The 72,089-nt window shown below is 33.2% G+C and overlaps 2 protein-coding genes and 2 non-coding genes across 4 annotated transcripts; 1 reads left to right on the top strand and 3 right to left on the bottom strand.

Annotated features, from left to right (window-relative positions):
- The first annotated feature begins 33,907 nt into the window (after positions 1-33,907).
- Positions 33,908-37,370, top strand: LOC131614417 (PKS-NRPS hybrid synthetase cheA-like). The gene is made up of 5 exons (XM_058886000.1): positions 33,908-33,920; positions 34,653-35,296; positions 35,384-35,898; positions 35,977-37,141; positions 37,212-37,370. The coding sequence occupies exons 1-5, from the start codon at positions 33,908-33,910 to the stop codon at positions 37,368-37,370; spliced, it is 2,496 nt and encodes an 831-aa protein (XP_058741983.1).
- Positions 37,371-37,537: 167 nt separating this feature from the next.
- Positions 37,538-43,233, bottom strand: LOC131614416 (protein MAIN-LIKE 1-like). Its single transcript, XM_058885999.1, has 4 exons — positions 43,134-43,233; positions 39,124-39,311; positions 38,369-39,046; positions 37,538-38,257 (listed from the first exon to the last, which is right to left on the bottom strand). Exons 1-4 carry the CDS (start codon positions 43,231-43,233, stop codon positions 37,538-37,540), a joined length of 1,686 nt encoding a protein of 561 aa, XP_058741982.1.
- TRNAC-GCA (transfer RNA cysteine (anticodon GCA)) lies at positions 41,970-42,041 on the bottom strand. The gene has a single exon. It is a non-coding gene; the product is annotated as a tRNA-Cys (tRNA).
- Positions 43,234-60,497: 17,264 nt separating the features above from the next.
- On the bottom strand, positions 60,498-60,569 carry TRNAC-GCA (transfer RNA cysteine (anticodon GCA)). Its single transcript has one exon. It is a non-coding gene; the product is annotated as a tRNA-Cys (tRNA).
- Positions 60,570-72,089: the final 11,520 nt, after the last annotated feature.

The following is a 72,089-nucleotide window of genomic DNA, read 5'->3' as shown; positions in this document are numbered from 1 at the left end:
CAAACTCTTTTCCAGGCCATATGACTCTTTTTGCTTTTTTTCCTTACCAGACCACACAAAAGCTCTGCATATTACCTCAATTTTATGTAAGGCAGCTTTAGGTAAAGGGAAGCACATCATCCAACATTGAGCAATGGCCAAAAATATGCTTTTTAAAGCTATGCTAAGCAATTTGATAGACCAATGCCTTATTCTGCCTACTATTATGTCAATCAAGGGAAGATAGTGAACAATATTTTTTGCAGGATAAGGGAACTCCAAGATACCTGACAGGAAGTTGTCCATCTTCTAATCCAGTCTGTTGCTTTAAAATCCTAATGGTGGATTCCTCCATACCACTGCAAAAAAGTTTGTATTTTTGAGGGTTCACATTAAGAGTAGTTGATTATGAGAAATTCTAAAAAACTTGCAATGTGAGTTACACTGAGTGAATGTCTCCTATACTGAATAATAGTACATCATCAACAAAAGATAAGTGTGTGATACCAAGTTTCTCACATTTGCTATGATGGTTGAAGTTAGGATCAGTCTGCATCTTCACCATAACCCTGGTTATGTACTCCATTATGATGACAAAAACCAAAGGGGAGATGGGGTCCCCTTGCCTTAAACCTCTCTTTGCTTTCATCACCTCAGTGTATTTTCCATTGACATTAAACTTGTATGTGACAATAGTGGTTCCCAGCATAATCCAATCTATGAACTTCTGAGGTAATCCTAGTTCATGGAGAATACAGTTTATAGACTTCCAGTCAACCATATCATAGGCCTTATGCAAGTCTATCTGTAGCATACATTTGGGGGTCCCCCTTCCTTAAGTAGCCCTTCAACAATTCAGATGCAAGTAGTATATGATTGTGAATATTCTGCCCAGGTACAAAGGCAGTTTGACTGTCATGTATAATCTCTTTCAGGACTCTCCCCAATCTACTTGTCAAGATTTTAGAAATGATTTTATAGAAGGTTGTACATCTAGCTATAGGCCTAAATTCTCTAATAGTTTTAGCTTTATCATGCTTAGGTATGAGAGTAACAATAGTACTGTTAAATGCTCTTGAAAGCATACCTTTTTGGAAAAACTCTTGTATTGCAGCTATGACATCATGCTTAATGATGTGCCAACAGGCTTTGAAGAACTTGGCACCTTACCCATCTAATTCGGATGCTTTATCACCAATCCCATGTAAGGCAACCTCTATGTCTTTTTCAGTCACCTGACCAATAAAGGCATCCCCCTGCACCACTGTGATTTGTTTCCCTCTTAAGGCAACAATACCAACATGTTTCAATTGACTAGCCTTACTACCCATGAGGTTTCTATAAAATCTCATCACTTCTAGTTTAATGTCATTTTGATTAGTAAGGATTGTTCCATCTTATTTTTGCAGCATATCCATACTTCTGTGTTGGCTCTTGGACTTGATGGTGGGATAATAATATGCATTGTTGCTATCACCCTTCTTCATCCACTCAACCTTGGATCTCTGCTGGAGAATCTTTTCCTCAAGAGTATTCTAATTTATCACTACTTCAGTACAATCCTTCACTTTAGCCATACATGTATTGTCCATTCTGTTATGACTGAGTTCAAGTTGGACCTTCTCCAAATCATTTCTAACTTTCTCTAGTTGAATTCTCAAATGGGATATGGGCTTGCTGAATTGAGTCAGAATAAGCTTTAATCTCTAGAGCTTAGTCTAAATAATGTACGTAGCAGTACCTCTGAGAGAGGCCTTCCAACTTATCTCAACTACAACATCAAATCCCTCCATTTCAATAACACAATTATAGAACTTGAATCCTCTTGAGTTGGTCCTCTTGCAAATTCTATCCTCAAAGCAAAGTAAGGCATGGTTTGACACACTAGGAGGCAAACATTTCATATTTTTCTCCATAATATCCTTAAACCAATCTATGTTTCCTAGCATTCTATCAATTCTGGAATAGATAGTCCTTGCATTATGTTTGTTATTCCATGTGAAATGCTCTCCAATACTATCCATCTCACTTAAGCCAGTTTTTTGCATCATCTCATCCAGGTCCCTATACTCTGCCTCTATAACCATCCTCCCTCCAATTATGTCTTGGGCATTCATCACATTATTAAAGTCTCCTAAAATGCACCAAGGACCTTGAATTGAAGGCCAAATGGTTCAAATGGTTCTGAGCATAAACAGATGTAAGCCAAAATTTGAATTTACCATGATTGTCATACACCCCACAATGAAGAGCCTGATAAGTACTTAGCACATATTGGAGGTCAAGTTTAGACCCATTCCAAGATATCCACAACCTATCATTAGCATGTTTATTGTAGTTATATATATATATATACTTGTCATGGAGGTTAAGCTTCTCTCTTATACTCTTAGCTTTAGCCTCTTTAACTCTAGTTTCAATGAGAATCATTATGTCAGGATTTAGCTTACGGAGACGGGAGCTAATCTCACGCAATTTCCCTGATTTATTTAACCCCCTTACGTTCCATGAGGCTAACATGGTCCTCTATCCAAAGTCACTAGTGGATCACTCAAAACCCCTAGTGCTTCAAACCCATTTAAAAAGTCAACCAAGGAGGTTGACCCTGTATAGATAATTCGATTACATTTATTTCTTGCAGCCTTCACACTTGTCCAGTTTGCATCCTCATCAGCCTTATCCTCCTCATGTGGCTTTATTGTGTCCTCCTTTGGTGTAGTTGCAACTGCCTTAACTGGTTTCATCTCTGGAGCCTTAGGCTTAGGCTGCCACTTCTTCTCAATGACTCTGACATGATCTTTGCATTTATGTCCCAGTTTTTTTGCATTTGTCACAATATAACGGTCGCCACTCATATTTTACCGGTTGAATAAGCTTTCTCCCCTCATAGTCCTTTATAGCAATCTCTTTCACCAAGTCTTTAGTGATGTCCACCTCTACAAGAATTCTAGCATAAGAGACTCTGAATTTACTGGTTGTACATTCATTCGTGACTAGTGGTACTCCAATTGCACTTCCAATTTTACTCAAGCTTTTCGCTCCCCACATGTGTAACGGGAGTTGAGGAAGTTTGACCCAAATTGGTAGCGTTCTCAGTATATCCTTTTTTTAAATTAAAATCAGGTCTTCATTCCTACAGCATCAGAGGCACATTCCTCAGAGTATAGGGTCCTCTCATCAACACAACGTCCATATCCTCGTGTGAGTGAAATCAGAGTATGAAGTATCCATCCTCGTGGTAGTACATATCGGGCAATTTGATAAAATTCCACATCTTCACCATGTAATTCTTCACCATAGTCATACTGAGATCCTCCCCCAAAGCATAGAGGATGAGTGAAATTTCCCAGAATTTGATCTCTGATGCTATATCATCTTCCTGAATTTCAATTTCCACCTCACCATCAATCAAGTTAGGCGCCACATAATGAATCGATAAGCCTTTTGTTGGATTCCTATTCTCAGATAGTACATCCACCCACAGTTTTCGCTCTTGCTGCTTGGTCCCTTTCGCTTCTCACTCCTTTTCCGATTCTAGGGTTTCATCATGCTTAAATTCGTCAATAATTTCCTCAAGTTTCTGTAGATATGCTTCTGGTATCTCATGAATCTCTTCAATGATTGTTGGAATTGGATTCTCCTTCATCGTAGGTGACGGAGACGACGAAGGTTGGGATGTCGGTGACAGTGGCGCTCATGTGGCCTCCCTCGTCCTTGTTTCCCTCGTGCTCCCATGGCATACATTCACATTTTTTGAAGTATAATAAAATTAATACTAAAATTAATATTATTTATTGAAATATAATTATTAATTGTAGTTAATTAAGCGAAAAATCAATAACTGAATAAAAATATTGTGATGATGTGTTCACATTAGCATTTCTCTTCAAAATAGTCACATTTCGAATTATGTTTATTTAATATACAAAATATCGTCAAAATCTAATGCCCTATTTTTTCACTCTTCATAATAAAAAATTTAATATTATGTTTCAAGAGTTGAATTGCTCTGTTTTTTCCAGAAATTTTTCAGTAAAATGACCATGCTATATTTTGAAGAAAAAAATGTTAAATAAAATTGTTAGTATATTGAATTTATAAATTAATAACTTTCTTAAAAGTTAATATATAAATATTTTTCTTTCATAAAAAATATTATTTTTTATCAATAGACAGCATAGTAATAGTTTAAATAGAGTGCCCAAGTTAAAAATATTGGCTATTGTTCTTTAAAATATAACAAAATACTTTATTTCAAATATTTATGATCATTTTAAATTAATTTTTATTTTAATAATATAATTAATATTTTTATTGAAATTTATTATTATTTGTAGTTAATTAAGTGAAAAATTAATAAATGAATAAAAATATAGTATTAAAATATATTTATTTAATAACTCTTTAATTGACATGTTAGATTGTGTCTCCTCATTTGTAATTTCTGCTCTTGACTCTATTTCCGAGACTTGTATTCTAGGTTGTCGAATCCTGCATTTATTTAATTCCAAATAGGTGAGATTTTATTTGGAAAGAGATGATATTGTGGAATCAAATTCAAAATACACAATACACTAACTGCATTTGCAGAATTTATAAATGTAGGAGGTTTAAATTTTATTTTTGAATCCGTTTTTCTAATTTTAAAAAAATAAATTAATTAAAAGTGTATTTAAATCCATTAACTATTATTATTTTTTAATATAAAAATATAAAAAAAATAAATGATAAAAAGATTAAGAAATATAAAATATCATTTAATAATAATTAAAATATTTAATTATATATATATATATATATATATATATATATATATATATATATATATATATATTTGATGAAAGGTAATATGAATTAAAAGAATTTAAATAAGAATGATACACATAAAGATGGGACTAAGCCAATAAGTGAAGTTATTAGATGGGCAGCCTAAATTAGCAAAAAAAATTCGCACAACTATTATCTTGCTTATAAATGTGAGTAATGATAACATTCATAACCGAAACAAATTTGATGCAGTTGAACCATCTATTTTTGGGGAGAGGATCCATGACTTTGTGGAGGGAACTGCACCCTAACTTCCTCTCTCACCCCTCTTTTCCTTCTAGTTTTTCACTGTTTTTCAATTCTCTCCACAAAAATTGCCTAAAGTTAGAAAAAGTTAGAGAATTTGAATCCTGGCAAGAAACCTGAGCTTCCTACAGTGTTGTATCAAATTCAACTCACAAATTATTCTAGATCCAGCCAATTGATTTTCATCTTTGCCAATTAATTTTCATCTAAGAGGCTCTGCAAAAGTTAAGGTGAACTCCCTCGTGTTTCTCTGGAAGAAGGAATTAGATTTTTGCACAAAGGAATCGTCGACATTACATTTCATCCAACCTAAGGGAGGAGGGTTCCAAAAAATTTCTCTCATTAAAGGGTTCCTCGTTAATCTTGATTTGGAACGCCTTGAGGACTTCAAAATCAAACAAATTATACCTAAAACTGTGCCGAGAATTTTCACAGCATAATTTAAAACATGGATGCAGTCTACTTTAATCTAAAAGAATCTTAGGGAGGAGGCTTTTAAATACACATTCCAAAATTTACGGAAAGAAAAAAGAACCTGCAAATTAAAGCAATCCGACAACCATTTTTAGAGTAGAGAGGCAAAGGAGCAAGTGAAAAACAGGTGATCTGAGTTCTCGACATGCTTATTATAAAGAGATTCCAAAAGTTACGGAAAGAAAAAAGAACCTGCAAATTAAAGCAATTCGACAACCATTTTCAGAGCAGAGAGGCAAAGGAGCAAGTGAAAAACAGGTGATCTGAATTCTCGACATGCTTATTATAAAGAGAGTTGAGTTTCTCATCTATTGGGATTTTGTCATGATGCATGCAGCCTGACTCTTCCAAGAAGAGGCCCAATCGTCAATCGTCGGTGGTATGTGACTCTTCCAGGTAAAAAAGGCCCAAGACGGAGGAGCAAGAGGTTTGCATTTGAAGATGTAGGCATCCTTGAGGGTCAAAATGATCATGAATATATATAATAAAAAACTAATAATTCTGATAGGTCATGTGTTATGAGGAGGGTTTGGATCCTCTCCTTCAACATTTTCTCTCCAACCCTCTCCTTCTCATTTATGTCTCTATCTCTTTCTAATATTTTTTCTCTCTTATTCTATTTATCATTTCTTTTAATTCTCCCTATACAATTGCATGTGTTTTGGTTGAAGGAGAGGAATGGATAGAAGGAGAGGATCCATTGTGGTAATGAGGATGATAAATAATTTAAAGCATTAATTAGTCTTTTTTTAATTTTTTATTTAATTTACAAAATTAATTATTCTATTTTAAATTTAAATAAATTTGATTTTTTTTTTAACGTTTTTATACTTAAAATTGATGATGTATTATTTTAGATGATATGTTACCTAAAAAAACAATAAATAATGATATATGAATGTTTTGTAGAATGTTATTGATAAGAAATAATAAGTTAAAAAATAAATATTTTATCGATTTTTAATTTTTAATGTAAAAAAGTAAGAAGAATGGTAAACCGGCTAGAATTGAAAATATATATGAAATAATTTCATAAATCAATAAGAGGATCAAAAGCATGAAATATCCCCATTTTGAATTATGTTTGTTTAGTACACAAAATATAAAATATATTGTCAAAATTTAATGCCCTGTTTTTTTCTTTAGGGTCATGCTAACATGTGCCCTTAGGGCACATGTTAAGGATACTATATATAGAAAAAGTTAAATGTAATTAAATGCAATAAAGTCATATTTAAAGTTTCGATACATTAAATGCACGTGTTTCAAGAAAAAAATTCTATAAAATATCTCATTAACATGTGCCCTTGGGGCACATTTTAGCTTTTCCCTTTTCTTTATATATAAAGATTTAATATTCTATCTTAAGAATTGAATTGAAATTCAAAACTTCCTAATTAAAAAAAGAGAGATCTTTATCATAAAGTACTATTGAAAATTTGAAATCAATATAAATGCATCCAAATATTTCTGTTATTTTTATATTTTCTTTTTCTTTGCATTGGTAATACTAATAACTTTAAATGTTGTAAAAGAGTTTTCTTACACGGATATACACGCGGAGTAGTGTTTAGGGGGTTGACATGGGAAAATGTCAAAGGAGTGTGATAATGTATTCAAGATTTGATGAAAGAGGTATCAAAGTTCACACGCTTTATTTTCTTTATTAGGGACATTGGTTTTTGTAACTTATGCCGACAACATTTAAATTTAATAATGTCTCAACAGTGACATATCATTCGTTTGTTTTCATCTCTGTCTAAACTCTAAATGTTTTAATTTTTTAAAAGAAAAAATTTTCTGAAATGATTCTTCCCTCTCACAATTAAAAGTAGAAAGTGACCCCACCGACCCCAAGGTTATAGATTTCTGTAAATTATTTTTTAATTTTTATTTATAACAGAAAAATCTTTTATTTATTTAATGCGAAATGCTAACGAGTGCCCAAAGGACATTCTTTAAGAGCTTAAAAAAGTAAATTTTTCTTGGAAATATGACTAACTAATGCATTGAAAATTGAAATGGTAAACTTTTTTAAAAATATTTTTTTTATTTGGAATGCTTAAAGAGTGCCCCTAGGGCACTCGTTAGCATGACCCTTATTTAAAATTTAATTTTTTTAAGAGTAGTGTGGAAAAAATAAACCATACCTATATTAATTTTGTTTTGCATAGCCGATCCCAAATTCAGATAAAAGAAGTTAGTTTTTTTCAATAACCATATTTTAATTTTTTTTCTAAAATAATCAACTTTTCAAAATAATTACATAAATGTCCAAAAATTGCTTAAATTAACACGTTGTCGCCAGGGGGTGGCGACAACAATACCTCCTTAACGAATTCGCCAATGGGCCTGGCGGGGACGTGTAAAAATTGGGCCAAGTCGCCACCCCCCGGCGACAACACCCATTCCTTTGTTTTTTTTTTAAAAAAAATTTTTAGTTAAATTATTTTACCTATTATATTTTACTATTTTGACCATTATATTTATTTACTTAAATTTTTTATGTAGAAAAATAATATAAATAAAAGAAACTACGATTTTATATTAATAAAAAAACTACAATTACATTAATCCTAACAATTAAATTTTGGATGACCTGGTGCGGGTGACCCTGGTACGATCCGCGTGGAGGAAGTCTAATAACTCGTCTAGACGACTCACGAGTTATTAGTGCTCTCCTATTCCTACGTCGCCCCCTCTACCTGGTTCCTCTTGTGTTTGGATCGATGGCCCTTCAATGTACTCCGAGTCTACAAAAAATGTTAGCCGACCTTGACCTCTAGAATTCCCACTATAGGAAAGGAGGGTGCCCGCGGCACCTTCAAAGCTTTGTCTTGGTGAGACAAAATGGCTCCTGGTGGATGCGGCCTCAAAGTTTGGTCTATGGTAGTTGGTGGTTGAATCAGGTTGGTTAAAATACAATGGTTGTGGTGGTGTGTTGAGGTCAAATGGTTGGTTGGGGTACTGTGATGTTTGTTGGTTGAATGAGTTGTATGACTGGTATTCTTCATGTATGCCTGTGTCGGGGGTAAGTGGTGGTGATCTGGAGGAGTCCGCCACATTGGTGTCTTGGAAGCGTTGGTGGTGGGGTTGAGTTTGTGGTTGGGGTTGAGTTTGTGGTTGGGGTTGAGTTTGTGGTTGAGTTTGAAATTATTGTTGTTGTTGGTATTGTTGGAATTGTTGTTGTTGTTGTTATTGGTAAATTGGTTGTTGTTGGGATATTGTTTGTTGTTGGTAATTTGGTTGTTGTTGTTGTTAGTAATATTGTTGTTGGTGTGGTTGTTGGAAATGATGTGGTTGCTGTTGTTGGAAAATTTGTTGTGGTTGTTGTTGTGGTTGTTTTTGGAAATATGGTTGTTGTGCTTGTGGGTCTTCCAAATAGAAAGGGTTAGACACAAACATTTCAGGATTTGTAACCGACCTGTACCAGTTGACATATTAAGCTGTTGGTTTCATTTCGGTCGGCGCCACCGGAAAATGCAGGACATGGTTGGAACGACGGGCCCATTTTTTACGGAAGTCTTTAGCAAATGAATTCCAATTTGCTATGTACCACTGCTGGCTGACCTTTTGGAGATGCCAAGGTTCCAAACACATAGGTGGATCCGAGATATTTTGATGCATGCCGGAGTGGAGTTTGACACGGTCACTGTGGTGCATCTCCATAGTGGTGAACCTTATGATATGCGATTTTTTCGTCCAAACAACAGCCTCTTCTCGCTCGGGTTCGTGGCCCAATCCCAAGTATGGTCTCCAAATAAACTGCAAAGTAAAAAAAAAATATTTCAAATTAGGGAAGATGCTTTATTTTAAAAATATAGTTAGATAATGGAAAGTTTAGTGAAAATACATCTTGTGGTCGAAGTCGATCCAAGAGTTGACGATAAAAAATTATTTTGTTTCTTGGTGTTAGGCTGTAATCCAATTCAGTTGCATTAAACCTAAACACATCAAAAGATAGAAATCAAATTAGTTACAATTAATAATAGAATAAATATATTAAATGAATTAACGTTATTAACTTACCTTGACGCGTACGGAAAGATGTATATGTGTGGATTTTCAGGGGCTAGTTTTGGCATTCTCCACTATCCCCATGCTTGTAATAAGAATGCACATTCATTAAATGTACAACTTTCTTTTTTTGAATTTTTGCACAAGGAGCTGTAGAGGTAAGCCAATACCTTAGAACCCCAACTATACGTCTTGATTTGATCAATGTCCTCAAGCAAAGACAAGTACATAAAATTTATACTATTCTCCGTGCCATCGGGAAATAGTAAGTTACCAAATAATAACATAATATAAAATCTAGTTTTAATTATTTTATCCTCTTCGGTCGAAAACTGGTTCAAAGTCAATGCTTCATAATGTTCTTTAAGGGCCGATAGCTTGATACCTTCGCCCCTCGCTCTGTCTCGGCCCTCACCCTCGACCAAATCTACGCCCAACATTTCCTCGCATAGAGCATTGGGTTGTTAGACGTTTCCATACACGGCTTTGATGAGTGCAACATATTTTTGGACGGCAACTTTGTTCGCCACAAGAGGTAAGCGGTGGAATTCAGTGTTACAGACACAACAGGTGTACAACGATGTTTGCATGAAATATGTGCAACAAGAATCAACAAGGGAAACACTCATCGAGTTACAGAGTTCCACCGCCATGGCCACACCTCTAGTGTCAAAGAAACAATTAACCACAACCAGGGGCTGCCACGACAACAATATTGGGTCTCAATCCCAGATCGTTGGTGCGACTGTGGCCAATTTCAAGCCTATCGCATGCCTTGCTCCCATGTCATTGCTGCATATTCACATAGTCACTTTGATGCATTATCATTGGTATCACCCATTTACAATGTATCAACGTTGCTCAACGTATACGACAGTTACTTTACGGTGGTAGCGATGGAGGCATATTAGCATGTGTACGACGGGGAAACAGTTTGGCACAACGATTTAATGCGCTGGAATAAAAGCAGTAGACCAAACACCAAGCGTATTAGAACCGAAATGGACGCCACTAAAAAAATGCAAAGGAAGTGTAGTATATATCGTGAGGTTGGACATAATAAGAACAAGAGTCCCAATCGTGGATCTAGTTCCACAACATATTTGTTAGTTTCAATGTTATTTGTAATTTATTTTACCAATGAAATGGACTTTTTTTTCATTAGTCAGATGAGTTACAGCATACATGGAAGACAACATAAACAATAACTTGAAATAAAATTTCAACTAAAAGCAACAATTTAAAAAACAACACAATGACTAAAACAACAATACAACAAACAATTAAAATCTAAGAAATTATAACGGTTAAAACAATGTCACCTGTTCCATCCATCATCTGAATGGTATCAAGGTCGTTTTTCACTTCAACCCACCAACTGGATCCTTTTGATTTCTTCCTCAAGACTGTACTCCCCCTCTAACTGTGACATCAGAGTCCTCTTTAGGTTGTTGAAGGTACGGATGTTCCAAAACGTAACCGACATAGGGGGTTTGACCGGAGAGAAAATAACACGCCCATTCCTTCTACGATATTCTGGTTTCGGCACGGGACGGCTGGATGATGTTTGTTGCCATAAACAGGGCCTTATGCGAGACATGAACAATAATGTGTAGGGAAAATGAGAAAATTTGTGGAGAAATGAATGAATTTTCATGGAGGAATGGGCTGCTATTTATAGGCAAAAAAATTCTCAAATGAGTGTTGTCGCCATCCAAGGAGGCGACTTGGGCCCACACATGAAGATAATTCGCCAGCTAGAGTGGCGACATGGTCCAAAAACAAATGGGCCCATATATGAAGAAAATAGTAAAATATAATAGGTAAAATAATTTAACTAAAAAAAATTAAAAAAAAAAAAAGGAATGGGTGTTGTCGCCAAGGGGGTGGCGACTTGGCCCAATTTTTACATGTTGTCGCCAGACCCACTAGTGAATTCATTAAGGAGGTATTATTGTCGCCACCCCCTGGTGACAACGTGTTAATTTAAGCATTTTTTTGGATATTTATGTAATTATTTTGAAAAGTTGGTTATTTTGGATTTTTTTTTTTAAATATGGTTATTGAAAAAAAAATCTTGGTTTTTGTAACTTATGCCGACAACATTTATATTTCATAATGTCTCAAAAGTGACATATCACTCGTTTGTTCCCATCTTTGTTTAAATGTTTTAATTTTTTAAAAGAAAAAACTTTCTGAAATGATTCTTCCCTCTCACAATTAAAACTAGAAAGTGACCCCACCTATCAAGACCCCACCGATCAAGGGTTATGAATTTCTTTAAATCATTTCTTAATTTTTATTTATAAAAAAATATTTTATTTATTTAAAATTTATATTTTTTTAAGAGTAGTGTGGAAAAAATAAATCATACCTATATTAGTTTTGTTTTGCATAGCCGATCCCAAATTCTGATAAAAGAAGTGAGTTGTGTGAGTTAGCCGACAATCAACGTAAAACTCTGTTGAACTTTTGTGGCATCTATGGCATGAATCAACTGTGAAATAATGTGAATGTCAGGTCATTATTTGTAAGCAACGCGTTGTATGGCTCGAGTACAATGTCAAAAGAGTAAGGATCGTTGCATCGCCACCTAGATGCAATGAAAAATAACCAATGATTTCCACATTTTTGTGAACTAGTGTGAGTAAATAAGGTAGTTCATGAAAGGAGGATTAATTTTGGATCATGGAATATAAGACGCGCTTATCGGAAAAGCTATGGAAATAGTGGATATTATGGTTAAGAGGAAGATCAATTTTATATGTATACAATAAACTAAATGGACATGTGAAAAAGAGAAAGAAATACACAACTCAAGATATAAGTTTTGGTACACCGAAAAAGTTAGATCAAGAAATGAGGTGAACATTATTGTGGACAAGGAGTGAAAGAAGGATATTGTGGATGTGAAAATAATAAGAGATAGAATCATAGTCTTAAAATTTATAGTGGAACAAGACACCTTATTAGCGCTTACGAACATCAGATTGGGTTAGCAGAATACCTTAAGGTAAAATTTTGGGATCTAAATGGGAATCATCATGGCACTAATTAATTAAATATATAGTACATAAAATAGATGCATGCATGATAAGACAATAAATTAACTACATTGAATGATTTTCTAAAAACATGTACGTTTGGCAATTTTAGAAAGAAAGAATTATTTTGTAGGTAAATTGACAAAGTGAAAGTCAGTTTGTAAAATGATTGGAAAAGTAGATATACATTTTGGAAGAAACGTAGCTTACCTTGTTTTTTCATTACCTCTCTCACATGCATTATGCTTTGAAAAATTTATAAAAAAAATTTAAAAAACCAACTCTACAACAGTTATAGCATAATCCTTTAAAAAACTGCACGTTTTATTAACATTTTAATTTAAAATAAATTAATTAATTTTTAAAGGGTAAAATGTATGAAAAAAGAGTCAACCCAAAATTTCCTATCCTTTTTATATATAGTTATAGATAGTTATAGATTATAGAAGATTATATATTTTAAGTTTTCAAAATTTAAAAGATAGAAATTATAAAATTTTGTGGATAGTGGGTGTTGAAAGCACTACCACTAGGCCAACTTGTTATTTATGATTTATATTGCTGGTGAAATGTATATGTTACATATTTGCTTTATTTCATATTTTCATTATAATTTTTGTTTAAACTAATTCATTTTACATGGATATATTACGTTTTAAAATATTATGTATGTATTATGTTAAAATAAGTTATTAATATATATATATATATATATATATATATATATATATATATATATATATATATATATATATATATATATATATATTATGTTTTTAAAAATTAAAAATTTCCAATTTATTATAAAAAAAATTAATTTTAATATTTTATTTAAAATTTATTATTTAATACGTTAAAAGATTATTATAACATACATTAAAAATTTATTATTTGATACATTTTAACAATAAATTATGATGTTAATTTTAAATTCAGTATATATTATATTGTTATTAATTAATATTTGATATATTGTAATAATAATTTTTCAAATAAAATTAATATCTATTAAAATGTATACATTATCTTTAATAGATAAATAAGTTACTAATAGATAAATATTATTTTAAAATAAGTTATTAATAAATGTATATATTATGTTTTAAAATATTAAAAAATTTCCAATTTATTTAAAAAAAATTAATTTTAGTATTTTAAACAAGTTACTAATAAAATAATTTTATTCTAATAAATGTAATAATATTTTTTTTTATAAAATTTATTATTAATACGTTAAAAGTTTATTATTAGATAAATTAAAAATTTATTATTTGATATATTTTAATAATAAATTATACTATTTATTCTAATTTCAATATATATTATATTGTTAATAATTAATATTTGAGACATTGCAATAATTCGTATTTATTAATATTCTTATGAATTACATTTTTACCTTAAGTTAATAGATTTAGAAAGCTTACTTCAGGATATACCCCAAGGAGAGAATGTTTTTCTAGGATGGGATCTAAATGGGCATGTAGAGATCATAACAAGGGATTTTAAGAGCGTGTGTGAGGGATATGGTCTATGAAAGGTGAACATGGAGGAGAAATCCATCTTGGAATTTTTCGTTGATTCTGGATCTTACTAAGAAATATACCTAGTTTAGGAAAATAGATTATCATTTTATCAAATATTGTAGCAACCTGCCCTAAAAATTAAGATTTTAGAGTCGCCACCTATTCTACCAGGGCGAATAGGAAACCCTACGAAGTTTTAGAGAATTTCGGGTATGATATTATATTCAGGTCAAGGGAAGGTGTTAGGCACCCTTAACCCTTTCCTAAGGTTTTGTGTTTAAGGAAAAGGTTTTTATGGCTAAAATAATTAGGTTTAATAGCTAAGGAAATGAATAAGGCAAAACTAAGATTTGAATGAATTGAGGTTTTGGGGAGGGGGACTCACCTTGTTGCCAAGTGCCTACGTACCTCCTTATGGAGGATCAGAGTCTACGTAGTTCGGGGCAGGGTTGTACGCCTTAGATTTAATATGAATGTGTTGAAGGTATTTTGAGTTACCTTATCGTAGTTTTGAAATTTGTGGTTTGCAAGGTATTCTGAATTACCTTATCGCAGTGATGAAAATCCTTAGTTTTGGTTTAATGTGTTTTAAGATTTGGCGTACAACCCTGATTTAATAAGCACTATTAATCGCAATGATCAATAGATTTGATCACCATAATTAACAGATTAGTAAAGAATTGCTGGCAATTCTAATCGATTGATTCGATTATCACTTTTAGCAAATTGAGGTATTTTAATTATTGATTTATTAATTTATCGTTACCCCTCATAATCGATAGATTCGATTGATAAGGAGAAATGCTAATCATCGTAACCAATAAGATGGTTAAAACCATTTAGCAAAATAAACTTTGTTCGGATTTAATTAATTAAATGATTGATTATTAACCATCGCGTCCGATTAATTCAGTCGAAACGAATAATAAATAAAATCCTAATATTTTGGCCAAATGGCCAGTGGGATTGGGCAAACCCTAATACCTTGGTCACACACTCCTAGGGTTTTTGTGATCTTTAACAATTAAAACAGATTAATTAAATTAATTAAATCGAATAATTGAAATAATCGGGGAAATAGTTCTAAATAATTATAGCCCTAATCCTAATTTAATTATATTATTAATCCTAATTGAATAAATTAATTAAATTAAATATAATCAATTAACATTTAATCTAAATATTTAAACAATAAAATAGAAAATTATATAAAAAGAACCTGGCACCAATCCTGCGTGGTTGCTCTTTGAGGTCTATGGTGCAGCCTCCAATCCTTGAATGTTGGATCTGAGTTGAGGGAAATCCGATGGCTGAGATGGATCGGTGTATCATGCTCGCGCGTGGACCTGCAACGCTGGATCCTTAAACCAACCAAACATGCTAAATGGTAAAAAATTAGAATGTTCACTATAGGGATCGAGCCCAGGTCATTGGATTTAAACACAAAACGCCCTTGCCAAGCGCGCTGGCTGCAGCTGATGTCATTAGTACGCATTACAATCAAAATAAGCATAAAATAATGATGAAATTTTAAAACGGAAACAGACCCGCGCCCATTACTGTTCGTTCTCCTTCTTCTTTTTGTTTTTCTGCAAATACCTTTAGCTACATGATTAGGAACATGAACATACAACCAAAACACATTTATAATGCACAAATCATAGATATCAATTCTTGAAAAAAGAGATGCAAACCGAGATGCACAGAGAACGATTTAGGTCGTGTTGATTGAAGGTAATGATCTGAATAGCTTCGGGACTCTTTAAGGAACGTGCTAGGATCCACCAAACTCCTTGAATTAACCTCTATTCTTGAATTCGATTTTGCATCTTTCTTGAATTTTTTAGAGTTCGGTTAAGGTCATGGAGGCCAGAAAAAATCCTCCCTTGCAATCTGAATAGGTTTGGAATTTATAGTAGAATAATTTAGGGTAAAGAAAATGCATCAAATCTCCCTTGAATCCAAAATTGAATCTTAATTGAAATTTGATTTTTAAAGTTTCCAAATTTGGCTAAAATTCAATCTTCTCTTACCAATCTCCAATAGCACGAATTTGAATCAAAGATAGGATATTTGGATGATTGATATTGATTCTAAACCAAAACCAAATCACATCTTTCTCATATCTTTCAAATGTTTGATTTAAATAGTATTTTTAATGAATAAAAATTCAACAAAAAATAGGATAAAAATCAAATAATCGTGGGATTGGTCTTGGGCATTCTTGGTGACCTCATAAGCAAGTTTGGATCATAAAAAGTCAGGCCCATTTGTAAAGAATCCAAGTTTAAACTTTATTTGCTTCACATTTTCCATCCAAAATCGACTAACTTTGACAAGGCATATCTCCCTCAATTTTTAAGATATGGAAGAGTTCTATGACTTTTTGGAAACCTCAAGATGTCCTCTACAAGCCACTTTGGAACATAATTTTCATTTGGATATTTTATCTTGATGATATTGCTCCTGACAAAAAAATGCTTTTGGTTGACTTTCTAGAAGGACCTGTAATGTATTGAACCATATCTCTTGAATGAAGCATTTATGGCCTTGGCATGTGAGAGTCAAAGTTGTATAGAATTTAATTTCCTTCAAAATAGGCTTTGGTTGGGCAATTTTTGATACTCCATGCAAAAGTTATGGCTAGTCAAAGTTGAGTTGACTTTTTTAGTTAAAAAGAACCCTAATTTGAACTTTTGATTTTGTTCATTTCTGAGTTTTTATTAATGAATCATGATCAACCTTTGATCAAATGATGGATATAACCTAAAATACTTGATGTTGACCAAAAGTCTTGAGTTTTGACTATACTTTGACTATAGTTGACTTTTAGGTCAAACTAGTCGACTGTGGATCATCTGAGCCATTGAGTGAGCAATCCTTGGAGTTGAAACTTGCCTTTTGACATGGAGATGTTTTGAAGCATAATGAGTCATATGAAATTCATTGGAGACCTTATTTTGTCAATTTCCTTAGGAGGATACAAAACCCTAGTTCAGGAGATCCTTGCTTAGGAGAATGCCTTGATAAAACCCTTGAGCCTTTTGGGAAATTGAGGAACCTTTGATTGAATATAAGAGGGCAAATTTTGGGGTATGACAAATATAAAAGTGGGGTGACATGTTCTTAGATAAATTTCTTTCTGGTTAGAAAGTCAGATAGGAAGATTTGCTTGGACTATTAAGTTATTCTATGAGAGAGCTTGACTACCCACAATAGAGTATTGATTATGAATGTAAGAATCAAGGGGAGAGCAAATTGAAGAAGTATCATGAGAGAGCCACAAATCAAGTTATGCCATTTGAAGGGTAAAAAGTAAGGAAGTTTCTAACACAAGATCTTGGAGGGAGCCAGGGAGGGTTTGGACAACAACAAGGAAGTGCAAATGATTCGTGGAATGAGATGGACCAAGAAATTAGAAAAGTGGCTACTGATACGTTGGGAGAATCAATGGGTTTTGGACCTAGGAGTAAATAATCATGGTGGTGGAATTAAAGTGTTTAGAGTAAAGTTAGAGTAAAAAAGGATTGTTTTAAAGAATTATCTATATTGTGGGCTTTCGACCTTATTTAGTTCTATATAATATTTTACCCTTAAAAAGGTGTAAAAATGCTAAAACTTGGGAAAATATAAGAAAGTTAAGAATGATACCAAGAGGGCGGTGAGTGAAGCAAGAACCCAAGATTTTGAAGGATTATACCAATCTCTAAGAACTAAAAAGGGTGAAAATCTATATGTAGGCTTGCTAAGGGAAGGGAAAGAAAGATAAGATAAGAGATTTGGATCAAGTGAAGTGTGTTAAAGATGAAGACGTCAAAGTCTTAGTTCAGGAAAAGATTTAAAGGATATGGATAAGACGTATTTCTACAATTTATTTAATAAACGATATGATATCTCACCAGACTCTAGCAGACTCGACATTCAAAAAAAGCATCAAAACTATAATTACTACCGTCAGATTCAGAAAAAAGAGGTAAAGAAAGCGTTGAAAAGGATGAGTAACAATATTGCGGTTGGGTCAGACAATATACTAATTGAAGTATGGAAAAATCTTGGAGATAGAGATATTAAGTGGCTCACCAAAATTCTTGGAGTTTAAAAAACGGGTAAAGAGACATTGGGAGAATCAATGGGGTTTTGGACATATGGGTAAATAATCATGGCGGTGGAACGAAAGTGCTCAGAGTAAAATTAGAGTAAAAAGGATTGTTTTAAAGAATTATCTATGTTGCGGGCTTTCGCCCTTATTTAGTTGTATATATTATTTTACCATTAAAAAAGGTGTAAAAATGCTTAAACTTGGGAAAAGTATAAGAAAGCTAAGAATAAGACCAAGAAGACGGTGAGTGAAGCAAGAGCTCATACTTTTGACAGATTATACCAATCTATAGGAACTAAAGATATGTAGGCTTGCTAAGGGAAGGGAAAGAAAGATAATAGATTTGGATCAAGTAAAGTGTGTTAAATAAGAAGAAGGCAAAGTCTTATTTTAGGAAAAATATATAAAGGATATGCGTAAGACTTATTTCTGCAATTTATTTAATGAACGATATGATATCTCACCAGAATCTAGCATACTCTATATTAGATAAGAGGATCGAAACTATAACCTCTACCTTCAAATTCAAAAACAAGAGTTAAGGAAAGCGTTGAAAAGGATGATTAACAATAATGTGGTTAAGCCAGGCAACATATCAATTAAAGTATAGAAAATTCTTATAGATAGAGGTATTAAGTGGCTCACCAAACTCTTTAATGAAATTATAAGATCAAATCAAATGTTGGATGAATGAAGAACAAGAATTTTAGTTCCAATCTATTAGAACAATAGGGATATACAAAATTGTGCAAATTATTTAGTGTTAGACGATAGGCTATGATCTAGAGGGGGTGAATAGATCGCAAATGAATTTTTTTAACTATGGCGCGTGGAAACAATCCCGGATTGGCAACTTCTATCCCAAATCATTATCAAAAAGACCGTATATACGCTAACTGATAGAACAAATACGTAATATGAGGAAAACAATCAATATATTTTAAGCAAATACCTTTGAATACAAATCACATAATAGTAGTCAGTTTCCATTGAAATAACAAACAAAAATTGACTTAAGCAATTTGTCGAACACTTGGTGTGCAATCTATTCAAATAATATTTTTCTTTGATTTTGTTGATATGACAAATAAATTACAATCACTTAGATTACAATCAACTCAACAAAAACAATTTTAAGTATTAGACAAAGAAATTATCTCTATGTATAGATTGCACAATCAATGGTTTCACAATTTGCAAGTAAACGTAAAAAGCATTTTTCATTAAAAGAAGGAAGGTGCATAAAAAAACAAAACATAGGATAAACAAACAAAGGTTTAAACAGAAGAGAAGGAAGATTCATCCAGAGAGACCGCCTTAATCTTAAAGAGGTCATTATCAGAGGCTTTTATGACTTTTGGTAGCTCCAGCTTATCACCCTAGGCTTGTGAAGTAACCTCAACCATAGTTTTCACTACTCCTTTTTTCATGAAGTGTTTAGAGAGAACCCTTCTATAAGGAATGAAAGAAAACTTTCCTTCATGAAAGGATAAGAGAGTCTTCTTCAGATATTCAAACATAACATAGGGGAGGTTGATCTTCACATATGAGTTGACAAGAAGATGCAGAAAATCCCTTTCATTAATATCTAGAGAATCTATTTTCTTGTTCTTTGGTAGAAGGTTTGAGGCCAGAATTTGATACCAAACTAGTGCTAAAGGTTTAAGATTATAAGCTTTAGATAGGCCATATAAATCATTAAAAATAGTTCTAAAAGGAAAATAGTGTTCCCAAAACATCATATTTGGAGTAATACTGTCATCCTCACAATTTATTGAATTTGCAATAGTAGTTGGGGTGATGGTGATAGGGACACCAGATACATTGGAAAGAATGGCCTTTTCCAGACTTAGCTCTTGGGCAGATGCATTTACTCATAATTCTTTGACCAGATTAGGGTAAGTAGGGCCGTAAATAGTATCAAAGAATCCATCTCACTCCCTTCGGGAAATAACACTTTGAAGATCAAAACCTTAAATGATGAATTGTATTATGCTTTTGCTGTAGACAGAGCCATCGTTGCTTGTCTTTTACTAGTCTAGGATATTAGATTTTCACTAATGAATTGATAGTTTCCACTAGTGGATTTCCTTTCTATTTTATCCCCATCATAGTCACCATCACAAAACCCAACTAGCTTATAATCTAAGGATTTCTTATAAAGCAACCATAGATTAGTTGTTCCTTTCAGATACCTTAATATTCTTTTAACAACAGTTAAGTGAGGTTCTTCAGGAGCTGATTGGAGTAGCACACAAGCATAAACTGAATAAAATGTATGATCTAGAATCAATCAGATAGATAGAAGAAACAATCAAACCATGTGCTTAGCATTTGCTTTAACTTTTTACTTACCTCGACCTTGTCATAATTCTTCTTAGATATATTTGAGCTTTAGCAGGATTTTATCCATCCATATTAGGCTTCTTTAGTAAAGAATGATCCATCTGAATTTTGACAGAGTCATATCAATTCTTCTTCTGGCCATCTTGCTCTTTCAGCTTGTTTCCGAACATCTATAGCATTCCAGAAACATGCTTACCTTTAGGTTGAATGCTTGCACAAATACAAATGATCCTCAGTATGTGAGATAATTCTTATGCTCCTTCAGAGGTACTGGAGAGATAGCAACTTCAGAGCTTTATGAAGGTTTCATTCTTCTGAATTTTCCTTTAGAGCTTGCTTAGCATCAACTAATAATTCATCAGATTCTGACTTTGATTTTGTCTTAGATTTTCTGTGCATCAAAACCTCGCTGATTAGATATTATTCAAAGTCATCTTTAGTTGACTTCATAACTTTTTTCTGATGAACTTCTTCCTGAACAAGATACAATCATTTGATCAGAAGCATGGCTAGCTGCGTATAGTCAAAATGGTATATTGACATCCATAAAAGACAATCTATTTAGATGTTTAAAGAAAAATATCCATTTGTTCTTATATGGCCTCTGAGTATCTACTGTAAGACAATAAGCTCACTAATTCTTTATCATCACAATCTTTTTCAGATTTATTTTGTGTCCAGAGTCTGAGTTGAAAGAACCATATGTCCTTCTGACACACTTATATGATATTGCCTAAGAGGTGAATATTTCTTCAGAATCAAAGAAGAAAGAGCTACACTTATCTTGATTCATCTTCTAAGAATGAAGAAACATTTGCAAGATATATTGCTGTTGACTTTGAGCCTAGCTTCAAGATTTTAAATATTTCCATCATTTTCTCTTTTCTTCATTATGAATAACTCAACAAGTATATCAAGATCAAACCTTTATTTCTTCAACACATTTTCCCCACGAGTCATTCTTAAGGATTTAAATATAGACTTAGCCAAGTCTTTATCTAAAATCTTTTCATACTCACAAAACAAATGACTTAGAGTAGAAACAAATTCCTTGATTTAATGAGATTTTGATGAATTTCTCTTATTGGTTATTCACATGCTCCTTCACATTCATATACTTCTCTTGATGTTCTCAGCACAATATTAGCATGACTTTCTTTAGATCATTTATTTTCAGCTTTTGTAGTTTCCATCCTTTGGCCATTTAAGGAATTTCCTTGAAAGCTGAAAGTGTTGCTGAATAGATGTTCTTTGTTGAAGAATTATATTCATGATAAACATAGTGTTAATCACTAGTACTAATACTAGAAGAATTACCACAAAACTCGTTAGATAAGTTTTTCTCACTGGATCTTTTCTATTTCACTATTAAGTGACAGATCACAAACCAGGCTCTAATATCGGCTGAAGGTGATAAAATATACACAAGAAGGGAACCTTTAATTGTGTATATTAGATTTTACTTCTTTTTCAAACTCCACCTTCAGAATATGATAATGAAGCTCACATTTTAAATAGCGGTTAGAGTCTGAATTAAATACTGAGGTCAATGCACATCGAATATTTCCACTATAATCAATCTTGATTACAATACGCTTCGACAAACCAGTCCACAACTTATTTTCTCAATTAATCTTGAAAGAGACTTCCTTGCCTAAACACGCCAGTTTAGGACTTCCTTGCTTAAGCAACCTGGATAGAGACTTCCTTGCTCAAATAATCCTGAATGAGATTTCCTTGGTCAAGCAACCTAGTAAGAGACTTTAAATTCTTTAACAAAAGAATTTAGTAATATCAGCTTTTATATTTATATGAGTGCTTCTTAGTAAAGCAGATACACAAGGTTTACACTTTGAGCAAAATATAGAATGACCAGCTCTTAAGTGTTTGAGAACCAAAACTTCAGTCTTCTTCTTCTCCATTTTGCACAAACGATCTTCATTATTGTGCCTTGCTGTTATGTTGATATCTTGATCATATTCACATTGTTTATTCTCTTATTGAGTCTCTTACTCTATTGTGAATATGATTCACTCTACTTTCTTTTCTCTGCATACTTCCTTTCACCTTTCTAGTTGTATATTTTTTATGTTTTTATTCTCATATTATATATTCAATCTCTCATATTCTCTTTAAATAAATGATGAAAATAGACCCGTTAAAGAGGGGAAAATTGAATATTTAAACAACAAAAATAGTCATTTGAATTACTTTAGCTAGAACCAAGTAAAGTGAAGTTAATTTTACAGCTAGCATAAAGACGTTGAGGGGAGCAGAGCAGAGTTGCGTTTGCTGTAACACCCCTTTTCTAACCCCAAATATATCATACAATCACACAGAGTAATCATGCATAAGGAAAAGGGAGTCACATGTTATTTTCATCACAATGAAAACCTAAAGCAAACATCCAACATTCTTAATATGCAAAGATCATATTTGTAACACAATGTAAATCTCATGCTTTCATACATTATGCATAAACGCTTGCGGAAACAATAGAATTGCTATTAAAATTTCAATGAATATATCCCATACTATATTCATCTACCAATATCGAATTAACATTTAAATCCACAATCTTGGCCACATAGCCTCAAACAACATATCCGGAATCTCAAACAAATACATCCTAATATCCAACAAAACATAGGAAATAGCAATATCCAAACATAAGCATAAGTCTAAATAAAATCCCCCCAAGTGTTACATGATCAGAGCATATGACTCGCTACCTAATCCAATAACAAACTCAGGAGCTCCTCGGCTAAATCCTCAGACAAGCTACTACTCGTCGGAACCTGCACGTTATCAACGAAGGATAACATTCAAACAGAAGGGTGAGAATTCAAATTCTAAATAGAAAATATAATAATGGGAAATGCAACATAAGTAAGCATACATTTCAAGAATTCATCACTCTTCACAAAACATGTATTTATCTCCAATATAAAGTTAACATGTTCAATACAATTAATCATCACAATTAATTCACAACCTCACATATTGACAATTTACATATAGACACATATATCACTCATACATATATATTTCACATCTCACATCAAATATGTATTAATCACATATATCTCATTCTCTAATTCATACCAACGATTCATCATTCCACATATATGCATATCAATCAAATTCACATCCACACATTCATACCACATAATCACACATAACAACATTTCACACCGACACGTGCGACTCAAGTGTGACTCTATGCGATATGCATGTGGATCCCTCCGTTATCATTTCCGGTCATGCCGATTGTCATTCTCTCTAGACTAGATAACCACCTCAAAGCCCCATACTCGTTAAGCTTTCAAACCCCGTACTCGTTAGGTTTGGGACAAGTAAATAACCTTCGCGAGATTACCCAACATTGCCACTTTCAAAGACTCATGCTTGTGTACGTGTGCAACAAAACAAGACTCATGCATTTAAGACGATCTCTCTATCTCTTAAACTACACAATCACATCTTTCCAACCTTGCACAACATTACACAACATGCAATTCAATCCAATCTCAACACAATTATCATTTAGCATTCCATTACATATTACATTCAATTACACCTCACACATGTTATTTAATCAATTAATAACACATATTGAACATATAGAAGTAATAGGTATACAAGCCAAGTCTTAAACAAACAAGAAAATATTTTTGAGTATAGTTCGCGCCGCCAACCTTTGGTCGCGCCGCGAAGTAACAAACAGAAACAGGGTATCTCAAAAATATATTCAGTTCGCGCCGCATCCACATGTGCGTGCCGCGAAGTACAAACAGAAACAAATCATTTCAGAAATTCATTCAGTTCGCGCCGCCACCTCTCGTTCGCGTCGCGAACACAGCGCAGAAATGAAATCTCTGTGTAAACTCAGCACAGTTCCCTCTTTTTATTTTCACCACTCAATTCACAGTTCAGCTCATTATTTGCACACGAATTTCACATACATAACATACATAACATACACATAACCCATATGTATCCTTAGATTCATCAAAGTTTCATTAATCATGCAAATTCATGAATTTCACCCAAATCCCGAAGTTAGGTTTCCACATTCTTTTCATCCAACATGTTATAAATCAAAACCCACCCATAGAATCAAGTAAAGAATCATGAACTATATGTTATTTCTACCCATTCCAAGCATAAACAACATCAAACAACACAAATCTCATGGATTATGAAAATACTCAAAGTGAAATCTCATGTTTTAACACATACAACATTACCCAATCATAGATTCTACAATAACTTGTATTCAAACCCTTACCTCTTGAATTTCTCCTTCTAACTTCAAGAATCTACAATCTCCTCCTCTTATCTCTTCTACTCTTTTGCCTCTTTTCTCTTCTCTACTTTTCTTTCTATCTTTCTATCTAATTTAGGTTAACTCATAGAATTCTCTTCTAACTCTCATTATCTCATTGGGCTTAACCCACCTAATATTCTTTCTCACTCAACTAAGCCCATTTAACTAATTTCAAATAAAATTCTATCATTTAATAATTAGCTAAATAACATATTGCCACCCAATCAAATAATTATTGCTCAACAATAATTAAATACACACAAACAATTATCAAATATCAAATAATCATAATTAATTAAATCTAATAAAAATAGGATGTTACATTTGCAGTGCATAACATTTGAAAAGACTTGAGAGTGATGATACTGACAATATCACAATAATACTTTTTCTTGATTGGACATAAGGTAGTGTACTATTGTCACGATATCTTCTTTAAGATATCTTTTGATTAGGAACTTCTCATAAACGTTTGTTGAAGCTTGATCAGAGTCACTATCTCCTTCATACTTAATTTCCATAGTCAGAGACTTTTGATGGAATTTGTTGAAGCTTGATCAAAGGCTAGATTATATCTTCAGAACCTGGTGAGAGTGAGGCTTCATAGTATTTGTGTCCTCAGGTTTGAAATTATCTTTATCAGAACGTGTATGGATGATATCTTTCAAAATCATTGATTAGATAAAGACAATATCCCTTTGAATCAGAGGCTTCAGAAAATATGTCGATGAAGCTTGTTCAGATGCTGCATAGTCATTCCTTATGACATAGTATGTTTGCTTCAAATGATGCTAGTCTTCACACTTTGCTGATCTCCAGATTCTGCTAATCTTTAGATACTATAAATGCTTAGCTTCGCATCTGATGCATATAAATTGACTTCTTCATAGTCAAAATTTCTTTCTTTAGCTATGCATATTTAATAACCTTGTTAGAGTACAAAATTATTCTCTATACATTAAAGACTTTTCTATCATCAAAATTTCAGGATAGTTAACGAACCAAGCTTGTTATAATAATCTCCTCCTTTTTTAAGATGACAAATCTATGTATTTTGAAGAAGAAACCCCTTTTAAGGGTGTCAAATAAGTGTATAACACGTCAGAAAAAGTTATGTAAGTTTAAAAAGTAACAAATGGGGGGAGGGTTTCAAGTTTGTTTGAAAAAAATAAATGATATTATGAAATAATGAGAAATCGATCAATTTTGCATAGAATCCCTTATCTCTCCCCTATTGATGTTTAATGTTTTATATGAATGATAAAGTCATTATCTTTCCACAGCGAATTAACAAAGCCACTATACCCAATCCCTTGGTGTATAGCTCACTAATTTCTACTAGAGGTGTCTTATCCCTATTCAACCAACGTAAGTGAAATTAGACAATGCAAAAATAAATAAATTCAAATGCCCCTACTTTAGGTATTCTATTCCTATTCAACAATCGTAAGTACGATAATTGCCTAGTTTCAGCACATAGAATAATAATCAGTATTCCCTATGCACTCATAATCATATTAACAAAATATCTCAAATAAAAAGCATTAAGCGAAGTAGAAATTAATTATAAATATAACTTCAATTATTCATGCACTGACAAATTAGACATATGTTTCAACAGGTTCAAAATAAGTTCATCGTAACAAAAGTAACATATAAGTACTTAGCCATTCATATTGATACAAATAAATACCAAGAAATAAGATGAAGATTGCGTGTGAAAATCCTTGAAGAACTGGTCTCCAATGGCTTCCAATTCTCTCAAAATTGCACTCCAAGTACTCATTGCCGTGACTGTCAGTCAAAATTCGCAGGACCCCTAGAAAGATGCCAATAATCCCCTTTTACTGGTTTCAAATCGGTGTATACGCATCAGTAAAAGCCTAGACAAAGGACTCATCGCACGTGTTATGGAAGCTATCGTGCGCATGATGCTCTGTGTGAATTTCTGTTTCACGCTTGATGGCGTGCAATGCTCTGCATGATTATTCCAGTAACTTTCATGTTTGTACTCCTTATTTTTCGCGTTATAGATTGGAAACCATAACCTCCCAATTTCTCGTCCAATTTTCACCAAGTCCATATTTCTTTTCCAATCCATAACCTCCCAATTTCTCATCCAATTTTCACCAAGTACCTATTTTCCCCCAATCCATAACCTCACAATTCCCATCCAACTTTTACCAAGTCCCTATTTCTTCATACTTAGTGATTTTTGCAACTTATGCTTCATATTTGCCATCTTTAACTGATTTTGTTTTGATTTCTCGATGAAATATACGTAATGGACGAGTGTCACCAATGGACTAGATTGTAAGTTGATTGATATCGCGGTTTCATGGGCTATAGGGACATGAAGATATCTAGTCAATTACTTAGGCATGTATGGTTGATACACGCCCGAAAACCCCACTAAGAATTCACCAAAAATATTTTGAGAATCCGTTATTATATTTAGTGGATTCCTTAGACACGAGTATGACATTATTCTCATTCGAGGATTGATACGTTTTTTACACAACAAAACGTTGTCCCGTAAAAAGGAGGCTATAAAGGGAGTGATCGGAGTTGACAAGAATTAAGTGGGAGTCTTGGTTATACAAGATTGAATAAGTCCCCTAAAAGTTTAGGATTAGTGTCTTGGGCCTCTTGAAGAACGAGAATTGAAAAATGCATGGCCGTGCTCAAATGAATTAAAGAGTTAATAATTTGTTTTGACAGTTGAAACTCAAATTTCAATAAATGACTTGAAGGCTAATATGGGTGATATTGGATGTCATAATATTATCAAGTTGGATATTGAGCAATTTAAGAAATTTGAAGATCACACACTTGTTCTTAGATAAGTGGGAGATCGAAGGATTTTGTCTTTCAATCAAGTGTATAACTCTAAATATAATTGAATAATTTATGGAGATAAAATATTCAATAATATTAGGTAATCATAATGCTTTGCCAGAAGTCAATTATGTTTTATTGGACAAAGATATTTGACAAAATACTAATATTATTGGGTCATAAGTCACACAAATAGTAACATAAGGATTAAATTGGGATCTGATGGATTGAAAGAGAAATTGGAAGGTTATGGATTAGAAAAGAAATGATCTTAAAAGGGATGATTAAGTCACACAGTATATGAAATAATTGGCTTAATCAATCCTCCTTCATTTAACCTTATATAAGATAGAGGTTACATAAGAAACATCTACCATTCTATCATCATTATTCCAAGGAACAAATTCTAGATATTTGAAAAGAACAATTGAGTTGGAAATTATATAAAAAAAATTAACATTTTGAGTTAGTGGTAATTTACTCTTACTATGGAAAGAGATGTAGATGAAAATTAAGTCTTTAATTGTAATTAGCAATAATACTCATACCTGTTGAATATGAGGAAAATAAGAAGCAATATCTAATTTTCTAGAAGTAGCCAGGGCCTATACTGCATGCCACTAGTTATTGATAACAAATATGGATATTAAGTGGCTCTCTCCACTTATGTTTTGTGACATTTATATTGTCATTACTAATTTCATATAAATGAATCACTTATTTGTTTGTTGAAGGGGAGATTTGGGGGGCATATACTGCATCATATGCAAAGAACATGACATGTGGTGACTCCACAAAACTTAATCCTATAATTCTTGAAACCACCCAATGAACAAAATTTGCATTTTCCTTGTCACAAAAAAAGTCATTTGACAAGAAACTGTTTTTCAAAGATTATACTAGTAGTAGTAACATCTAAAGTCAAGTCTAGTGCGTTGACAATGAGAGATGGTCAACGACACATGCTCATATAATTAGTTGATTTCTGGCCTATGAGAATTCGAATGGTTGGCAAAGTGATGCATGGAAAAAAGAAGTGTACTGTTTGAGATTGAGATATGGATAAGAAATGTGGTACGGTAACAAAAGCACTAAGTTTGTTGAGGGAAAGAGAAGGACTATTTCAAAGTGGAAGGTAGTGTCACACTAGCAGAACTCACATCTGTCCCACCACATGTGACAGACCAAATTCATGCCTTCAGTGTCCTCATCTACAACTTTCTAGAGCAGCATAAAAATGTATTTATCAAAATTTTATGCATCACTAATAAAAGGTAGAATAAATTAATTGTTAAAATTATCTTGTTTAATTATTGATGGTAGTTAGAACACGCAAAAAAAAGTAATAAAACGAATGTAACTTATTCAAATATTTTTATTAGTTATATCGTGTTATGTCTTTTTTATTTGTCTCAAAATTATTTATTTTTTGTAATATTTATTATTTTTTCCGTTAACTTATCTTTATTTAATTTATTTTAATCATACTACAACTATCTATAACTAATAAAAATATTTGAATAAATTACATTCGTTTTATTACTTTTTTTGGTTCAATTCGTTTATTACTTAAATCAATACAATTAATTATTATTTTAGAAAATATGAAACTCTTAAAGAAGATATTTATTATGAGACAGATATATGTGTTGTTATTAAAGAAATATAATTAAAAAAATTAAGTATAATAAAATTATATTTAAACTTTTAAAAAATTAAATACACGTGTTGCATGAAAATATTTTTATAAATAATTTATTAATTTGTGTCCTTAAAACTCATATTAACATTTGTCTTTTACGCATCGTCATTGCCATGCCTCACGCCTCACGCCATCCTCGTAGGGATGGCAAAACAGGCTGTGGCCCGCCGGGCCGACTCGCGCACCCGCCTTAACATGGCGGGTTGGGTTGGGATTTTAGGCCCGCCGCTCGCCAAAGTCTTCCCCGCCAAAACCCGCCGCCCACCATACCCGTCTCGCCAAAGCCCGCCGCCCGCCAAAACCCGCCCCTCCTCCAAAACTCACTATTTTTTTTAGTTAATTCTAATAATTGTAATTCTTGATGATTTATTTTATGCATTTATTTATAAATATATGTAATATTTTTTTAAGTAAATTTGTTAAAAAGTTGCTTTTATAAAAATTTGTTTTAAAAAATAAGTGAAAAGTTTAATTAAAAGGTAAAAAAAACTATTAATCTATTAAAAAATATAAATAAAAATAGACGGGTAAGCCCGCCGCCCACCAACCCGCCATCTTGACGGGGCGGACATGAATTTTATGCCGATTTTACTTGGCGTGCATGTCCGCCCTGCTCGTTTTTTGGCGGGCATAAGACAGGGCGGGCGGCGGGTGGGGCGGACGGCCCGTTTTGCCACCCCTACTTCCTCGTACTCCATGCTTCACATATTAACTAAATCATGACTAAGCTGCAATTGAAAAACAAATTCTGTTGGCATTAGCAAATTCATCACATTTCAGTTTACATACATCCACTCATCAATAATAGTCACACGGCTTTCACCAAGTCAAATTCACAGATCAGGCCAGGGAAATTTAATCCGACGCGTTTTGCTAGCTTCCCACCTCGTGTTTTAGCTGATACCCCCTTGTTTAGTTCATTTTCAATTGGGCTTTGGCCCATGTCTTTTATTATTATTATTATTATTATTATTATTATTATTATTATTATTATTATTATTATTATTATTATTATTATTATTATTATTATTATTATTATTATTCATTCTTGTTATTTATTCATTTTATCTTATTTGAGAATTATTTTTGTTTTGTGTATTCATTTGTTTTTATTCTTAAAAATAGTTTTCGAAATAAAAATGACGAGTCCTTTGCTAAAATCAATTGCAACATTCATTTGCTCTTGCTTACGGATTTTTATTCATGTATGATTGAATTCATGTACACCCTTACTAGATTGATGTTTGTGCATGTATGTATATGTTATTTGACATTGTTTGACCATTGACATCGTTAACAAGATAAAAAATTGGAAGCGCTATATAAAAACAATATTTCTTAATAAGTAAAAAAACGCTTGATCGACATCAAGTTGTTTTTCAAATCAATCCTCATTCTATTTCACAATCAAATCATTTTCAAACCTCTTTTAACAATTGCGAGCCAAACACTTGAGCAATATCAAGGTACTCATTCATATTCAATCGAATCCTTTTTCGCAAACGCAAATAAACCCTTGGTCAAAACCAAGTTTCTTTCCCCATGCAATAAACACTTGGTCAAAATCAAGTTCCGTTCAAATTCATTTCATACTCGAGCCAGTTTTCAATTCAATGCGAATAAACCTTTCTTTATTGCCAAGTTTCTTTTCCCACGCAAATAATCCTTGGTCAACACCAAGTTCCTTTTTTCAAAAGCTTTTCATAATAACTACAATCGAATGCCACGAGGCCTAACTGATGAAGGAGGAATGATTGACATATGTCCCTTTGTTCCGAGCCCTAGATGCTTGTTGTACGCTTGTTGTTTGAATGCTCACCTTCATCCATGGACTTTAATTAGATTCTTACTAAACACATTTTGCAATAAAAGGGATGAAAAAGACTAGTTAGGCATATGCCACTCTTTTCCCGAGTATTCGAATACTTATGTATAGTTTGCCTTTCGAATAATCATTTTCCACCTAAAATTGATCTCAACCAATCAAGCTAATTTTTATCCCGAGCATGAGTCTTTTTCATCAACTTTCATCACCCAAGTCCGAACATTTTATAAACAATTTTTCTTCGATCAAACACGAGCCTTTTTTCAAATCTCTCATAGCCCAAGCGAGAGCCTTTCTCAGCCATTGAGTCTTTTTCTGCCCATGCAGGACTAAAATTATTTTCGCAATTAAAGTAAATCAACACATTCGTGGTTTTATGCCCTAAACCACGATGCTCTGATTTCCCCCTTGTACTTGGGAATACGTAGGCACATGATTTTGAAATCTTAGCGATCACAATAATAAAAAACCCATTTTTTTTCTTTCTTTCTCCTCGCATAATAAGTAGAATATCGCAAGTAAACATTACACTAACATTCGTTCACGAGACTAACTAGATGGGTCCCATTAAGTATAACGGATGTGAGGGATGTTAATACCTTTCCCCTGCCTAACCGACTCTCAAACCCTAATTTGGTTGTGATGACCATGTCATTTTTTTCGTGGGTTTTATCAATATTTTCCCTTTCCTTTTGGAATAAATAAAGTTCAGTGGCAACTCTATTGCATTTTGAGCGTGCGATACACTTAGGTATTTTTTGCGCCGCCACACATTGCTCTTTTGTCACATTTTCCTTTGTAGGCTCTACCAAGAGTGTAGTCTCAGTAGATTCTAATTCTTCCTCTATTGAAGTATCAGAGGTAGTCAGATTGGTAATCATACTTTCATTTGGTAGTTCTTCCCTTGTTGATGTTGATCCTTCATATTCTTTCCCAATTCTTAACTTGATAACCTTGCATGTTTTGATACTCTTGGTTTAAGGTAGATGTTGGAGTTTCACTTGATCTTGGAAGTGCTCGCATAGTTTTAAAACTAAGTGCTGAAGCAATCTTCCCGACTTGGTTCTACAAGTTTTTAATGCTTACACGTTGAGTTTGAAACTAGTTTTTGGTTTCTTGTATGAAGGACTCTAAAATATTTCCTAGATGGTTATTCCCTTGATTAGCCACATGATAGTTTGGTGCAGAAAAACCAGGTGGACTTGAGGTACTTGAGGCTTGAGTTGGTTTTGGGTGTTACTCCATGAGAAGTTTGGATGATTACGCCACCCAGGATTGTAATTGTTGTTGTATGGGTTGTTGTACTTGTTGTTGCCATATAATTAACATAAACATTATTTGTTGAGCAATCTTCAAATAAATGAGCTCTCCCACAATAGAGACAAGCAACCTCTGATGTGTTAGTTACAATTTTGGCAGACTCAACTGCTGGCACGTCATGACTTGTCATCATATTTATCATCATTTGGTGAATTTGAGCCACTTGAAAAGCAAGAGTTGTAGTCTCAATGACGAATGCAAATGTGGATCTTCATTGGCAGCGCCTGAGTATTGACCAATGTCATTCCAAAGTTTGTTAATTTTTCAAGGTTAAATCCAATTTCCATTTTATTTGTACTTCATAATTTTAGCATATTTATTTTCTTTCACCAAAAAATAATATAAAAAGTCAAAATTAAGTCCAAATGTTTGAATTCTTGTTTTTATTTTAATTTTTAAAGCCACATTTTTATTTGTAACTCAATATTCAAATTTAAATTCAATTCGTTTTGTTAAGATATTTTGAAGTCATACATGAGCCACTTTTGAGCCACATTTATCAAGCCAAGCCATTTACATTCACGGGGACCACACCACTTCATTACACAGTTTCACGTTTTTTGCAATGGCGATAGAATTTCACAATTTACATTCGAAATTGCTGCCAAAATTATTCCACTCTTCCTCCTCAATTTACATTCAAATTGGGCATGAAGTGTTTAAATTGGCGTTCTACTTATTCTTCACGTATTAGTAGGATTCGCTTTATTAGGGAGAAAAAGAAAAGCGAGTTGCAGATGAGCATGAGAGAGAAACAGGGGAAAAGTAATGTGGGAGGCGGAGAAGAAGAGTTATTGGGGTGGGGCGATTTGTCTCATTAACCCCTAGGGTTTGGTTCGGAATAGGGCTTTGGGTCTTAAGTCCAAACGGGTTTGTTAAACAACTCTACACACTCTTAATTTCTATACATGCACCCTTGACTCTCATTTCAGAAAATTTTAACTTGTAACCCTACCATTATTCCAATACCTCAACAATTATCAAAATATTTCAATTATATTTTTTATTTATTATTAAATTTTTTGAAATTGAAAATTTTTATACTCCTATATTAATTTATCAGAACACTTGACAAAAAATTTCGATAGTTAAATTTTAGTTTTTTAATATACCGAAATAGTTGACAATCCGAAACACTTAAAAAAAGAGTTTCGGTAGTCAAATTTTAATTTACAAATTTAATTAATGTGTTTCAGTAATTTTTAAATTATTTACCGGAACACTTAATTAATATATTCCGATTGTTTTCAATCTACTCATCGGACAACTTTATTAAAGTGTTATGGTGATTTTAATTTTTTTAAAATTTTAAACTTTAGACAAAGTTTAAAACCATGGCTAAAAGTGGTATATTTGTTAAAACACCATAAGTTGGAGTTAGGCATTCACTTTAGGCCACGCTTTTTTGTGTTGCCAAAACTTGTTTTAGATGTTACCTGAGTGCCATAATTAAAGTCTTTTGAATTATTAAATGAATTACAATTTTTTGCAAAAGGTAGTGTTTAGAATTTTTTTCAAACATCAATTACTTATTTAAGGATATTTTGGTTAAATTAAATAAATTATAGGAGTAGAAGAATAATTGTTGGGGTATGGGGTAATTTTTTTTCCTCATTTCAATTTGAAAATTATACCCTGTACCCCTGCTTTTATCCCAATACCCCGACAATTTTTTAAAAATTCCAATTTTATCCTTTTTTTACTTTTAATTTTTAATTTTTGTTTTTTTTTTCTTTGTTACTGTTTGTACGGACGGTAAGAGGAGAAAGGGAGATTGGTACCTCGTCAGAACCGGATAACCAGACATGAAGTCTTCCGGTTTGTTTTTTTAAAACCTTCATCAACCGGATATCCCAGGGATGGGTATTCCGGTTTGTTTTATTTCAATTTTCCCAACCGGATATCCCATGTAGGGGTATTCCGGTTTGTTACATTTTAAGTTTTCCCAGCCGGATATCCCCTTTGTGGGTATTCCGGTTCTTGTTTTTTTTAATTTTTTCCTTTTTTTTAAATTACTTTAATTTTAACTTTTTATTTTTTTTAATTATATATTAAGTTAAATTAATTATATATATTTAGGTGTGGATCCTCCTTTGAAGAAATGCGATGTAGCTCAAACATGTGTGGATACAACTGATGTTTTTGTAACTGGTCAAAAATTTGCTACAAGAGAAGAGGCGATCAGTTGGATTAAGGACGTTGGAATCAGGAATAAAGTAACAGTTATAATAGCTCGTTCAGATATAAAAACAGGCAAGCGAGGAAGAAGTGATAAATTAATATTTGGTTGTGATAGAGGTGGAAAATACAAAAAAACAGATAGCGAAACCCAAAGTGCTAGTAAGAGATGTGGTTGTCCTTTCAAAATTAGGTCAACACCGTCGAAAGATGGTTCTGGATGGAAGATAGATGTAAAATGCGGAGTACACAACCACGACTTACCTGATAGATTTGAAGGTCATGCTTTCGTAAGTCGACTAAATACAGATGATAAGCAACATATTGTTGATTTGTCAAAACGCCATGTTCCACCAAGACACATATTATTGTCATTGCAAGAGCGTGACCCGGAGAATGTCACTCGGATCACGCAAATATACAAACATAAGAGTAAGATACAAAAAGACATAAGGGGTCCTAGAACAGAAATGCAACAATTGCTCAAGTTGGTTGAAGAATCAGGTTATGTTTACTGGAGTAGGAAAAAGGATGAGTCAGAAGTTGTGAGAGATATTTTTTGGGCACATCCAGATTCAGTGAAGTTGTTGAATATGTTTCCTATTGTATTGATTATGGACTGCACATACAAGACAAACAAGTACAGGCAACCGTTGTTTGAAATAGTTGGTATGACATCAACTAAATTAACATTTGCTGTTGCATTTGCCTATATGGAATCTGAGCAGACAGAGACTTTTTGTTGGGTAATGGATAAGTTGAAACAGTTGTTTATCAAACAGGATAATTGTCCTCAAGTAATCTTGACTGATAGAGATCTTGCTTTAATGAAAGCCATTGAAACAATATTCCCAAAGACAGCTAATTTGCTTTGCCGATTTCACATCAACAAAAACGTGAAATCAAGGTGTAAGGAACATGTTGTGGATGATATGCGAGAAACAGTGGAGAAAATGTGGTTTGAACTGATAAAGGCTAGTGATGAGTTGGAGTACCATCAACGGTTGAAACAACTTGAGGATGCATGTGTTGACTCCAAAGGTTTTATTGATTATGTGAATGACACGTGGTTGACACCGCACAGACATCGATTTGTCGAAGCATGGATCAATCAAGTGTTACATTTGGGCAACACAACAACAAATAGGTATGTTTATGCGATTTTATCGACATTGTTTCTTTATATTAATATTATAGATAATTAGTTGTTTTTTTTAATTTAAAGGGTGGAGTCTGCGCATTGGAAACTTAAGCAAATGTTAGAGAATAGCTTAGGTGATTTATGCAAATGTTGGGAGGCTATGAATGACAACATCAAGATACAAGTGGGAAACATTAGAGCTTCATTTCAGAAGAGTTTTTATGAAGTTGAGCATGCACATACTAGTCCTTTTTATTCAAATTTGCGTGGTTCAGTATCAAGAGCTGCATTGAGGCAGATTGCTGAAGAGTGGTTGAGGATTGACATGGTGGGTACCGATACGCAAAAGTGCGGATGTACTCATAGAAAAGTATATGGGTTACCATGTGCTTGTGAGTTAGGGAGATATACATTGAGTGGTGATGCGATACCAATTGAGGCTATTCATATTCATTGGAGGAAACTAAGTATGGAAGGAAATCAAGATATAGATGCAGATGATGGATCAGAAATAGACATGACAAATGCAATCGATGAAATTTGGAAAATGTGGAGGTCATTAGATGTTGTCGGAAAAAGAGCATTAAAAAGCAGAGTGTGTGAGATTGCTTATCCAACTACAACAAAGATGTGTCCACCGCCTGAAAAAATTAAAACCAAAGGAGGGGTTAAGAAAAAAGGGAAGAGACCTGTGGGATATGATGTTTATCGTGATCCTTCAGGATATGAGTATGTTGATCAATCACAAATGAGTTCTCAAAAATCTTCAAAGAGGTTATATTCACAACTATCCCAAACCTCAAAAAATAGAGAATTTGATAAATACATTGTACAATTTCCAGATTACATCAGACCATTTATTGATGACATTGTTGATGTAAGAGATGATGGAAATTGTGGTTTTAGAGCCATTGCATCTTTGCATGGTTATGGCACAGATGGATGGTCAATGGTTCGTCGGGATTTGGAGAAAGAGATTATAGGTCCTAGAAGCAAGTTGTATGAGGATTTATTTGGTCAACGCCTTCCAACAGTGAGATCATCGTTGGTGATAGAAAAATTAGGTCAACAACCACCAAATAAATGGATGACGTTACCTGAGTTGGGCTATGTAATAGCTAATCGGTATAATGTTGTTCTCGTCTCTTTAGGTCACCTCAGTTTGAGTTACTTTCCTATGACGAGTGCACATTCACCTAATGCATCCATTTACTGTATCGGCTTTGTCAATGGAAATCATTGGGTTCAGGTAGTTAGAAACACATTTTTCGTACATTCAATCCCTATTCGTGTTTTTCTGATATTTATTTTATGTGCAGGTAAACATGAATGAAGGATTCCCGTTGCCACCTGTCACAACTGATTGGACGAAATATCGCACAAAAGATGCAACTTCTTGGATGGTAGGATTTGCCGGGCGGTTACAACATTGGCAACGGCTAATGCCTATACTACCAAAACATGTCAGCTTAGATTGATTTTATGATATTACAACATTAGTACTATTGGATTTTAATATGTTGCCAAATGGATTATAAATAATTAATCTCAAACTACAAGTCTTATAATAACACATACGTCTACAAGTCTCATAACAATACATAAGTCTCAAACTAAAACATAAATATAAACATAAAATGTGACATCAATCAGACTCATGGTCATAAGTAATTGGACCTTCCCTAGGTAATGGTCCGCCCTGTGCAAGTCTGAGTGCTCTAAATATCTCCAGAAACTGTTCGTCTTCAGGAACAGCCTGATGACGCTGTAAGTAATGATGAAGCTCATGAGATATATATGATAATCTCGGGTCTGACGGTCCTTCGTCATAGACAGGCACTGGTACCTCCATCGGCTGATCACCTCTTGGTGCTCTCAATATAGGATGTGACACCGTATAATACCACGCCAAATAATCATCGTCTGTCTCATATGGTATGGTGGCAAACGCAGCTGGGGGATCATCGTGGGATCGGGTCACCTGCAACACACTCTGCCTATATGTAGCCCACTCAACATCCACATCAAGTGTGTCTACATTAGGAGGAGCAGTCGGTATGTACTGTCTGTATCCAAACTGACGCAAGCATCTGTCAGGTAAATATAGAACTACAGTACCAAACCACTTCAAACCACCCCGATACAAACAGATATCATCAAAAGGACGGTGCACCCGATGATCCTCAAAAGGGCGCCAGGCAATATCGTGAGGAGTCAACTGATCTAACATAGCTCGGATGTCAGCCACTTTTTGCGTCCCCTGCCTATATTCCCATTTCATCGTCCTAGCCATCGGAATATCAATGCCAAATAACCCAGAAGTACCTCTCTTTCCAACAGTTGGAAAGTACTCATGAATCCAACACTGAAACAAAAGTAAAAGTTACTATTATAAATTAAACTAAATTATAATAAACTAAATTAAACTAAAATATTAGATATTAAGTATAATTAAATAATAAGTAAAATTTTAAACCTGAAGAAGAGAGGCATAACCGCCAAGCTGCTTGCATGAATAAAATGAGGCATCCCCTAAGTATCTATACAGAGTAACCAGTGCAGCTGCCCCCCAGCAATAGTTTCCACAATTATCCAAATCTCTCAAAAGTGGAAGATATTTTGCCTCGACAAGAGTAAACGTCTTGTCGGCAAGAATGGTACAACCTAATAGCAACATCATGTATGCTCTCATAGCGCCTGTAAAGTTATCCGCAGCTCTTTGTTGCTCAAAAACTTGCTTCAACCAATCTAATTTATAGTAAGGACCCCTTACAGCAGAAGCCTCCTCAGTTGCATCACTCAGTGAAACACCAAACAACTCAACAGCTAGATGGATGGCATCATAATCGGTGACAACAACATCGGGGTCAACCAGCTGGCCCCTAATCGGTACATGAAGAAGACAAGAAACATCGTCTAGCGTGATGGTCATCTCGCCGAACGGCATATGAAATGACGATGTTTCAGGATGCCATCTCTCAACAAAAGCAGATAATAGATGCGTATCTACCCTCGACAAACTAGTATGCTGCAAAGATGAAAGGCCAGATGCAACTAACCAATTTTCCATCTGCCTTGGGAGCATTGCCGGAACCCATCCTATTAATTTGCTGCCATGCGCAGCAACCTTTAAGGTCGGCTTTGGTCGTCTCTCCTGAAAATAATTTGTAATATACGTTAATATATAAGTACATGTAATTTAAAAAAACATTTAAGAAAATATTTACGTACCTCGCCCAACCATAAATGATATGCAACGTGCCTCTGATATCTAACCAATAATGATGTATCCGTAGGTCCTCCGGGAAATGCCGGATGCTGCGGATCAACCTCAGGAGCAGCTCCCTCGCCATCAGCCTCTCGACGTTGTCGTCCTCTTTGACGCATTCCGTCGATCGCACCTCCTCTTCTTCGAACCACTAAAAAACAAAAAATAAAATAGTTAACAATTAAATAAAATGATATTAAAAAAAAAACAAAAAAAAAAAAAACAAAAAAGAAAAACAAAAAAGAAAAACAAAAAAAAAAAACAAAAAAAAAACTATGAACCGGATACCCAAAGACTAGGTTATCCGGCTAAGGCCCATAAGAACCGGAAATCCCCTTGTTGGGTTATCCGGCTATGTGCAAATGAACCGGAAACCCCATCAATGGGTTATCCGGCTATGTAAAATAGAAAACAAACAAAACCGGAAATCCCATAGCTGGGTTATCCGGTTGAGATATTTTAAAAAAAAAACTTACTTCTCTAAGTCTGATGAACCGGAAATCTGGAGGCTGGGTTATCCGGTTTTTGGGCTAAAAAATTCCCTCTTACTGCAGCGTGAAAATGAGTGAAAATGAGTGAAAAAGTGAAAATTCTGGTAATTTTTACTATTTATACAGGGGTAATTTTGTCCGAAATTTTTTTTGGTAGGGGTATTGGGATAAAAGCAGGGGTACAAGGTATAATTTTCTTTCAATTTGGAGTCACACACCTTCCTTTGTTCATTTGGTTCGGCCCTTGGTTTCTAGGCCCAATACAATCTTCTGGCTTTTAACAGTTTGTAGCCTCTTTTCTATTTCAATACTCTCCATTCCATTTTTTAAAACTTAAAATCATTTTCTTATAATACAGTTAATCATTTCTTTTTTTAGTTAATAAAATTAATTGATTAAATGATTTAGTTAGTTAATTTTGTTAATTAATTTTAATTAACTTGATTATTCTATGTGAATTAATTTTTCAATAGATAATTATTAATAATTAATTTTAATTAGTCTAATGAATTGATTTAACAAACTTTAATCAATTAATTTTGGTATTTAACCATGGGACACTTGTTTTGTTGTTACTTACGCCATTTTAGTCCCCATGTAAATGTACCCTTATTGTTATTTTTTGCACCCTTTGTTTTGATTATTTTAAGATCGTCAACTTAATTGAATTAATCAACAACTTGACACCCTTAAAATTAATTCTTTCAAAATAATAAAAACACTTGATCCAACGTCAAGATATTTTTTATAATCCAATTCAACCATACGTGCAAACGCTTGATTCAATGTCAAGTATCTTTTCACCGCTCATTCAAATATTTTTATAATTAATTAGCCCTTTATCCAACGTCAAGTCGTTTTAAAATATTTTTCTCAACAAAATTGAAAGACAAAGTGACAATTGGATGCACGTCTTTTTGAATACCTTAATAGTCGAGCGCTCGGTGAACACCTTGTTCAAAACGACTATTGGTCTGTCCACCTTCAATTTAAACTTGGATAACGGGTGATAATTGCATGCACATCCTTTTGAATACCTTGGGTAAACGAGTGCTTGGTGCACACCTATGCTCAAACGTTTACTAATATTGTGCAAAGATCAATTTTCATAAACATAGAGGACAAATGACAATTGGATGCACATCCTTTTGAATATCTTGGGTGAATGAGTGCTCGGGGCGCACCTTGCTCCAACGTTTACTTAATTCCATATAAAATCAATTTCAACACATTTAAACCTTTTTGTATTTTGGCTTTCAAATTAATTTTTTTATCATAAAACAAAAGATGCTTCGTCCATTTTACGACAATGCAAATAAGTGATAGATCCGTTGATCTTTGTCTATGTCCCTCAATTTGTGAAACTGTTAAATATAATAAGGATGGAACTTCAAATATGGTTGACCCTTTTTTACTATTATAATAATGACTGTCTTTTGCATATATGATGTATGTAGCCCTTAAAAATTTATACTAATACCTCTTTCTTTCTATGTTTCTTTCTTGTTGTTATTAGGTTACTTTTATTTGTTTCTCATATTTATATGCTTTGTGGAATTTGACTAGTGTTTTGTCAGTATTTTAACCTATTTATAATTTTGCTACCATAAAGAGGAGTTATAACTTGTTGCACGATATGTTTAGGTATGATGTTTTTTTATTTTGTGGGTATTTAGTAAATTGTTAAGTTATTATAGATATGTTTAGTGGTTTGTTGGTACATGCATGAGTGTGTTCTAGGATTTTTATTTTTATAGTTTCTTGACGGGTGTCCTTATGACTATGAATTTAATGTTTTTCGTATGTGTTCTTGAAATATTTAACATATTTCACATAGGTATTTTAAACTCTGTCTAGAGATTGATTCGAGCGGAGGAATGCAGTATCTTATGTCACACCATGGACATATCTTGCAGCTATCTTTGGATTTTCTAGTGCATTTGAATATTAAAGTGGTCAGAGATTCCAAATTTGTAGAAGGTGTTGCACATCATGCACATAACCATGAAGTTTTAAGCCTTTGGTTAAACATTATTATCCTTCATTTTATGATCTTAACATTTTAAGATGATTCTTTGCATACTCAGTTAGTCTAACTTTCACAATTCATTCGTAGAAATTGAAATAATATTTCTTAAAAGGAAGAATACGATTGAAATGTATTTCAATCTCTATAAGGAGAAGAATGTTTAACTAATTAATTTGACAAATTGAAAAAATATACAATAAAAAATAATTTAAATTTTGAAAAAAATCTTTAGAAATAGTTAATCATTTAAGTTATTACTTGTCTAGAATAAAAATTATTTATTTCAAAAAGGGCCCAACCGGGTTCGAACCGGTGACCTCTTGATCTGCAGTCAAATGCTCTACCACTGAGCTATGGACCCCAATGTAGTTGTCCATTCAATCTACTCTGAATATGTCTATCAAAATTGTCTTTCCTGATCTTGCCTTATTTATTTATCATCCCATATTTTCTCGTAAAATAATTTGAATGTTTTTCATGATTACTTTCTTGTTATCCATGAATGAACTCTTTAGGATTTCTTTTCATATTATTATTTTATGTGGTACTACCAGGGGTGGCAAAATTGGTCAAATATACTTGTTAAGTCTGTCATTTTTAGTAGATTGAGCGGAGGTTTTTGGCCTGATACTATACTTTACTTGGCTGTCAATTTCTTTGGCATCAGTGGGCTTAAACAAGTTGGTAATGGTCGTTTCTACTTTTAGGCGCTAGGAGTGACAAAACAAGTTAGTATGAGTCCAAGTTCCCAACTTGCCCCTCTACTTTGTCTAATTACACTATTTTTGCTAAGGTGGGCCTAAAAGGAACGAACAAGTTCGTTATCAACCCCTAGGCACTATGCATACAAAATTTTAATATTAATTTACACCATAAAAGTCGTGTTCGAGATTAACGAGAGTAATTTCACTAGTTTTAATGATATTGGGCAACTATGTCACAATCTTGATTGTAAAGTATTTGTTTAAATGTGAGGTTAGACCACGTTATTAGTGGATTCTTTTATACATTTACAACAATAGATGTCATATCTTTAATGTGTGTTGGTATTTAACTTGACTAAGGGTACTAGAATACATCAAACATTTCTCAAAGTTTAAAATAGTTGAATAAAAATATTAAAAACACTAAAGTCATTTTCAAAAAAATGTCATCTTCTATATTGCACTAGTGATCTTATTGTGCTTAAGATGTGGATGGATCACATAGATTTTAAATTTGGAAAGTTGTTGTTGCAAGTAAGTCTCGAAAAAAGATTTATAGAATTGAACAATTGAGAGTCTCATATATATGGTTATCATACTGGACTTGAGAGGTAGATGAATCTCACAATAAGGAACTTAAAAACCATGCCATTAAGGTTGTTATGTTACATGCTTATGTTGATGTGACAAATTAGAGAGCCGTTAGAGGTAGTGTGAAGGCTTCAAACTTGGAAAGTAAGTTTGAATACTTTCAACACCTCTTGATGGATTTTGTGTTGGGTTCTTCAAATGCATGTCATTCTGATCGTCGTTTTCATCATCATTATGATAATGAATGACCACATACATGTTATGAATGTGATTGTAAACATTATGTTTGATTATACTTGATTTTGATGGATTATTGATATTATTCTAGGCTTCGATGCATTATTTAGTGAGTTATTTTTACTGATTGTAGACATTATATGTGATTTTGATGGATATTTTGTGGGATAATGGTTATAGATATTTTGATTCTTATTTTATAGTTATTTTGTAGGATATATATGGATGAAGACATGTTGGTTTATATTCTATGAGTTTTTGTAAGGATTTATGTTTCATGTGCACGAGTATAATATTTTAGGATGTCTTTTCAACTAGTGACAACAGGCTGTAAAAAATGAAAGCATTGATTGAAGCCAAAATTATGTCTTTAACACGTTAAGATGCATCGTTCGTATTGGGAAAGATGTTAGAGTTAGAATTCTCCAAATGGATTATATAAATTTCATCTATTAAAACAAAATTATATTAACAACGTCACAAAAAATATGAAATTACTGGTGCCTCCTATATAACAATGACTATAGCTTCAAAATATCATAATCTTGGAAAGACACAACTTAGCATCTTCCAAACATAATTGTCTGCATCAATATTTAAGCTTCCACAATGACCCTGATGCTAAACGAACACTTACAATTATGTAGTGTTTGTTTTCTTCATTTAGCACCCACTTTTGGCCTATGCTCCAACACAATTTTCTTATAGTGATCATTAGGTTTGATTTTTTTTAAAACTTTGATCTAGCTATTACCTTTTCTGAAATGTGATACCAACACAATAAAATAGTGCAATTGATAATTTTTTTGCAACATTCATTTGTGTGGTATCTTGTCCAGTGACAATAATTTTGGCATATTTTCTATATACACTACTACAAAAAAGGCATTTAACAACAGTTGGAATAGGTATATAATTACGCATGTTCAGGCGTTGTTATGTAACGTGTTGTTCATGCGGTAGTTTCAATCACGGTATTGTGCCGTTTTTGTAAACTGGAAGGCGCACCCCATATAACAAAGGTTTAGCCTAATAACCCTAGAATCAACAATACACCATTTTTGAATTGATATCAAAATTAGTTGTATTAAGTACACAATTCCGTTAAGTACATCAAAAGATACATAGAATGAATATCTAAGAATGGAAAAATAAATTTGAACAACTCGAGGTAGGCAAATGATCTTTCCAACTTTCAAGAGAAGAGAAAATATATAGAATTAAAGAACCATTAATGAGAAAACTATGCGTGCATCTTTTGGTTTTTAAACTTCCAAGAGAAGAAGATGAAGAATCAGAAGGAACAATATAAAAGCAGAAAAACCATAGCACAAAAACAACTTCATCCAAAGGAATCAAAATGAGTTCTCTAGCTTAAGCTACCAACAATGTTGAGAATGAGGATGTTATTGTTGTAGAGGGTGTTGTGCTGCAAAATCATCCTCAGAATCAAGATGTTGTTGCTGTAGAGGTTGATGTGCTGCAAAACCATCCTCCTAATCAAGATGAGGAAAGAATCTGGAGAGCTCTCAGGGTGAGGAGAAGAAGAAGAATGTTGAGAAGGCAGATGATTTTCTTCGACTCTGATGACGAGGATGAGGCAGCATATGATTGGTCAATCTTCCTCTCAGCCATAGGATTTAGATTTGATTATTAAGGCCTTTTGTAATGAAAGTTTATGTAATGAAATTTTAATCTTTCTTCTTAACTTTAGGGCTTTATCACTCTCTTAAGCTATCAACTTAAACTAACAAATTAAACTTACAAATTAAACTAACAACTTAAACTATCATCTTAAACTATAAACTAATATACTAACAAACAGCTTGAACGATAATTGTAATTGAAAATTCAACAGTTTGCAATGAACTTATTCGTAAGAAACTGTCTGTTAGTTGCATTCTTGTCATGTTCACTGCATCTGCAGTTTCAACATGAACAATGCAATTCAAACCCTAAACATATATGACATCTTCAACTATTACATTTCATAGCAAAGTAAATATTTAACATAAAGGAGATAACAAAACATAACATCTTCAAATTTCCATAAAATCTCTCTGATTTCAGTTTGTTCTTCAATTTGTTGTTTTTATTTTTTGAATCTTCATACAAAACCTTCAAATAACTCAAACCTTCAAGCTCTAACTCTATAATGCTCTCATATTCATTTCCCCATTTTTATACCATATCTTTATCACATATGAACAAATTACATGTTTCATCACTCCAAAATGGACATCTCGAAAATAGCCTTCCTTTATTTTATCCCTTCTTGCATTGGTACAAAACCATACGACCATCACAACCACATAAATTTTTAGATTGAGATTTTACAACAGAAGAAGACATAGAAACACCTTTGGATGAGTTTGTATTCAAATGCGACATTGAAAAAAAATTGAACAACAAGAATGTTGAAAATATTTGACGTACCTCAAAGTAGAACACTATGTGGATGTTGTTGTCTTCTTCTCGATGATGTCTACGTAGGGCTGTTTCTTTTATCAGTGGAAAAATAGAAACTAAGTGTTTAATATATATAAAGAATCTCCAGTATGTAACAGCGGTTTTACAAAAGAACCATAGAGATATCTCTATTATTTTTCATTGAAATATAAATAAAAATAAAAAGGCACGCATTAACATAAAAGAAATAAATTATTTGAGGGAGACGAGGTTCGAATACAGGAAAGCTTGATTGTATCACCACGGTTACGGAAGTAACTGTAATTATATCCTTACAATTTTTAATTAAAAAATAAAAATAATATGTTAGCGCTTGAGTTTAGAAGTGTCACCACGATTTTGGGAAGAACTATGGTGACTTTGGCGTTGTTGTATGCACGTTTTATAATAGTGATACTTTAAAAAATTATGACCTATTTCTAAAGACCAAGTGACATTGTCCTTATTTTCACATTCAATATAAAAATACAACTGAATAGGCCTTCTATATGGAAGTAGCATCAACAAACTCAAGCAACAATCATTATTATTTGTTGGCTTGATAAGTGAACACCATTATAGTTGAAAAAGTGTTAAATAACATGATGGAATTTGGATGGAACCATAAAATATCCCAATTTTTTTTAGAATCATCGACTTTTAATAATACACAGATATTTGTCATTATCTAAATATTTCAAAATATGTTGCATTTTGTATATTTAACATTTTATAGACTTGTCGTATTTGTGACATATATTATAGATTTGTTCAATAGTAGTCACTTAGACGATTTTTTTCTCGAAGTCAAGATAATCTATTTTTTTGGAAGGACTTCATTTATTGTCATCTGGCCAATAAATTTATTTGCTTTCACATTTAAATGATCAACAACATGATGACCTTGTGACTTATAACTCGTCAAATGATTGTATCCCCCCCACATAACTATAAGATTCCATATAATGATAAACCATAAATAACTGCACAATACTTGTAACGCCCGTATAATTTTAATATTAATTTAATCAAGAATATTGAATTAATAATTAGAATTATTCAGGATTTTGTGAAAATAAATAAATAATGGTTTGTGGCATTTGGGCCATGTGAGAAATAGTAAAAGGGGGGGGGGTGTGATATAGGAAGGCCCCTTACTAATATTATTATTATTTTCATAAAATAATTGGAATTGGGAAGAAAGAAAGAACGTGAAAGAACAGAAGTCTGAGGAACGAGGAACGTGAAGGAGAACGGTAGAGGGAGAGACCAAGAATCAAGAAATTTGTCTAAGGTAAGGGGGGACTTATCTGATTATCATCTATTATCGGGTTAGGGGTTGATAATACTGAATAGATGTGGAATTCGGGTCGATTGAGTCATATGATAGGTTTAGGGATTGAGTCAATTGTATGATGTTTGATCTCTATGTTTGAATCTATGATGTCTGCGTTGTTATGGTCTCAATTGATGTGTAATTGGTGTATTATGAGACGTATCTTGTGTTGTTTGTGCATTCTATTTCTCTAGGTTCGTATTGGTATGAATTGGGTGTGTTTGGAATGCATAGAATGCTGTTTTCTGCAGGTTGGGGTTTCTGAAATCGCCGGTTGGCGCCGCGTGCATAGGGTTGGCGCCGCGAACAGGTGGGCAGAATGCCAGGAAGTTGTAACACGCTCAGGTTGCGCCGCGTACCTGTGTTCGCGCCACGAAGGTGTAACTTTTTTCTCGTTTCGCGCCGCGTGTAGATGTTTGCGCCGCGAACAGCTTGGCAGAGAGCCAATGAATTTTTGGGACGCTCAGTTCGCGCCGCGAACTGGTGATGGCGCCGCGTGCTGTTGGTGTTTTGAGATATTTTCAAAAGTTCAAAGATGCATAACTTTTTAACCGTTGGTCCGTTTGATGCGCCGTTTTGAGCTAAACGATCCTTGTAGGATAATCTCTATATGATGATGATTGATTGGTTTTTAGAATGATGAAAATACATGTATGCTATTCTTATTGAGTATGATGATTGATGCAAATACGTGTATGTTTTGTATATGATGATTATGGAATTGTGATTGAATGATGTTAATATATATGAACATACTTGAATGATGATGATGTTGATGATTGATGATGATGATAGTAGAAGTATGTTGTATATGTTGCATTCATTCATGTTCATTGATGATACTGTATCCATAAGGGTGTGTTGGATCAGTGAAGGGCATGATTCCCATCGTGTGGAATATGTGCTGGCAGGGCCGTATCTTGGACGATGTTGGATCGGTCATGGGTTATCCCCATTTGATGATGTTGGTACCACATGCATAGTGTCAGTTCATACATATGCATAATTTATAACATGATTGGATGTATTCCAGTGTTGTAAATGTTAATGATGTATTGATTTTGGTTTGACTTGTTGTGAATGTCTGTTTATGAAACAATTGGGTGAATGATGCAACTGTGATGTGTTATTACTTTATAACCTTATAACATTTGTTAATTATGATGAGACTCACCCTTACATGTTGTCATTTTCAGATTGAGGATAGCGGTTGTTCGACTCGGTGAAGATTAGCTCATGAGTCAGTGTCTTAGTAGCGTCAGGTGTCATGCTCTGATAGTTGTAACACTGGGGACGCGATTTGTTTAGAGTTTATGATTATGACTCTAGTTATGTTTTGATGTTTTGAAGGATAAGTTTTGAAGATGTTAAACTTAGTCCGTTTTTGATAAATTCCGCTGTGTTAACATGAAACGTTTTAAATTATGATGATTACCTCAGTGAATGCATGACATGACTGAATGATGTTTATTTATTATGAATTGTGGCACCCTTATTTCATGTACTCTGAATAATTGTTTTAAATTGCCGTGGGGTTAGTAAGGGGTGTTACAATAGTGGTATCAGAGCATAGTCGGTCGTTATGACCAGAGTCTTAGTGTCAGTTTTGCTTTCCTTTGTATGCGACTAGTAAGACTTAACTGTCGATACTTCTGTTTTGATTAAATTGGTTGTGATTTAAGCAGAACAATGGCTGGAAGAGGAGGAAGAAACGATGATGCTATCGCTGAAGCTCTGGGCATGATTGCTGGTGTGCTGGGAGGAAATGCCAATGGAGCTGCAATTGGAGCTGACAGACAGCTGAACAGTTTCCAGAGGAACAATCCTCCATTGTTCAAGGGCACGCATGATCCTGAAGGTGCTCAGAAGTGGCTTAAGGAGATCGAGAGAATCTTCAGAGTCATCGATTGTGCTGAGGATCTGAAGGTGAGGTATGGTACTCACATGTTGTTTGAAGAGGCTGACGATTGGTGGCTGACTACCAGGACTGAACTGGAAGCTGATGGTGTGGCTATTTCTTGGGATGTGTTCAAGAGAGAGTTTTTGAGAAGATACTTTCCTGAAGACGTAAGAGGTCGAAAGGAAATTGAATTTCTGGAACTAGTTCAAGGTAGCATGACAGTACCAGAGTACGCTTCGAAGTTCGTTGAGTTGGAAAAGTACTACGTCCACTACAACAATGATGAAGCTAGTGAATTCTCGAAATGCGTCAAGTTCGAGAACGGTCTCCGCGATGAGATTAACCAGGGTATCAGATATCAGAGAATCCGGAGATTTGTAGACTTGGTGGACTATAGTAGGATCTTCGAGGAAGATAATCTCAAGCTGAAGTCATCTCACTCTCGCGAGTTAGTTGACAGGAAAGGGAAGAAGCCTATGGATAAGGGTAAGCCATATGGTAGAGGTAATCCAAAGACTGGTGGTTGGAAGAAGCCTAGTGGGGGAGACTCCAGTGCTTTTGTTAGGTGCTATAACTGTGGTGAGATCGGGCTGTAACACCCTTCTAAACCCCGCGGAAATTTATAAAATAACTCAGAGTAAAACATGAAAACAAGAGTGCCACAATTCCAATTATAACAAATTTTCATAAATTCATTGTCATGCTTTCACTAAGGAACAATATGTCATAATACATACACATCTCATGTTTACACAGCGGAAAATTCATCATACGGATAAGCATAACATCATCTATGCAATATCCCACATAATCTAATACAATAACAACACGATAGAGTATCATCATAAAACTCTAATCTAACGTTCCCCCAGTGTTACAATATCAGAGCATGACACCTGACACTACACTAATACACCGACTTATGAGCTAATCCTCACCAAGTCGAAAGCAGCTATCCTCAATCTGAAAATGTCAACAGTGAGGGTGAGTCTCATCACAGTTAACAAATATTATTGCATCTTAAATAACAACACATCATAGTTATATTATTCACCCAATTCATCATATTCAGATTATCAGGAACATCCATCATTTACACAAACGTCAACAAAACATATCTTTCAAACAGATAAGCATACTCAACATTATTTCAATAAAACACACAACCAACACGTCATCAATATTTATAACACTGGAATACTTCCAATCATGTTATAAACGTATGCATATGTATGAACTGACACTATGCATGTGGTACCAAAATTCGTGAATCATATTCACAGGACTTCTCTCTGCGATACTGCCCTTCAAGTCGCTCCCACCCCACATGGGCACACGACTAACCTCATCGCTCACACCCCCATGGGCACACGATGACTGCTTACTAATCTCCGCACAATGGGAATTAGTCACCAACGATCCACTCATCAACGGGATCCAATGTAAATGATTTATGAATGAATGCACACATATCACATACTGATATCATCACCGATCCGATGCTTAACATCGTCTCATTTCATCCCACCAATATCATCACAAACAAGTATGTACATGTCCAAGCATCATTCAATCATTCACATGCATTCACCACAATCAACATATTAATATTAACAGCATATTAATATTCACAATTCATCAATCATCATCATATAATTCTCAACAATCATCACATCATAATGTTTTCAAAACAACATCATATATTGTCACATTTCATCATATATGTCAACAATACATCATCCAATTAAACAGATCGTCACATGATTAATATTTCAACATAGCATGTATTTAACATACCTCATCACATATATGTACAATACATCAATCACCCAGAAATAAAATCATATTTAAAAATAATTGGATTCACGCCTTATTCCATCATTTAAACACGTAGGTTATCTCATAAGAATCATCGTGCTCGAAACGGCACTAAAAACGGACCTACGGTTCGAAAGTTACACATCATTTAACTTTTCCAAGAAAACAACTAACGCTACAGCACGCGGCGCAACCAAAGTTCGCGGCGCGACCTGAACCACAAAAACACGTTCGCGGCGCCAACCTATGCACGCGGCGCGGAACGAGAAAAAGTTACGCCTTCGCGGCGCCAACACGGGGACGCGGCGCGAACTGGCGATTTCGCAGACTATCGGGTCTGCGTCAGATCCTGCGATCTGACTCAATCTGAGTCCAAAACTGACTCTAAACATCATATGCAGGCAGTTAATCATCAATTGCATCACTATTCATCATCACACATCAAAACAACACATAATCTATCAATAATTCATGCAATTTTCATCAATTCATAACCTCCCTAAACCTAACATATGATCCAATTGACTCAACAACATCCCTAATCAATATTATTATCTAAGAACACGATAATAGATGATAACCAGAGAGTCCCCCCTTACCTTAGCCAAGAGTTCTTGATCTTTGGTCCTCTTCCTCTTTGGTTCCTCTTTGCGTTCCTCATCTCTTCTCTTCCACTTCTCATTTTTCACGTTCTGACTCTTTTCCTCATTTCCCAATTTTCCTTATTTTATGAAACATAACATTTTAATTAGTAAAGGCTTTACTAACATAGTACCCCCTCTTTACTAACACCACATTTGGCCCAATAGCCTATCTCACATTTCTTTCCAAATAATTCCACAAAATACTGAATAATTCCAAATAATAATTTAATTTCCAATTAAATTAAATTTAGAAAATATGGGGTGTTACAACTCTCCCCCACTAAAAGAGTTTTCGTCCTCGAAAACATACCTCAAGTAACCAGCTCGTATAAGAGTCCTCCACCTGACTCTTCAGCTCCCAATTAACATTACCATCGGTCAACCTCAAAAATCCATCTGACATAACCAACAGGAACCATGTTTCATACATTCCAATCCCAGTTCTTACGTCACATTTGACCATCCAAGGTGTACCACTCATAATATCTCCAAAAGGTTAACAACAATAGAACTTGAGGTACAACCTATACCATACGCTCAACAACTGAGTAATACAATTACACAATCCTTAGTATGATCACACTTGATCCACAATGCAGTAATGCATTCCATCTACCAACATACCAACCTCAGATACACTCTTCCATCTGAGCAATAAAACAATACTTACACTTTTCACCAACCGCTTCCTTCAAGAAACTCAATACTCACATTTCCATACTATTGAATTCCAATTATCTGACTCCTCTTAAGTCACACCATCAATTATCCAGTACTTTACATTCCGCTTCTTTCACAATACTCTGATTACTCATCACAATCATCTATACCAAATAGATTTCTGAGTTTTACCCGATTCCGACTCTCTTTACTCATTCGTTTCAAGAATCATTCTTCATCATTCATGGTACTAATCTACCACTTAGAAATCCTTACTCGCATCCAATGAAAACCAATTCCTGATTTACTTCTTCTATTTAAACATCCTAACCATCAGAATAAGTACACACAAGTAATTATAGTCACACTCATCAGCATCAATACGCCATTTCTTACAACAACTCAAATTGAGTTTCACTCTTTCTAAGAATTAAATCAATTTCTCCCTTCATAGAGTATAATTCCTCATTATATCTGGAATCTACAATAACCCCTTGTCAACAACACAAAATTATTACACGTCATAAAGCATCAACTCTTCGTTTTAATTTCGCCGAATACATACTTGTTAACTACGTACAACCGTAGTAACATATTCATCATCTCGGTAATTATTCAAAAGAGTTACAATCCTTCGACACGACATCCTCACATCCACTGGATTCTAATTGTAACATATAGATCAATACATATTCTCTATGTAGGCTTCCGACATATTAATTCCTTACTTCCCGCGAGTAGTACCCATAACACTACTCCACATCTTAAACCATTAAGGTAGCAAAACAAGCTTATTTCTTCTATATGATTCCATCTACTACCAACAAGAGATTTAGGGTGATCAAGTCCTAAATTTGTCAATAGATAGTTGACAATCATATTTAAGCATAAACTGTTGTTACTACATAATAGTGTCCCTTTCCGAGTTTGCACCCAAACTCATTAACATCGTCATAGTTCAATAATTCAATACGGTGTCCTTCTTCTAGAATATCCTTCCGAAGCTCAAAACGTCAGGAACACAAATTCAACCACTCAACCTCATTATACTATTCTCGTTGATTCTGAATCCACCGCCTCTACCTTGGTAATTCAAAGTCAACCTGTCGATCAACTTAGCATCAGCTTTCTGACCTTCTCTAATCTCGTCAAGAATACCACTAGTAATCTCCTAGCATACCCAATCTAACACTATTACGAGTTCCTTCACATACCAACTTAAGTCTCTAAATTGTCCAATTAAATCCAACTCCTTCACCATTAGCACCGACGTATTTAAAGACTTCCTACGCATGAAAGGAATTATCCGACTCATGATTTGGAGTTGGCAGCGGTGGTTTTTGTCTTGAAGTTGTGGCGACATTATTTGTATGGGTCGAGATTTGAAGTGTTCAGTGATCATAAGAGTCTGAAATATCTCTTTGACCAGAAGGAACTGAATATGAGGCAGAGAAGGTGGTTAGAATTCCTTAAAGACTATGATCTTAGTTTGAATTACCATCTGGGTAAGGCAAACGTAGTTGCGGATGCTTTAAGTAGGAAGACTTTGCATATGTCTATGCTAATGGTGAAGGAATTGGATTTGATTGAACAATTCAGAGACTTGAGTTTGGTATGTGAAGGTACTCCTACTAGTGTTAAGTTGGGAATGCTGAAGCTGACCAGTGGTATTCTTGAAGAGATCAGAGAGGGCCAAAAGGCTGATGTCGAATTAGTCGACAAGTTGACTTTGATTAACCAAGGCAAGAGCGGTGAATTCAGAGTTGACGAGAATGGTATACTGAGGTTTGGAAACAGAGTTTGTGTTCCGGATGTTGCTGAACTCCAAAGGAATATTTTAGAAGAAGGACACCGTAGTGGGTTAAGTATTCATCCTGGTGCTACCAAGATGTATCATGATTTGAGAAAGCTATTTTGGTGGCCTGGAATGAAGAAAGAAATTACTGAGTTTGTGTATTCTTGTTTGACTTGTCAGAAGTCAAAGGTTGAACATCAGAAGCCATCTGGATTTATGCAACCGATGTTTATTCCTGAGTGGAAGTGGGATAGCATATCGATGGATTTTGTTTCGGGTTTGCCGAGAACTGTTAAGAATTGTGAAGCTATCTGGGTTGTGGTGGACAGATTGACAAAGTCTGCACATTTCATACCGGTAAGAATGGATTATCCGATGGAAAAGCTAGCTCAATTATACATTGAGAAGATAGTCAGTCTGCATGGTATTCCTTCGAGTATCGTGTCATACAGAGATCCGAGATTTACGTCTAAGTTCTGGGAAGGTTTGCAGAAGGCTTTGGGTACTAAGCTGAGACTGAGTTTTGCTTATCATCCGCAGACGGATGGACAGACTGAGAGAACAATTCAGTCGTTAGAAGATTTGTTACGTGCTTGTGTATTAGAAAAAGGAGGTGCTTGGGATAGTTATCTGCCTTTGATTGAATTTACCTACAACAACAGCTATCATTCGAGTATAGGTATGGCTCCGTTTGAGGCATTGTATGGTAGAAGATGTAGAACTCCATTGTGTTGGTACGAAGCTGGTGAGAGTGCTGTGATTGGACCAGAAATTGTACAACACACTACGGAGAAGATTAAGATGATTCAGGAGAAGATGAAAGCTTCTCAGAGTCTTGAAAAGAGTTATTATGATAAGAGGAGGAAGACACTTGAGTTTCAAGAGGGAGATCATGTGTTTATGAAGGTTACTCCTATGACGGGTATTGGTCGAGCTTTGAAGTCAAAGAAGTTGACTCCGCGTTTTATTGGACCATTCCAAATTTCAGAAAGAGTCGGAGAAGTGGCATATCGTATTGCGTTACCGCCAATGCTTGCCAACTTGCATGATGTATTTGATGTGTCTCAATTGAGGAAATACATTTCGGATCCGTCCCACGTGATCCAAGTGGATGATGTACAGGTGAAGGACAACTTAACGGTTGAAACGTTACCTGTGAGGATTGAAGATAGAAGACTGAAGCGATTGCGGGGCAAGGAAATAGCTTTAGTAAGAGTAGCTTGGGGAGGACCAGCTGAAGGAAATGTTACCTGGGAGCTAGAGAGCCAGATGAAGGATTCGTATCCAGAGCTCTTTACCTGAGGTATGTTTTCGAGGACGAAAACTCTTTTAGTGGGGGAGAGTTGTAACGCCCGTATAATTTTAATATTAATTTAATCAAGAATATTGAATTAATAATTAGAATTATTAAGGATTTTGTGAAAATAAATAAATAATGGTTTATGGCATTTGGGCCATGTGAGAAATAGTAAAAGGGGGGGGGGTGATATAGGAAGGCCCTTTACTAATATTATTATTATTTTCATAAAATAATTGGAATTGGGAAGAAAGAAAGAACGTGAAAGAACAGAAGTCTGAGGAACGAGGAACGTGAAGGAGAACGGTAGAGGGAGAGACCAAGAATCAAGAAATTTGTCTAAGGTAAGGGGGGACTTATCTGATTATCATCTATTATCGAGTTAGGGGTTGATAATACTGAATAGATATGGAATTCGAGTCGATTGAGTCATATGATAGGTTTAGGGATTGAGTCAATTGTATGATGTTTGATCTCTATGTTTGAATCTATGATGTCTGCGTTGTTATGGTCTCAATTGATGTGTAATTGGTGTATTATGAGACATATCTTGTGTTGTTTGTGCATTCTATTTCTCTAGGTTCGTATTGGTATGAATTGGGTGTGTTTGGAATGCATAGAATGCTGTTTTCTGCAGGTTGGGGTTTCTGAAATCGCCGGTTGGCGCCGCGTGCATAGGGTTGGCGCCGCGAACAGGTGGGCAGAATGCCAGGAAGTTGTAACACGCTCAGGTTGCGCCGCGTACCTGTGTTCGCGCCGCGAAGGCGTAACTTTTTTCTCGTTTCGCGCCGCGTGTAGATGTTTGCGCCGCGAACAGCTTGGCAGAGAGCCAATGAATTTTTGGGACGCTCAGTTCGCGCCGAGAACTGGTGATTGCGCCGCGTGCTGTTGGTGTTTTGAGATATTTTCAAAAGTTCAAAGATGCATAACTTTTTAACCGTTGGTCCGTTTGATGCGCCGTTTTGAGCTAAACGAACCTTGTAGGATAATCTCTATATGATGATGATTGATTGGTTTTTAGAATGATGAAAATACATGTATGCTATTCTTATTGAGTATGATGATTGATGCAAATACGTGTATGTTTTGTATATGATGATTATGAAATTGTGATTGAATGATGTTAATATATATGAACATACTTGAATGATGATGATGATGTTGATGATTGATGATGATGATATTAGAAGTATGTTGTATATGTTGCATTCATTCATGTTCATTGATGATACTGTATCCATAAGGGTGTGTTGGATCAGTGAAGGGCATGATTCCCATCGTGTGGAATATGTGCTGGCAGGGCCGTATCTTGGACGATGTTGGATCGGTCATGGGTTATCCCCATTTGATGATGTTGGTACCACATGCATAGTGTCAGTTCATACATATGCATAATTTATAACATGATTGGATGTATTTCAGTGTTGTAAATGTTAATGATGTATTGATTTTGGTTTGACTTGTTGTGAATGTCTGTTTATGAAACAATTGGGTGAATGATGCAACTGTGATGTGTTATTACTTTATAACCTTATAACATTTGTTAATTATGATGAGACTCACCCTTACATGTTGTCATTTTCAGATTGAGGATATCGGCTGTTCGACTCGGTGAGGATTAGCTCATGAGTCAGTGTCTTAGTAGCGTCAGGTGTCATGCTCTGATAGTTGTAACACTGGGGACGCGATTTGTTTAGAGTTTATGATTATGACTCTAGTTATGTTTTGATGTTTTGAAGGATAAGTTTTGAAGATGTTAAACTTAGTCCGTTTTTGATAAATTCCGCTGTGTTAACATGAAACGTTTTAAATTATGATGATTACCCCAGTGAATGCATGACATGACTGAATGATGTTTATTTATTATGAATTGTGGCACCCTTATTTCATGTACTCTGAATAATTGTTTTAAATTGCCGCGGGGTTAGTAAGGGGTGTTACAATACTCACATAGCTCAAAACTCGTTTCGATAATCAAATCGTTGGACTTGGTTCATGAATCAAATGAGCTGAATATGAGAAAAAACTAAGTTCGTTCACTAATTAAGGTTAATTTGAACTATGTATAGTTAGACTCGTTAGATTCACGGGTAACTTATTATTTAAACAATTAATATATATACTTTAACTTTTTAACTTATTAAATTAAATATTTTAAGAAAACCTTTAACTTTAAAAATCATATATACAAATTATCTTTTAAGAAAACAATACTTTTTAAAAATTTATAGCATTTACCCTAACTTTAAACTTATATCCCTTTATATTCTTTAGAATTTATAGTTATTAAGGTAACTTTAATATTTATAATATGAAATATTTATTAGTATTATATTTTCAAAACAAAAACCTTAGTTTTCCTTTTAGTTTATAGTGAATGTCCTTTAGATTTTAAAAGAATAACTTTTAAGTTTCTGAAACAAAAAAAAGTGAACCTAACAAGCTGAATCTAATAAGTTGAACTGAGTTTTTCGTGAATTTAAAATGAGACAAGTTTGAGTTTTAAATTTTTTTGTGTCAAACTTGAGTTGAGTTTTATGGTAAAATAATTTTTACTGGGTCGAGCCTATTTGAGAAGAGTTCAACTAAACTCGACTTAGTTCTAGCTCTAGTCGAGGTTCATTGCAACATATGTGGTTGCGGGGAGTTGATCCTTGAATGTTAGATAAGCTCCTGAATTTCATAGATGATGGAATCATAATATATATGATCAAGGGAAAACGTAACTTTCATTCAAGTTCCCCCAATCTATCTCAAGGGAAGAGTGAAGGTTTAGTTGTAATTAAGATAGACTATGTTAGCGGCTTTGGCCATGTCTCTTTCCATGTTTGTAAGTATATGACTTATAAAATGAGGGATCAATCCATGGAAACCCGATTTTTGGTTTTGATCATGGATTGGGACGATGCTATGAACTCGTTCGGTGTGTTAATATATTTTTCTCATTGCTTGGATTAATGAAGAAATCAAGCCTTGATTTTTTTTTTGGTTTATCACCACCGGTTTAGTCCGGTTCGGGGGTCAGTTCTGGCATCAAATGGTTCCAGCCCCCTCCCGATCGCAGTTGCGGGGGATCAAACCGTGGTTCTCCCTACCAAGTTCAGCGCCAATCACCACTGAACCTAGTTAGTGCAATTCCAATTCAATTATATTTTTCCCCAATATATTGAGATTGTGTATTTATTTTTTTGGGATTCAATTATTTGTTATGTCATATGACATGAGTTGGTGAAGAAGTGATTATAGTAATAGATAAGTGTTTCTTTAAGGTTTAGAAAATTTCCCATGTAATCAAGAGGTCTATGATGTTGTTGTTATTGTTTGTAAATGACTTTTAAAATTCACATTTGAGAAGTAAACATGAATGTTATATTATTTTATTACTTAATTTTTTTCCTACTTGATTTATGGATTTAGTGTTAAGCTTGTTTTCTTCTTTGAAATGTCAAAATGTGACATTACTTTGGTGTTATGACAATGTTTTTTAGGTGTTTTAAATGACAACTATTTGAGGGAGTATTCAATTTCGTTAGTTTTAGTAATCATTAGATTAATTTCTTCATATGTTCTTCAATAATATTCTCAATTCCTTTGTTCACGTCTATATATTATTCGTTCTCGCGCCATCAGTTCTTGCTCCCGTCTCTTTCTTCAAATCTTCTTCATGTTGGTAAATAAATTTGAGCCCTTTTGATTCCTTACTCTTGCAAATCCCATCCATTCTTACTCACATATCTTTATTGTTGTCCTAATCTCGCAACTTGCAACTGGAAACATGTGATTTTAGTTAGTTTGTTGCAGTGTTTCTTTTTAATTTATTATTTTAAGTTAATTTATTGCCTCATTTCTTATGTGTTGGTTAATCTATTTTGTAATTAAGGAACAATTACATTTTAAACATGATTGGATTCACCAAGTACAACAATAAGTGATCGATCCGTTGATTTTTTCTTATGTCCCTCAATTTGTGAAATGGTTAAATATTATCTGCAAGGAACTTCAAATACAGTAGACTCTTATTTACTATTATAGTTATGTCTGTCTTCTACATATAAGATGTATGTAGCCCTTAAAATTGATACTAATAAATATTTGGGTTAATACCTATTTTCACCCCTGCCATATGGGGCTGATTTGAAAAACCCCCCTGCAAAAAAAAAAGTTGCAAGAATTCCCCTAACATTTGAAGATGCTCTCGTTTTAAACCTTGTAAAATTTTTGTTTTTAAAACCAACCTTGCCATTTGAAGATTCACTCATTTTAAACCTTATAATCTTGTAGATTATGTCATTTTAAACCCTCTGGAATATGACAGGAAATGTTGGTTTTACTAAAAATAATAATTTACAGGGTTCAAAATGATAGAGTCTTTCAAGTGGCAAGGTTTGTTTTCAAAATAAAAATTTTACAGGGTTTAAAACGAGAGAATCTTCAAATGTTAGGGGAATTCTTGCAACTTTTTTTTTTTGCAGGGGGGTTTTTCAAATCAGCCCCATATGGCAGGGGTGAAAATAGGTATTAACCTAAATATTTCTAACTATTTTTCTCTCTTGTTGTTATTATGTTGTTTTTATTTGTTGCTCATATTTATATCACTACTTTGTGTTATTTGGCTAGTGTTTTGTCTGTACTTAAACCTATTAATAGTTTGTTGCCATGAAGAGGAGTTATGACTTGTTGCACGATATACTTAGGTATGATGTTTCTTTATTTTGTCGGTATTTAGTAATTTGTGGAGTTATTATAGATATGTTTAGTGTTTTGTTGGTACATACATGATGGTGATAGTTATGATGAGTGTTCTAGGATTTTTTTTAATAATTTTTTTAGTTTCTTGGTGGGTGTCCTTATGATAATGAATTTGATGTTTTTCATATGTGTTCTTGCAATGTTTTACATATTTCACATAGGTATTTTAAGTTCTGTCTAGGAATTGATTGGAGCGGAGGAATGCATTATCACATGTCACAAAATGGACATATCTTAAAGCTATATATTGATTTTTTAGTAAATTTGAATATTAAAGTGGTCAGGGATTCTAAATTTATGGAAGTGTTGCACGTCATGCATAGAACCTAGAGTTTTTAACCTTTGGTAAAATATTCTTATCCTTCATTTTATGATCTTAAAGTTTTAATATTATTCTTTGCACACTTAGTTTGTCTCACTCTCACAATTCATTCATAGAAATTGAAATAACATTTCTTAAATGGAACAATATGATTACAAATTGTTTTAACTCTCTCTAAGGATAATTTAACAAATTGCAAATATATACAATAAAAATAATTTAAAAGGTTTCTCAATTATAAAAAAGTAATCGCTTTAGAAACAATTAATCATTTAAGTATTTACTTTTTTCTACAAAAAAATATTTATTTCAAAAAAGGGCCCAACCGGGTTCGAACCGGTGACCTCTTGATCTGCAGTCAAATGCTCTACCACTGAGCTATGGACCCCAATGTGTTGCCTAATCAAACAACTCTGAACATTTCAATCAAAATTTTCTTCCCTGATCTTGCCGTATTTTCTTCGTAAAATAATTTGAACGTTTTTCATGATTTTTCTTTTCATCCATGAAGGAATTCTGTAGGCTTTCTTTTTATAATGTTATTTTATGGGACACTAGAAAGGGTGGCAAAACGAGTCAGATATACATGTTAACCCTGTCATTTTTCGTAAACTAAGCGAAGGTTTTCGAACTGATACTCTACTTTGCTTGCCCATCCATTTATTTGGCATGTGCGGGCTTAAACAAGATGTCCATGATCGTTTTCCAATTTTAGGCGTTAGGAGTTACAAAACAAGTCAAGATGAGTCAAAGTTTCTAACTCGCCCCTCCACTTTGTCTAATTACACTTTTTTTTGGACGAGCCGGCCTAAACGAAGCAAACAAGCTCGTTTTCAACCCCTTGATACTATGCATACAAAGTTTTATAATTAATTTACATCATAAAGTTATGTTTGAGATAACGAAAGCAATTTTATTAGTGGTTTCTTTTATACATTTCCAACAACAGATCTCATATTTTTAATGTGTGTTGAAATTTAACTTCCTTAAGGGTGCATTTGATTTGTGAAATAAGAAGTATTTGACAGAACAAAGCCAGACAATCTAGTACAAGCCAATTTTTCATGTTGTATTGTGTTTGATTGTCGATTCACTAGACAAATTTTTTTCTCTATTTTATTTGATATGTCTATGCACCTAACGAAATAATTTAAACTTTACTATAATATTATTTATTACTAATTATGAGTCAAAATATTAAATAATGCTAAGGAGGAAAAAATAAAAAATATATATTTTTACTCTATTTGATATGTTTATGCCTCAAACAAAATAATATAACATATACTAGAATATCTTTTAGTAATATATAAAATATTAATATTTATGAATTAAAATATTAAGTAATGAGAAGGACGACAAAGAAGATGAGGAAAGATATTTGTTTTCTTCACTTTTGTTTGATATATTGATGCATAACTTTTACTCTAATATCATTTATTGATATATAAAATATCAATATTATGTTTATGAATCAAAATATTAAATAATGAGAATTATATTTATGAACTAAGATATTAAATATTATTTTTGATATTTTTTGATAATTTGTGTTTGGGACAAAAATTCAGGTTTTGTCTAGTCCCTTACCATATATTTTTTCAAGTCTTATGATTAAATTCTGCATCAAACAGGATATAAAAAAGTTGTCATATTCAGTCCCTCATTTTTAATAAATCAAACACATCCTAAGGGTACTAGAATACATCAAACATTTCTCAAAGGTCAATATAGTTGAATAAAACTCTTAAAAACACTAAAGTCCTTTTTGAGCAAAATATCATCTACTGATTGCACCAATGCTCTTATTATGCTTAAGAGGTGGATGAATCACATTGATTTCAAATTTGAAAAGTTGTTGTTGGGGGTAAGTCTCAAAGAAAGAGTTATAGAACTATGGTTATCACACTTGACTCAGGAGGTAGAGGGATATCACAATAAGGAACTTAAAAACCACACTATTGATTTTGCTACTTTACATGCTTATGCTGATGCGACAAATGAGAGAGCCGTTATTGGTAATGTGAAGGCCTAAAACTTGGAAAGTAAGTTTGAATAATTTCAACACCTCTTGATGGATTTGGTGTTGTGTTATTCTAATGCTTGTCATTCTGATCATAGTTCTTGTCCTCATTATGAGAATGAACAACCATAAAAGCGTTATGAATTTGATTGTAAGCATTGTATTTGATTATACTTGATTTTGATGGATTATTGACATTATTCTCGGCTTTGATGCATCATTCACTACTACAAATAATACATTTTATAACAATGATTTCAACTCATGTAACAACAACCCGAGGTATAATACCTATATGCACCATTTTTTCTATCAGAAAACCAATATATTCTATCGGTTTTAGTTGAAAACCGAGGGCTAAACTAATTCAGTGTATATACTTCGAATCTCAGCAGCTTCAGTTTATGTTTTTACTTCATTAAAGTGACATCTTCCTGCATATTTTATTTTTAATCCAAAAATAAGCCACATTTTACCTTTGTTATGTTTTCCAATCGAGGTGAATTATTTACGTTGATATATATATATATATATATATATATATATATATATATATATATATATATATATATATATATATATATATATATATATATATATATATATATATATATATATATATATATATAGGGAGCGTATCCAGTGAGAACTGATATCTTTTATGAGAAACAGGAACTATTAATATCAATCGTTAGATTTAATTAACGCTTGAGATTGTAATAAATAAAATAAATTGTGATGTATATGATTATTTTTAAATATGTATAGCACTTGGTTAATATTAAATATTGCTGACTATCTTAGATCAAAATAGAAAGTATTTTATTTTACCTTTTTAGGACCCTTATTTCATTATTTTTTTCAAGAATCTTTTTCTATAATTTTGAACACGCAAAAGAAAACCTCTGACTACTATCAATTCAAATTTCAACCAGTTTTTAGGAGTGATTTAATTATTATAAAATACATATTAAAAATAAACAAAAAAAACCATGTTATTTGTAATCTTAAAACAAAAACAAATGTTTTTTTATGATTAAGATAATTTATATGTTTCTGTATCAAAACAAATAATTAATATTTTTTTCTTCTTAATATAATATATATATATATATATATATATATATATATATATATATATATATATATATATATATATATATATATAATTTAATTTTTTCTTTACAAGATGCATCAATCAAAAGCACTTTAAATTTGTATTTGATTGTTTTTTGTTCTCTTATAATCTTGTGTTAGAGTGTTGTGAGATGCAGTTAAATATTTGTTTAGGAGGATGTGGGTGTACTTGGGGTGGTTGATGGTAGTCTATGTGTTGTAACAATTTTTACATAGTGTTATTACATGGTTGTCATTTGACAACTATCGTGTTTTTTCTTCAATTTTAGAGTTTCCACATTAATCTATTGTGTTGTTATTTTGTTCCTCTTTTTAATTTCCTTATGTTTTGTATTTTTTCCAGCAGGTTGCAATTTTTTTTCCAATTGTACTATTTTATTTTGTTAGTATCCCATTTCAAAAAAGGTGATAGCTAGGTCAAAGTTAAAAAAATCAAACATAATGATCACTATAAGAAAATTGTGTTGGAGCATAGGCCAAAAGCGAATGCTAAATGAAGAAAACAAACACTACATGGTTATAAGTGTTGGTTTAGCATCATGGTCATTGTAGAAGCTTCAAAAATTGATACAGACAATTATATTCGGAAGATGCTAAGTTGTGTCTTTCCAAGATTATGTTATTGTGAAGCTATAGCCATTGGTATATGGGAGGCACCAGTAGTTTCATATTTTTGTGACGTTGATAATATGATTTTGTTTTAATAAATGACGTTCATAGATTCCACTGGAAGGATTCTAGCTATAACATTTTTTTAAAACAAACGATGCACGTGTTAAAGACATAGTTTTGGCTTCATTTGATGTTTCCGTTTTCTTACAGTCTGTTGCATGTCACTAGTTGAAAAGACATCCTAAAATATTGTACGCATGCACGTGAAATATAAATCCACAAAAAATGTATAGATTATAAATCAACTTGTCTTCTGCCATATGTATCCCACAAAAAAAAACTATAAAATACCAAAATATCTATAACCAATATCCCACAAAATATTCATCAAAATCACATATAATATGCCTATAACCACTAAATTAAAAAACTCACTAAATCACTACAACGAAAAAAGACATTTAATATTGGTTGAGTATGAGGAATTATCTCGATTTGATATGCGAGGTAACGAATGGCGTCATAAAAAGTGTGTCACATTACCTCTTGATTTTAGATCCATCGACGGATAAGGTGTAAAAGTCATGGGTTTAATCTCCAGGGAGATTCTTTTTGGAATTTTTAAATGGAAAAAACGCATTCCCTTCGGTTTTGTCGTTTAACCAACAGGCCGTAGAACACGACTGAGATTATTATCTCAAATGATTTGCGTATTTCTAAAAGCCCTATATTTGAACATATAATGTTTCGTATTGGTTTATAATTATATGAACAATCATGTTGTATTTGAAAAACAACTTACACTAATAAATGATTTTCGAAAATTCTATAACTCATCATTCATCTCCCGTCTTTAATGGTTAGAATTTCGTTCATTGTTCCAAATTTTTCATTCAACATTTCATTTTCTATTAATTCATTTTTGAAAGGATAAAATTTGATGCTTGGCAAAATGAACTAGTATGGAAGAAACTTGAACAAAAACTAGAAGTATTGAAAAGATTTTAACCATAAAAGAGCAAGAGATGAATGATGAGTTACAGAATGCTCGCAAAACATTGAACGGGTGTAAGATATTTTTCAAATACAACATAATTTTTCATATTATTATTTCCAAAACTAATTTAGTAGGTTATATATTCAAAGAGGGGTTACTGAAACAAACAATAAACATTAGATATATTAAAATCAAGTGTATTTTTTGTCACTATAATATCCTCTTAACATGTTCGGATGAACAAGATGAGAGATGCACAAAGAATCACAAAATCATTATCCCAGGCTCAATCTCAAACTCAAACTCAATAACAACAACTGAACAAGAACATATAGCTTTTCAAAACTATGCGAAGTAGAACAACTAATCAACAAAAATAACACCAACAACTCAAAAACAACAATAAATAACAACAACAACAACACTAACATTCAATCTCAATATAAACAACAACTAATATTAAACAACAACTAAAAAAAATCTCTTAACAAAACTACATCAACATCAACAATAAACCTATAACATCAATCTCAATAAACATATAACGTACTTATCTTTATAAAAACAACAACATATAACATCAATCTCAATTTAAACAACAACGAGATTAAACCTCTAGGACTTCGGGTCTCAACAATCACAACAACAACAACAACAAACAAACAACAACACCATCACCATCACCAAAAACAAAAACAACAACAAAAACAAACAGACAACAACAACAACACCATTAATGTAATATGAGTAATGATATTTGAAGTACCAAATCTCTGTAGAAGAAGTGAAAGAATTGATTTATATCTTTCATTTTAGCAAGTATCGAGCGAGAGCCATAAACAAATATCGTCTTTATATTGCGAATGATAAGTGTTTAGGGATCTCATTGTTTATGACTCTTCATTAGAGTTCTGTGTGGGTTGCTTTATGGTGTTATTTTTAGGCAAGTGAAACTAAAAGCTACAAGCTAAACTATATATATATATATATATATATATATATATATATATATATATATATATATATATATGAGGAGGGATCAAATTACACCCGAAGAGTTACACCACGAGTTACACTCATTCAATAACTACATTTTGAATTAATATTTTTTAAATTTAACCGTTGGATTGAAACATAATATCATATAGATCATACCTATAAAGTTTGAGTTTAATCTATAATGATTTACTATGTCATTGAATTACATCAAAATTAACGTTATATGAAAGCTCATTTTGACGTTAATCTTTGGATATCTTGATCGTATAACAAATCATTATAGATTAAGCTCAAACTTTATAGGTATGATCTATATGATATTATGTTTCAATCCAACGGTTGAATTTAAAAAATATTAATTCGAAATGTAGTTATTGAACGAGTGTAACTCGTGGTGTAACTCTTAGGGTGTAATTTGATCCCTCCTCTCTCTCTCTCTCTCTCTCTCTCTATATATATATATATATATATATATATATATATATATATATATATATATATATATATATATATATATATATATATATATATATATATATATATATATATATATATATATATATATATATATATATATATATATGGGAGCGTATCAGGTGAGAACTGATATCTTTGTGAGAAACAAGAACTATTAATATCAATCGTTAGATTTAATTAACGCTTGAGATTGTAATAAATAAAATAAATTGTGATGTATATGATTATTTTTAAATATGTATAGCACTTGGTTAATATTAAATATTGCTGACTATCTTAGATCAAAATAGAAAGTATTTTATTTTACCTTTTTAGGACCCTTATTCCATTATTTTTTTCAAGAATCTTTTTCTATAATTTTGAACACGCAAAAGAAAACCTCTGACTACTATCAATTCAAATTTCAACCAGTTTTTTGGAGTGATTTAATTATTATAAAATACATATTAAAAATCAACAAAAAAACCATGTTATTTGTAATCTTAAAACAAAAACAAATGTTTTTTTATGATTAAGATAATTTATATGTTTCTGTATCAAAACAAATAATTAATATTTTTTTCTTCTTAATATAAAATTATATTTACAATATTGATGAATGAATAGTTATATTATATTATATCATGGTACAATATTATAATAATTTGCTACTAATTTAAATAGTTATATATAATATACTGTTGTATTCAATTAATAGAAATTAATATAACTATTTATTTATTAATATTATTATATAATTTTATAATAAGAAGGAAAAATATATATTAATTATTTATTGGATGCAACAAATAGAATTTTATTAACGATAACAAAATATTTATTTTTGTTTTAATATTAATAATAATAATAGGTTTTTTTAGATTTTTGTATATGTTTTTATAAATATTTTATAAATTAGATTTGTTATAAAATAATTTATTTATAATTAATATTTAAACATATATTATTTTTATATTAATAAATAACAACTAATATATTAATTAAAGCTATCTATATTATTATATATTAATAAGAAAAAATTGCTACTATTATATAAATTTCTATTATTGTGATTATATTTTAAAAAATACAATTTAAATAGAAGATGGCGGAAATGAGGGTAAGTCATGGAGCCATAATTATTGATTGCAATTATAACGTAGGTCATATAGAAAAAATTCTTGAAAAAGATCATAGGATAAGGACCTATAAAGGAAAAATAAAATACTTTCTATTTTGATCTAAGAAAGTCAGCAATATTTAATATTAACCAAGTGCTATACATATTTAGAAATAATCATATACATCACAATTTATTTTATTTATTACAATCTCAAGCGTTAATTAAATCTAACGATTGATATTAATAGTTCTCGTTTCTCACAAAGATATCAGTTCTCACCGGATACGCTCCCTATATATATATATATATATATATATATATATATATATATATATATATATATATATATATATATATATATATATATATATATATATATATATATATATATATATATATATATATATATATATATTTAACATTTGATTCTGTCTTTCATCACTAAATTAAGCTATGCGAGATTTAAAATAACTTTAATTCTATATATAGGATGGACTCCCTTTTTTTTACAAAAATAAACAATATGAAACTTCTTGGATATATATTTTCAACTAATCTCAACACAACATTCATTGGTATGATATCTTGTTCATTGAGAACATTTTTAACAATTTTCAAAAGAACAAATGACATTATTCTTATTTTTACATTGGATATAAAAATACAATTGAATAGATCATCTCTATGAAAATGACATCAACCAACTCAAGCAACGGTCATTAATATTTGTTGGTTCGATAATTGATCAACATTAGAGTTGAAAAAGTGTCAAATATCATCATGGAAATTTCGATCAATCTCTACATTTCAATTGAATAAACATAGAAAAAAAAATCATAAATGACCATCTAGTAGTTACTTACTATTAACCTTCACCAGATAATTAAGCCATCGAAAACTTTTAATTTACCAATTCAATTCAAATGTTGTTTATTCATCTATAATTCTTTTACCGACTTTAATGCTTTTCGTAAGTAGCTACCTATATGCACTATGATTTAAAAAACAAGACACGATAATGACCCTTACCTTAATTAAAACAGAGATAATGACCACTATCTCACATATACATGCATGCATGCATTTTTTTCTAGAAAACTACTTATATAATTACAACTACAATAACACATATAGATGTTTCAGTCACAGAATTTAATCACGTGCGTCTGCGGCTGCCCACGTGTTGGTTCCAAGTCGCATGATGGAAGGTTGCCAACATTGGCATAAGCTAGACCAGACCGCCGACGACGGTCCCAAGACCAGACCACTCAACCAAGTCTCACTTTCTTCTTCGTTTGTTGCTGATGAGTGAAGTCAACCCAATCCAATCCAACCTAACCTAAACCTTTTTCTTTGACCCTTTCTCCGTTCCAAGCCTCTTTGTTGTTACTGTTTGTCTCTTGTCGTTTTTTTTATCAAGAACAGTATCAATGATACATTTGTTCTTATATCATCACGATTCACGACTTATAAATTAAATCTTCTCTCTAAAAATCAATTTTTATAAAAAGTCTGACTCAAACTCTTTAAAAAACCTATTTAATTAAACATGTAAAAATTATTCTCTAAAATATATTTATTGGTATATTTGTAAGAGGTCTCGAAGAGACGACAATAGTAATGCATCACCTCGCCATAAGGACCTCCTGATGTGTGTCGCCCTTTTACTGAATATATCGTCCATTTTTGGAATAACCTGACTTGGGAAATGCTCGATTATAAATACCTTAATACTAAAGTTGAAGGGGACAATTTGACTCTCATAGAGAAAATCAGTTATCCAGAGCTTCTCACTCCCTACGTGAGTCAGCTCTCAACTCCTTAGCATACCTTAAAACCTCTTACAATCCTTAATCATTATAGTTGTCACATATTGTAATTTTTAGCACGTTCAATTGGCGTCCACTCACTACTAGAAAATTCGCTTTAAGTGACCGAAAAATTTTGGTCACTGTAGTGAGGGAATTAGCCACAAAAATTTGATATTCACGAGTTAATTCTATTTTAATTTTTACTAAAAATTTCAACTTTTTTATTGTTTTAACAAATATTATATATATATATATATATATATATATATATATATATATATATATATATATATATATATATATATATATATATATATATATATATATATATATATATATATATATAAAATATAATATAACAATAGATGTTAAGCGGTGTAGTGGCAAGGTCTGATTAAAATGCATGGAGGTTACGAGTTTGATTCATAGGTATTAGCAAAAGCTTAGCGACTAACACTTTTTCAAACAAAAATTAATGGTCGCTAAATCGGTTGCAAAACATTTTACTGATCGATTTTTAAGTTTTCCCAGTCTCTAATTCAGTCACTAAAAGAGAAATTTCTAGTAGTGATTGTGAGGAACAGTAAAATTGACCTGGGTCACCACAACAACACCCCGTCGGATTGTCGTCCTCACAATCAACCTTTCGGACCATCATGGTGAACAAAAAGACAATAACTCTAGCCATCAAAGACTCTGAAGGCAAAGGAAGCATCGAAGAGTCTTCGACTTAGATGACCTCAATCCCTTCCAAGGATCGTTGGTGAGATTTTCGAGCAAACAAGTATAGGTAAAAAGATACATAACAAGGATCGTTAGTTTCATTTACTGCTTGTTTTATTTAACTGAGTTACGATCTTTGTCGTTGTGAGGATACTTTGGTGTCATTCTTTGTTTGTCGGAGGCACTCTTTTCTTTGTGTTGCCAATGTGGCACAAGGGTTTTTAATGTGGCCCTTGATTTATGATTTAAATATGGGGTATTGGTACTTTCTTTGCATGAAATCAGGAATCAAAGGGATCTTATCTAGATCGCCCTATGAGGATATCAAATATGTTCATATACAAGATTACTTGCCGCCTTTTGAGGTTATACATGATTCCTTGAGGATTTCAAGTAAGTTGGATCCTTATACATGATTCCTTGCTATCCTTTGAGGATATCAAATATGTTGGATCCTTATACATTAGTACTTTCCTCCCTTTGAGGCCATCAAATATGCTAGATCCTCATACAGGATTCCTTGCCGCCCTTTGAGGTTATCAAATATGTTCATATACAAGATTCCTTGCCGCCTTTTGAGGTTATACATGATTCCTTGAGGATTTCAAGTAAGTTGGATCCTTATACATGATTCCTTGCTATCCTTTGAGGATATCAAATATGTTGGGTCCTTATACATTAGTACTTGCCTCCCTTTGAGGGCATTAGCTAATGTTACACAAAGATCCCTTGTAGGCTAATTAAGAAAAATCTACAGGGGCGTGATTACATAACCATAAAGAAAACAAGAAAGAGGCTCCGACTCATTTAATTTCCTTTAAAGCCTCATTCTCCTCTAGGGCGTCTCCTTGGAAATTCGCCTCCCAATTAATGTCCTCATTCTCCCTTTCGCCCTCAAGCATAACTTGGGCATCATTAGCAGGAGAGGTGACCGGGTCAGACGAAAAGTATCATCCATATTGTTCATCAACTCGCCATCATAGATGATTTTGAACACGTCCAGACCAATCATATCCAACCAAGGATGAAAGAAGACCTTTTTCTCCTCCGCCCTCTTAAAATAGACATCAAAGGTTTGTTCTAAATCATCTTCCAGTTCAAAAAACTTCTCATCCAGTTTCCTCTAAGAGATGAGGGATCTAGAGACACTTGCAAACTTTTCTTAGTGGAAAAAAAATCCTTGGCCTTGGCCTCCACTAACAGAAACTCTTTCCATATAGAGGACTAAATTGACAAGTTTCTCCTTGGAGATGATGTATGTGCGCCCACCCTTTAGCAGCACTGGTCTAAACAACCTTATCTTTGGGGGAAGAGGAGGAGTCAAACCCCCACCTATAAGTTTTTTAGGCCTTGTGGGTTTGAGGCTCAAGATACACCTTGCCTTTAAATTGTCACACGGCAGTCCTAATACGCAAGCAGTTTGGGCGACTTTGAGGATTTTCTAGTTCCGAGTGTTCAACTTTCCTTTTGACCAGGCACTCATTCCTCTCATCCTAAGAGATTTTGGACATCTTTTCTACAAAATAAAAATGTTAAAAATAAGTACATAGCACTTGTAAAAAATCCAAGCATGAGATATTATCGGCAAAACTTACTCAAGTATTTTTCCACAGTCTTATTGTCCCCTTGCTCCAAAGTGCCTAGGGATACCCAACCCCAACGACCAGATGCTTTGGTACAATAAAAGGAATAAAAAAATCCTAGTAATGGGATGGAACCCTAGCCGTCAGCATATAATCTCAAATTCCTTGATTAGACTCCATCCATTCTGCGTGATTTGGGAGGAGGCGACATTGAGTATCTTAAGAACCTCTTCCTTAAAGGAGGTGAAGAGGATTCGAACCCCAATGTCTCAGACGTTTGGAAGGTAAAAGTAGAAGGAATGACTGGGATCTTTTTTCGAAGCAACCATATTGGCCCTCTCTGTTGAGGAACATGCCTCCATGATAACTTCTTCTTTGCCACCTGAAGAATATAAGTTAAGTTGTTGCTGGAGGAAAATTTTTTCCTTAGTGGTGTGATGGTAT

This window comes from Vicia villosa, linkage group LG6 (assembly GCF_029867415.1).
Source record: "Vicia villosa cultivar HV-30 ecotype Madison, WI linkage group LG6, Vvil1.0, whole genome shotgun sequence".
In the NCBI taxonomy this organism is placed as follows: domain Eukaryota; kingdom Viridiplantae; phylum Streptophyta; class Magnoliopsida; order Fabales; family Fabaceae; genus Vicia; species Vicia villosa.
Note: the sequence above shows the minus strand (reverse complement) of the source record. Positions and strands in the feature narration are given on the sequence as shown.

Coding starts and splice junctions, on each gene's coding strand:
- LOC131614417 (XM_058886000.1), top strand. Junction 35,899..35,976: donor GGCAACACAACAACAAATAG/GTATGTTTATGC, acceptor TTTAATTTAAAG/GGTGGAGTCTGCGCATTGGA. Junction 37,142..37,211: donor ATGGAAATCATTGGGTTCAG/GTAGTTAGAAAC, acceptor TTTTATGTGCAG/GTAAACATGAATGAAGGATT.
- LOC131614416 (XM_058885999.1), bottom strand. CDS start 43,233: ATGTATGTGGTCATTCATTATCATAATGATGATGAAAACGACGATCAG. Junction 39,312..43,133: donor TCCATCAAGAGGTGTTGAAA/GTATTCAAACTT, acceptor TTTGTTTTTTAG/TGGTTCGAAGAAGAGGAGGT. Junction 38,258..38,368: donor GTTATGCCTCTCTTCTTCAG/GTTTAAAATTTT, acceptor CTTTTGTTTCAG/TGTTGGATTCATGAGTACTT.